This window comes from Ranitomeya imitator, chromosome 6 (assembly GCF_032444005.1).
Source record: "Ranitomeya imitator isolate aRanImi1 chromosome 6, aRanImi1.pri, whole genome shotgun sequence".
Taxonomy (NCBI): domain Eukaryota; kingdom Metazoa; phylum Chordata; class Amphibia; order Anura; family Dendrobatidae; genus Ranitomeya; species Ranitomeya imitator.
In genome coordinates this window covers 58631562-58703650 of record NC_091287.1, presented here as the reverse complement: position 1 = coordinate 58703650, position 72089 = coordinate 58631562, and positions in this window count along the sequence as shown.

Here is a 72089-nt window from a genome sequence, read left to right as displayed (position 1 = left end):
CAAAAGTAAAGCAGCAGAAAGCAAATTAGGAATAAATGTACCTCTCCTCCAGCAAAGAAACTGGACCAAAACAGCGTAAAACATTGACATCCATGTAGGTGGCCGTGGCTTCTGTACTACGTGATCAACTTACAGCGGTGACATTTCTGATGAAAGGGCGGACCATAGTGCATGCTGGCCGAAGTGCACAATTGGCATCTATACTGCTGGAGCTTATCATGCTTAATATGGCCTCCCCTATTTGCAGATGATACAAAACTATGTAAAGCAGTTAATACAAGAGAAGATAGTATTCTGCTACAGATGGATCTGGATAAGTTGGAAACTTGGGCTGAAAGGTGGCAGATGAGGTTTAACAATGATAAATGTAAGGTTATACACATGGGAAGAAGGAATCAATATCACCATTACACACTGAATGGGAAACCACTGGGTAAATCTGACAGGGAGAAGGACTTGGGGATCCTAGTTAATGATAAACTTACCTGGAGCAGCCAGTGCCAGGCAGCAGCTGCCAAGGCAAACAGGATCATGGGGTGCATTAAAAGAGGTCTGGATACACATGATGAGAGCATTATACTGCCTCTGTACAAATCCCTAGTTAGACCGCACATGGAGTACTGTGTCCAGTTTTGGGCACCGGTGCTCAGGAAGGATATAATGGAACTAGAGAGAGTACAAAGGAGGGCAACAAAATTAATAAAGGGGATGGGAGAACTACAATACCCAGATAGATTAGCGAAATTAGGATTATTTAGTCTAGAAAAAAGACGACTGAGGGGCGATCTAATAACCATGTATAAGTATATAAGGGGACTATACAAATATCTCGCTGAGGATCTGTTTATACAAAGGAAGGTGACGGGCACAAGGGGGCATTCTTTGCGTCTGGAGGAGAGAAGGTTTTTCCACCAACATAGAAGAGGATTCTTTACTGTTAGGGCAGTGAGAATCTGGAATTGCTTGCCTGAGGAGGTGGTGATGGCGAACTCAGTCGAGGGGTTCAAGAGAGGCCTGGATGTCTTCCTGGAGCAGAACAATATTGTATCATACAATTATTAGGTTCTGTAGAAGGACGTAGATCTGGGGATTTATTATGATGGAATATAGGCTGAACTGAATGGACAAATGTCTTTTTTCGGCCTTACTAACTACAGTGGGGCAAAAAAGTATTTAGTCAGTCAGCAATAGTGCAAGTTCCACCACTTAAAAAGATGAGAGGCGTCTGTAATTTACATCATAGGTAGACCTCAACTATGGGAGACAAACTGAGAAAAAAAAATCCAGAAAATCACATTGTCTGTTTTTTTAACATTATATTTGCATATTATGGTGGAAAATAAGTATTTGGTCAGAAACAAACAATCAAGATTTCTGGCTCTCACAGACCTGTAACTTCTTCTTTAAGAGTCTCCTCTTTCCTCCACTCATTACCTGTAGTAATGGCACCTGTTTAAACTTGTTATCAGTATAAAAAGACACCTGTGCACACCCTCAAACAGTCTGACTCCAAACTCCACTATGGTGAAGACCAAAGAGCTGTCAAAGGACACCAGAAACAAAATTGTAGCCCTGCACCAGGCTGGGAAGACTGAATCTGCAATAGCCAACCAGCTTGGAGTGAATAAATCAACAGTGGGAGCAATAATTAGAAAATGGAAGACATGCAAGACCACTGATAATCTCTCTCGATCTGGGGCTCCACGCAAAATCCCACCCCGTGGGGTCAGAATGATCACAAGAACGGTGAGCAAAAATCCCAGAACCACGCAGCGGGACCTAGTGAATGAACTGCAGAGAGCTGGGACCAATGTAACAAGGCCTACCATAAGTAACACACTATGCCACCATGGACTTAGATCCTGCAGTGCCAGACGTGTCCCACTGCTTAAGCCAGTACATGTCCGGGCCCGTCTGAAGTTTGCTAGAGAGCATTTGGATGATCCAGAGGAGTTTTGGGAGAATGTCCTATGGTCTGATGAAACCAAACTGGAACTGTTTGGTAGAAACACAACTTGTCGTGTTTGGAGGAAAAAGAATACTGAGTTGCATCCATCAAACACCATACCTACTGTAAAGCATGGTGGTGGAAACATCATGCTTTGGGGCTGTTTCTCTGCAAAGGGGCCAGGACGACTGATCCGGGTACATGAAAGAATGAATGGGGCCATGTATCGTGAGATTTTGAGTGCAAACCTTCCATCAGCAAGGGCATTGAAGATGAAACGTGGCTGGGTCTTTCAACATGACAATGATCCACCAGGGCAACGAAGGAGTGGCTTCGTAAGAAGCATTTCAAGGTCCTGGAGTGGCCTAGCCAGTCTCCAGATCTCAACCCTATAGAAAACCTTTGGAGGGAGTTGAAAGTCCGTGTTGCCAAGCGAAAAGCCAAAAACATCACTGCTCTAGAGGAGATCTGCATGGAGGAATGGGCCAACATACCAACAACAGTGTGTGGCAACCCTGTGAAGACTTACAGAAAACGTTTGACCTCTGTCATTGCCAACAAAGGATATATTACAAAGTATTGAGATGAAATTTTGTTTCTGACCAAATACTTATTTTCCACCATAATATGCAAATAAAATGTTAAAAAAAACAGACAATGTGATTTTCTGGATTTTTTTTTCTCAGTTTGTCTCCCATAGTTGAGGTCTACCTATGATGTAAATTACAGACGCCTCTCATCTTTTTAAGTGGTGGAACTTGCACTATTGCTGACTGACTAAATACTTTTTTGCCCCACTGTATGTTACTATTTTCTTATTATACTTTATTGACTACGGCTTACATTTTTATATACATATATCATTGTTACATGTGTCATTTATTCATGGTCGCTGCACCTTTGTAATGTGCATGTGCACTATATTTACGTATGCTCATCTGCATTGTGCCACCCTCCGTGACCTCCAGCTGTCCATCTTATTCTCCTTTTCTGGTTCTTTACCTTGCATAGATTCTGTATTGTGTTTTACTATGTTTTTTATCTATTACGGTATATTTGTATTGGTATATGGTCTTAATGATGCTTTTCTTAGTAGGGTCTTTAAAATACATTAAGTTGAAAAATCTTCCCCAAAGAATGGAGACTGATGGTAACAATGGTGTGTTCCAGCTCCATATTACTGCTCATGTTTTTTTAAATAAAATGCTCGACAAGTTAGAAGTATGTGATGTTCAGATATTCATTCACTTTCAGCCAAAATGGTTGCTTGTGGCTCATGTAAAAACTCAAGACATGTTCTATTAATATTAGCAGATGTTGAGTATTTTACTTCTGTTTTACATTTTTTTTAAAGTTATTATATGTATCACTTTTTTCTTTTAAGGTTTCTTTCCCTCAGGACTTTGCAATAAATTGATATGGAAATTTACTTATGTTAAGGCTGCATTCATGTGGTGCAATTTGCAAAGTAATGGCACAATTCTTACAGCCTATGTTCCGGTCTCGCTACTTGATGTTTTATTTCCAATGGTTTGGAACCCTGGAGAAACTTCAGCATGTTTGCCAGATGACAAGGTAAACCAAATTTCCAGTAAAGTAGTACAGACAAATAAAGACAAATCGGACAAAGTACGGAATAAGCTTGTGATCCTATTCATACATTGAGAACTGTTACTAAAAGATCGTTATGTCTGAAAAGCCAATATCAGGTGTGATGTATATCCTTCCTCTAGTGTTAGGGTCATGACCGACCCGTTTTAGGTTTTAAATGCATACAAATTCTACATACATTTGTTTATTGCATCAAGACTTTTTGACTTTTTCAGGAACTTATTGTTAAACAAAATACAATAAAACTGTTTTACTAAATTGTAAAATGCTCTTATTAAAATTATAACATTTGTGTTGTTGGGGTCAATTTCGACCCAGGTCTAATGTAAGAGTAAAAAAACAATAATAAGTCCCAAAACTGAACTCATAAACACAATATAAACCAACAGCCCACAGCCAGCTCTACCTTCAACAACTTGAGTTGGGGACATGTCCAGGCATGTATGGCCAAATCAGCTTAGAGTTGGTACTTTGCAGAGTATAGCTTATATTATTCTCTTGAGGTTCATTTGACAATATTTTTATATTGAAAATGAAGCGTATGCTCTTAAATGAAAGGCCCAGGGACCACAACAAAAATATTAAAATCAATCCTTCCATGGATGAGAAACCCTAACAAGGTAACTAAGAGGTAAGAAACAAATTGGATCATAAATAACTGTTTTTAGGGTATCCTAGGGTCAAAACCGACCCGATAACGTAAGAAAGACTAACAGAAAGCTAACACTAGAGGAAGGATATACTGCAAGTTGTAGAATGTATTGGCTTTTATTGGATTGTAACACAAAATCTATATTTAAACTGTTTTCCATTTCAGGAGATACATACTTTTTGGATCATGTTACTTTCTGACAGCCCGATCTTGTTCAATAGGTGAGGGACATCTGGTCCACCTCTACAAATCAGAAATTACATAGATTTCAATGCAGACTGATAATATAACAAATACAATTTCTCCCTTTACGGTGTGAAAGGGAAGTGGTCAAGACATTGGTGAGATTCAGTAATATTAGTAGTGCACTATATGAGTGTTGGGCTAGTCTCTCACATTGTGAACCAGATTCTGTAATGAAGTGCATGCCAAAGTCTGCTGTCAGGGGAGAACCATGCTATATCACACCTCACACATCACAATTCACACATTTGTATGGGTCACAACAAGCACGTTCGGATGGTTTATGCCTTTTTTCTAATACTCTTTATTTTTAGAATAATTCCTCCCTTCAATAAATGGAGCAACTAAAAATGCTGGGTAAATGCCAAAAAAATAACAGCAGCAAAATTCCACAAACAGCAACGTCATGTAGATATGTTAAAATAGACTAATAAAATAGGTGTGCAAAATACAATACTGATCCTACATGCACACCTTAATAGAGTAAAAAAAAATTCTTTTAGTAATAACGTGGGCTTTATTATACTTAAATCGAGCCTCTCAGCAGGATTTTGCTAAGTAAACTACAGACACTGTCAGGCTGCCGCTGTTACACTGATTGAATTGATAACTGGGGTGAAGAAATCCGTCTTGTGGTTCTTGTGTAATCAATGTTAGAAGTTTTCAGTTAATGAGATGCTCGTGCTTCAGGACGGGGCTGTAAGCAGAGTCTTCTCTTCCTGCTCTAAGCCAGAGAAACCAAGGAGAGACCCTTCCAAGACCGCCAGGAAGCACAGCCTGTCTCTATGGTGAGGAACATGTTTGTGCTTTGAGGCAACCACTGGGCAGGTCTTTCCTTGGTTTCTCTGGGTTAGAGCAAGAAGATAAAACTCTGCCTACAGTTCCACCCCAGAGCATGAACATATTATTAACTCAAAACATTCAACACTGATTACACAAGAACCACAAGATGGATTTCTTCACCCCAGGTATCATTTTAATCAGTTTAATACTGCCAACCTGACAATGCCTGTGGTTTACTTTGCAAACTCTTGCTGACAGGTTCACGTTAAAGGCAAAAAAAGTATGTTATTGAATTGCAAAAGCAACACTAGAAACAAATTGATCATGCAAGCAACAGAAGCCAGCTATATCACCCTCCCTGACCCTTCTTCAGAATTGACTTTATCTATTCTCCTATCTCTCTCACTATAAATTAAATCTGTATTATTCTTTTTTTCTCACATACTAATCTTCCCCATTACTTTGGATAGCTTCAGTGGATTCACGCTTAGTACTAGTTCATGCACCCAACAAAATATATCAAAACGTACAACTAGTCCAGTGAAAAACAAGGCAATTCAGTTATCCTACATAAAAGGTCTTAAATAACAAATGGCATAAAACAAAGTAAAAAAAACAAAAAATCTTCAAGGGATTAATGCTTGTATAGCATTTTTACCCTAGTGACTGTCTAAATTAGGCATACAATTATAAAAATGAAACAATATATCTCTGTGTATAATCAAGAGTTTCAAGTAAGCCTGTGTTAGTAACACTTTTGTACAAATGAATTAACAGAGATAGTGTGGGATAGGACAGTGTAAAATATTATTAAAGATGCTTATTATAATGCCATCTTCTGTATGAGCGGGTTATAGATCTCCCCGAGAAACTGCCTCCAGAGCTCATTTTATATGAAAGTGGGAGCTACCAGTGTGATATGTAATCACCGCTCTCTGGTCTTCTCATTTCACTACAGAGCTATGTGTGATTATAAGTGTCACATTACAGCATTAAAGTGAATCTGTTATCAGGTTTTGTTATGTATTCTGTGGACAGCACGAGGTAGCGGTTAAAACCCAGAATTCATTGATATGTCACTTATTAGGCTGTGTGCTGCTGTCTACTTACAATAAAGGTTTTATCAACAGGTGATTATCATGGGAATAGGTCTCATGTGATCCCTAGTCCGACCACACACCCTCCTCTCCACACCCCCTCCTCTGCTACAGCTCACTGTAAATAGAAAATATACATAGAGAACCTGGTGTGGGCAAGGTTAGCTTCATGAGTTCCGCTACATACTACATTTAAGAACTCTGATTGCTTCACAACTGTTGCATCCAGCAAAATAAGTAATACATCATTGGAATGACATTTTCCCTTTACTGAAATGCATGCTAGGTTGACAAGTACATCTGTAGGCATACTGGTGTACTTGCAGTGTGTGGCTTTTCCTTGCTTCTCCCTGCCGGCATTGCCCCTCGTTTCTTGATTGTCAGTAGAGACAAGAAGTGACATTATGCAGCAGGGATAAATGAAGAGGAGCCAAAGACTGCAAGTGCACTTATATGTCCTCTAGTGCACTTGCAAACCTAATTTGCATTTCAAGAAAAGCTAAATTTTGACCCAAAGGTGAAGCACATGGAGATGTAATATACAGTTTTCCTAAAGTTTTATAGACCCCTATCTGGCACCACTTGTGCGTGCACAGCGATAGTTTTGTCATCAAGTTCATTTAAGAAGTTCTTGGTTCAAAATGAATAATTATAAGAATAACATACAGCATGCTAATATACATTTCATAATCATTTTTTTACACATTCATTTGAAATTGATGTCCTCATATTCTATCTGTAGGTAATATATTGACCATCCCTGTTATTAGCGTTCTATACCACTCAAGCGTCCTTATTAAATCCATTCACCAGTTTGCATGAAATGTACATTGTAGTCTGTTTTGACAACTAAATTGCGTGTCGCTGTTACTTGAAAGACATATATATAAATAGTAGCGATAGCTCCAAATATATTAAGTCACATAAAAAGACACGTAGCATACTAATGATAGACTTGTTTGAAACTGTTAAGATGAATGTTGACATTTGCCCTTTCAAATAATTAAAATACCTATAGATGATGGTAACAACCACTTTGAAAGAAGTATTTACGATGTTATTGCTAAAGTTGCTTTGAATTAATAATTTTTTTAGTCTACGACATTAACTTTAGGGAGTCTGTAAGGAAAAAGCCCACATAGTCCATTTAGTATGTCATTTTCTTTTTAATTTTTATCTTAGGATGGATTTTTGTTTATTTGGGTAAGATCGAAAAAAATCACAGCACGCACATGTTTTTTTCGCATTTCAGATGAGACTTGCCGGTGCATGTGCATTAGTGATGAGCGAGTGTACTCGTTGCTTGGGTTTTCCCGAGCACGCTCGGGTGGTCTCCGAGTATTTATTAGTGTTTGAAAATTTAGTTTTCACCACAGCAGCTGAACGATTTACAGCTACTACCCAGCCTGAGTACATGTGGGGGTTGCCTGGCTGCTAGAGATTCCCCACATGTAATCGAGCTGGCTAGTAGCCACAAATCGTGATGCTGAGGCGATGAAAACTAAATCTTCGAGCAGTTACAAATACTCGGAGGTCACCCGAGCGTGCGTGGGAAACCCCGAGCAACGAGTACACTCGCTCACCACTAGTATGCATTAAATATTAGATCCCATATGGAGCATTTGCGTAGGATCTGATTTTGCCTGATACATTGCAGTTGTTAACATAGAACACTGTAGTTGGTCTTTTACATTTTATTAGCTGCTGATGTATAAAAACATAGTGAGTATAATAAGGACGAAAAATTGTTTTGTTTTTTTTCTGGATGCAAAACAGACAGTTTTTCTTATGCTTGAACATTGCCTAAGAAACAGGGTTAAAGGAGTATAACCATCTCCAAAATCATATCCCAATATGTAGTAGGTGAAATTATGATAATATTAGTAATGCAGCGTTGGGGGTCTGAGTTCAGATCCCACCAAGGACAACATCTGCAAGGAGTTTGTATGTTCTCCCCGTGTTTGCGTGGGTTTCCTCTGGGTTCTCTGGTTTCCTCCTACACTCCAAAGACATACTGATGAGGGATGTAGATTGTGAGCCCCATCGGGGACAGCAATGACGTCTCTAAAGCGATGTGGAATTCATGGCGCTATATAAGTGAGTACAATAAATAAATAATGTTTTTTCAACTTTTTTCATTGTGTACAGTTTTGGAACACTGCTCCCATTTATAATATTCCACTAGCTGATAGTGCAGGCCAAAGAGTTCTGGGAATAAAATGAAATATTAAGAATCATCTTTTTAAATAATTTTATCATTAATATTTTCTAATGGTAACATTTTTAATGTTTGTTATCTGAACCTGAACATGACTCAGAAGAGGACTGCAATGGGTGCTGGATACTTGGGAAGATGGCGATATCACCTTCAAAGAAGCTAACTCGAAACGCGCGTTGGAGTACCTGTCCTCACTCCATCCAGGTTGTACAGATGAGTACATCCCCATGTGGTTGTGTTTTTGAAGCTTGTATACTCATTTATAATTTGTGCCTAACCAGTTCATTAACCATTAGAATATTTCCTGGCTAACTTTATGTAGCCACCACATGGTTGTACTCTTTAACGGATAGTATAGTTTTTTGCATGTGTTACAGGTATTACGGGTAGTGTTGATTATTGACTATCCTGTATTGGAATGTGGATTGTCTAGTAGGCTATATTAATACTCAGTCCCGATGTTATGATCTATATTTATATTCTTTACATTTTGGATGCTTCACAAGGGCACATGCTCCCTACCATTTAAGTTTTTCTGTTACCTGGATCTGAGAGATCTCTTTTTAATTTTTCTCCTTTTTTTAATATCTTTTTAATTGTTGATAATAATGAATAAATTACAAAATTACTATTTTAGCACTTAGCTTCATTTAGCTTCCTTTTTCTTTTGGCCTCTCATATATTGGAAGTGCTGTTTTAGATAGACCGCTTTTTTTCTGATTCCCTATCTAACCTCATAGCACTAATTTTTATAAATATTATAATTTGAATGTATCAGGAGAAAGAATTAAGAGCTAACCAGAAGCAAAATGGATGTCAAGAGCAAGAATAAATGAACATGTAAAGCCTGACGACATACAACTCTGACAAAAATTAAGAGACCACCACATCAAGTCCATGTCATGGGCAGCCTAATTTCCAGACCTGAACCCTATTGAAAACCTATGGAATGTAATCAAACAGATGATGGATAGTCACAAGCCATCAAACAAAGAAGAGCTGCTTAAATTATTGTGCCAGAAGCAGTGTGAAAAACTGGTGGAAATCATGCCAAGACGCGTGAAAGCTTTGATTAAAAATCATGGTTATTCCACATAATATTGATTTCTGAACTCTTCCTGAGAGAAAATTAGTATTGTTGTTTCTAAATGATTATGAACTTGTTTTCTTTGCATTATTTGAGATCTGACAGCACTGTTTTTTTTTTAATTTTGACCATTTTTCTTTGTCAGAAAAAAAATACAAAATGTATTGAGAATACATGAGAATAATGGGGATAGGGGAAAATATGTGTAAGTGGGTTAAGAGCTGGCTCAGGGTTAGGAAACAAAGGGTGGTTATTAGTGTTGAGCATTCCGATACCGCAAGTATCGGGTATCGGCCGATACTTGCGGTATCGGAATTCCGATACCGAGATCCGATACTTTTGTGGTATCGGGTATCGGTATCGGTTCCATAGGGATGTGTAAAATAAAGAATTAAAATAAAAAATATTGATATATGACGTCACGCGACCAATCAGAAGCCGCGACGTCATTCTCATTCACTAAACTCCTAATTCTAGGAACTAAGGACCTGCGAATGACGTCGCGGCTTCTGATTGGTCGCGTGGCGGTCACATGAGCGGCACGCGACCAATCAGAAGCCGCGACGTCATTCGCAGGTCCTAAAGGCGCTCATTTTAAACAAAGAAGCCTGCCGGTTACCAGCGTGATGTCCAGGGGCCGCCGGAGAGGTGAATATATCAATATTTTTTATTTTAATTCTTTATTTTACACATCCCTATGGATCCCAGGGCCTGAAGGAGAGTTTCCTCTCCTTCAGACCCTGGGAACCATCAGAATACCTTCCGATACTTGGTGTCCCATTGACTTGTATTGGTATCGGATATCGGTATCGGCGATATCCGATATTTTTCGGGTATCGGCCGATACTATCCGATACCGATACTTTCAAGTATCGGACGGTATCGCTCAACACTAGTGGTTATTAATGCAGCACACACAGACTGGGTTGCGGGTTAGCAGTGGGGTACCACAGGGGTCAGTATTGGGCCCTCCTCTTTTTAACATATTTATTAATGACCTTGTAGGGGGCATACAGAGCACAATTTCAATATTTTCAGATGACACTATACTCTGCAGGGTAATCAATACAGAGGAGGACAATTTTATATTACAAGATGATTTATGTAAACTTGAAGCTTGGCCTGATAAATTGCAAATGAGGGATAAATGTAAGGTCATGCACTTGGGTAGAAGTAATAAGATGTATAACTATGTGCTTAATTCTAAAACTCTGGGCAAAACCATCAATGAAAAAGACCTGGGTGTATGGGTGGATGACAAACTCACATTTAGTGGCCAATGTCAGGCAGCTGCTACAAAGGCAAATAAAATAATGGGATGCATTAAAAGAGGCATAGATGCACATGAGGAGAACATAATTTTACCTCTATACAAGTCACTAGTTCAACCACACTTAGAATACTGTGCACAGTTCTGGTCTCCGGTGTATAAGAAAGACATAGCTGAACTGGAGCGGGTGCAGAGAAGAGCGACCAAGGTTATTAGAGGACTGGGGGGTCTGCAATACCAAGATGGGTTATTATTACACTTGGGGCTATTTAGTTTGGAAAAACGAAGACTAAGGGGTGATCTTATGTTACTGTATAAATATATGAGGGGACAGTACAAAGACCTTTATGATGATCTTTTTAATCATAGACCTGAGACAGGGACAAAAGGGCATCATCTATGTCTGGAGGAAAGAAGGTTTAAGCATAATAACAGTCGCAGATTCTTTACTGTAAGAGCAGTGAGACTATGGAACTCTCTGCCATATGATGTTGTAATGAGTGATTCTTTACTTAAATTTAAGAGGGGACTGGATGCCTTTCTTGAAAAGTATAATGTTACAGGTTATATATTCTAGATTCCTTGATAGGGCGTTGATCCAGGGAACTAGTCTGATTGCCATATGTGTAGTCGGGAAGGAATTTTTTTCCACAAAGTGGAGCTTACTATTTGCCACATGGGTTTTTTTTGCCTTCCTGTGGATCAACATGTTAGGGCATGATAGGTAAAGGTACCTTCACACTCAGCGATGCTGCAGCAATACCGACAACGATGTCGATCGCTGCAGCGTCGCTGTTTGGTCGCTGGAGAGCTATCACACAGACAGCTCTCCAGCGACCAACGATGCCGAGGTCCCCGGGTAACCAGGGTAAACATCGGGTTACTAAGCGCAGGGCCGCGCTTAGTAACCCGATGTTTACCCTGGTTACCAGCATAAAAGTAAAAAAAACAAACATTACATACTTACGTACCGCTGTCTGTCCCCGGCGCTCTGCTTCTCTGCACTCCTCTGCACTGACTGTGAGCACAGCGGCCGGAAAGCAGAGCGGTGACGTCACCGCTCTGCTTTCTGGCTGACCGACGCTCACAGCCAGTACAGGAGGAGTGCAGAGCACAGCGCCGGGGACAGACAGCTGTAGGTAAGTATGTAGTGTTTGTTTTTTTTACTTTTACGCTGGTAACCAGGGTAAACATCGGGTTACTAAGCGCGGCCCTGCGCTTAGTTACCCGATGTTTACCCGTGTTACCAGTGAAGACATCGCTGGATCGGTGTCACACACGCCGATCCAGCGATGTCTGCAGGGAGTCCAGCGACGAAATAAAGTTCTGGACTTTCCTCAGCGACCAACGATCTCCCAGTAGGGGCCTGATCATTGGTCGCTGTCACACAGAACGATTTCCTTAACGATATCGTTGCTACGTCACAAAAAGCAATGATATCGTTAACGATATCGTTATGTGTGAAGGTACCTTTAGGCTATGGGTTGAACTAGATGGACTTAAAGTCTTCCTTCAACCTTAATAACTATATTACTATGTATTGCTTGGAAATTCGGAGACATGTGGTCAGAAGTTTATAGACTAAAAGAACAATTTACATTTTATACCTATACCTATAAAGAGAAAAATCAGACAAACTTAACATTTGAAAGAGGTCTCTTAATTTTTGCCAGAGCTGTACATGTACAAGATAACAAAGGCCAGTTATAGGGTCAAAATCAACTTGATGAAGATCTCTTTTGAAAACAAAGCAAGCAAACAAAAAAAATCAAATAACAAACAATAATATATTGCTTGACTTTTTACTCATGCAGCCATACAAAATAATGAATTATTCCTGTGTTGATTGCACTTTCCCTATATGCCTTTTCTTATACATTTAGGTAGATATTTATCTCTCGTTTGTGTTATAAATCTATTTTAAGAAATATTTTGTCAAACTTTCCAAAGTATAAAAGTTTCCAGGCTGGCAAATTCTTTTTTAACTCTTCTGTCAAACCAAGTATTATCCCTGAGCAAAAAAAAGTCTCAATAAAAGGTAAGCAGAAGTAAAATTTATTTTAAAATATTGAAAATCTCTTAGTCTAAAATCTCTGAGATATTTAGAAGTCGTCTTCTTCTATAACAATAGCCAGGAGGTCATATTGTTAACAGTAGATTCTTATGTGGCAATCTAAAGTGTAGCAATCTGTTGGTTGTATAAAAATCATTGCACGGGGCTGAGACGAGGCAAAGAACGCACCGTCGGTGTACATATTATGCCCTGAAGAGAAAAGAAAGGAATAACCTCATGTTCTTGCTGTTAGCAAAGGTTCTTCAGTTAGAGATTACAAGAAAATGTTGGTAGTTACATAAATATTTCATGCGGCTCTTTTATGCCTTTCCTGCTTCAGTATTATGTCTATTAAAGAGTATGTATATGTACTTATGAACAGTAGAACTGGCAGTGACCCGTTTCAAATTACATCGTAAATCTTCCAATGGATTTTAAGCCAAGCAACAATTTATTAAAATGGCAACTATTAACACTTATAAAGAAATGCAGAAAAAAATGCAAAATATAAGTAATTGCCATACGGTTTACATGTGTTTGTATTAAAAATATTTTCTTCTATCTGCCTAAAGTCATTTTTTAGTGTAGACTGTATAGTGGATTGGTAGGGAAGGCATTATGCTACTAGTTTTTACTGTACAATGTAAACTCTTCCCCTCTTTGAATGAATAATATTAATCTATTTTGTGGGCATAAATGTATCCTCTATTTCCAATTTTGTTTATTTAAATGCCCTTGCTTTAAAGGGAATCTGTCAGTAACATCCTCTCCTAAGCTGTCTATAGGGGCATTCAGGTCAAGCTGAACAAAATGATACCTTGATATTTGCCATCAGATCATAGAATCAATGAATGTTAAAGTTGGAAAGGTCATCAAGGGTCATCATGTCCAACCCTCTGCTCAATGCAGGACTCACTAAACCATCTCAGATAGATATCTGTCCAGCCTCTGGAGACTTCCATTGAATGAGAACTCACCGCCTCTCGAGGCAAAATGAGCTCAGTGATCGTACTCAAAGATTGGAAATAAATGGTTGCACATGCAATTGGAAGAATGTTTTAAGTGGGATACCACAGGGCTCTATCCTGGCCCCAGAGTTGTTCAACATGTTTTTTAAAGGATCTAGATAAGGGAAATGAAGGTTAACTATTCATATTTGCAGAAGATGCAAAGCTAGAAGGGATAGCTAACACTAGAGAAGACAAAAAAATGATTCAGAAGGATCTAGATAAACTTGAACAATGGGCAGTGACTAATACAATGGTATTTAACACAGAGAAATGCAAAATGCTACATCTAAGCAAGAAAACTACAATTACATCTACAGAATGGGAGGATTAGAACTAAGCAACAGCATGTGTGAAAAAGACTTGGGTATACGAATAGATCACAGACTGCACATGAGTCAACAGTGTGATGCAGCAGCAAAATAGGCAAACACAGTTCTAGTATTCATTTTATATTAACTAATTTGAGGAAAGCGGAAGATTTTGCAATGGAAGTTATATTATTAATCTAACTTTCATGATATGGCTTAAAAAAAAGTTCTCTGAAACTCAGTCTTGTCAAAATTTTGAAAATTGTTCTTGCCTTCAGTGAGATATTGATTGAAAACCTATTTTTCATAGGAAGTTTACTCATTTATGCTGAGTACTGTACATGTATATATGTATATATGTATATATATATATATAATAGAACACATTTAAGAAACGTTTATGAAATTCACAGGTCCTGGTGAATTGGAACATTTTGCTATTCAATTTATGCAAGTTGATATAGACAGTACAGACTGTCCAAAAGTCTGGACACACCTTCTCATTTAAAGATTTTTCTGTATTTTCATGACTATGAAAATTGTACATTCACACTGAAGGCATCAAAACTATGAATTAATACATGTGGAATTATATACAAAAACGTGTGAAACAACTGAAATTATGTCTTATATTCTAGGTTCTTCAAAGTAGCCACCCTTTGCTTGGATGACTGCTTTGCACTCTTGGCATTCTCTTGATGAGGTTCAAGAGGTAGTCACCAGGAATGGCTTTCACTTCACAGTTGTTCCTTGTCAGGTTTAATAAGTGGGATTTCTTGCCTTATGAATGGGGTTGGGACCATCAGTTGTGTTGAGCAGAAGTCTGGTGGATACACAGCTGATAGTCCTACTGAATAGACTGTTAGAATTTGTATTATGGCAAGGAAAAAGCAGCTAAGTAAAGAAAAATGAGTGGCCATCATTACTTTAAGAAATTAAGGTCAGTCAGTCTGAAAAATTGGGAAAACTTTGAAAGTGTCCCCAAGTGAAGTTGCAAAAACCATCAAGCACTACAAAGAAACTGGCTCACATGAGGACCGCCCCAGGAATGGAAGACCAAGAGTCACCTCTGCTTCTGAGGATAATTTTATCTGAGTCACCAGCCTCAGAAATCGCAGGTTAACAGCAGCTCAGATTAGAGACCAGGTCATTGCCACACAGAGTTCTAGCAGCAGACACATCTCTACAACAACTGTTAAGAGGAGACTTTGTGCAGCAGGCCTTCATGGTAAAATAGCTGCTCGGAAACCACTGCTAAGGACAGGCAACAAGCAGAAGAGACTTGTTTGGGCTAAAGAACACAAGGAATGGACATTAGACCAGTGGAAATCTGTGCTTTGGTCTGATGAGTCCAAATTTGAGATCTTGAGATTTGACCTGGCCTCCACAGTCACCAGACCTGAACCCAATGGAGATAGTTTGGGGTGAGCTGGACCGCAGAGTGAAGGCAAAAAGGCCAACAAGTGCTAAGCATCTCTGGGAACTCCTTCAAGATTGTTGGAAGACCATTCCCTGTGACTACCTCTTGAAGCTCATCAAGAGAATGCCAAGAATGTGCAAAGCAGTCATCAAAGCAAAAGGTGGCTACTTTGAAGAACCTAGAATATAAGACATAATTTCAGTTGCTTCATACTTTTCTGATAAGTATATAATTCCACATGTGTTAATTCATAGTTTTGATGCCTTCAGTGTGAATGTGCAATTTTCATAGTGATGAAAATACAGAAAAATCTTTAAATGAGAAGGTGTGTCTGAACTTTTGGCCTATACTGTATATATATATATATATATATATATATATATATATATATATATATATATACAGTATATACATGTGTGTGTGGTGTGTGTATATATATATATAGAGAGAGAGAGAGAGATAGATAGACCGTATTTTGCACTTTGTAAGACGCACTTCTTTCCCCAAAATTTGGGGGGAAAATGGAGGGTGCATCTTAAAATGCGGATATACCTTATCAGTGCTGCCACTGCAGGTGTCCAGTGCTTGCCGCCACGCTCTATCCCCGGTGCTGCTGTGTGATGCTGCCGCCATGCTGTGTCCCCAGTGCTTGCCGCCGCTCTCTGTTCCGTGCTGTGTGCGGGGCTCTGTAATTCCATCAATGCTTTCCTGTGCGATCTCAGTGCTGAAATCTCATCTCCCAGATCTTGTTGCCGAGATCTCCATCTGTGCATGCACCACATCACGGCGGCCATGTTCCCAGAAGGAATCCACCACACAGGAAAGCATGGATAGAACTGCAGAGCCCCCCATGCAGTATGGGACAGAGAGTGGTGGCAGCACCCAGCAGCATGGGACAGAACATGGCATCAAGCACCAGGGACACAGCACGGCTGCAGTACCAGGGAAAAGAGTGCGGCAGCAAGCACCAGGGACACAGCATGGCGGCAGCATCTGGCAGCACGGGACAGAGCGCAACGACAAGCATTGGGGACAAAGCGTGGTGGCAACACCTGCGAGCATCAGGGACACAGCACAGCGGCAGCACTGGACACCCACAGCAGCACGCCACACATTGGAAAACCCCCTCATCCCAGCCTGCGGCCTGCAGCAAAGCTCCACTCCTGCCTCCTCCAGCAACAACCCTGGGATCCTGCTTCAATGCAGCCACCATCCTCGGTAAGCAATAAGACGCATGGATTAAAAGAAGCACCACCATTTTATTAAAAAAAGTTTTTTTTCTATTTTCCTCCTCAAATTTTGGCGTGCGTTTTATAATCCGGAGCGTCTTATAACGTGGAAAATACAGTAGATAAATATATGTTAATATAAATACAGTGCATACATACATGGATATATTATCACAAATAAGGATGGAACCTACATACAGTGGGGCAAAAAAGTATTTAGTCAGTCAGCAATAGTGCAAGTTCCACCACTTAAAAAGATGAGAGGCGTCTGTAATTTACATCATAGGTAGACCTCAACTATGGGAGACAAACTGAGAAAAAAAAATCCAGAAAATCACATTGTCTGTTTTTTTAACATTTTATTTGCTTATTATGGTGGAAAATAAGTATTTGGTCAGAAACAAACAATCAAGATTTCTGGCTCTCACAGACCTGTAACTTCTTCTTTAAGAGTCTCCTCTTTCCTCCACTCATTACCTGTAGTAATGGCACCTGTTTAAACTTGTTATCAGTATAAAAAGACACCTGTGCACACCCTCAAACAGTCTGACTTCAAACTCCACTATGGTGAAGACCAAAGAGCTGTCAAAGGACACCAGAAACAAAATTGTAGCCCTGCACCAGGCTGGGAAGACTGAATCTGCAATAGCCAACCAGCTTGGAGTGAATAAATCAACAGTGGGAGCAATAATTAGAAAATGGAAGACATACAAGACCGCTGATAATCTCCCTCGATCTGGGGCTCCACGCAAAATCCCACCCCGTGGGGTCAGAATGATCACAAGAACGGTGAGCAAAAATCCCAGAACCACGCGGGGGGACCTAGTGAATGAACTGCAGAGAGCTGGGACCAATGTAACAAGGCCTACCATAAGTAACACACTACGCCACCATGGACTCAGATCCTGCAGTGCCAGACGTGTCCCACTGCTTAAGACAGTACATGTCCGGGCCCGTCTGAAGTTTGCTAGAGAGCATTTGGATGATCCAGAGGAGTTTTGGGAGAATGTCCTATGGTCTGATGAAACCAAACTGGAACTGTTTGGTAGAAACACAACTTGTCGTGTTTGGAGGAAAAAGAATACTGAGTTGCATCCATCAAGCACCATACCTACTGTAAAGCATGGTGGTGGAAACATCATGCTTTGGGGCTGTTTCTCTGCAAAGGGGCCAGGACGACTGATCCGGGTACATGAAAGAATGAATGGGGCCATGTATCGTGAGATTTTGAGTGCAAACCTCCTACCATCAGCAAGGGCATTGAAGATGAAATGTGGCTGGGTCTTTCAACATGACAATGATCCAAAGCACACTGCCAGGGCAATGAAGGAGTGGCTTCGTAAGAAGCATTTCAAGGTCCTGGAGTGGCCTAGCCAGTCTCCAGATCTCAACCCTATAGAAAACCTTTGGAGGGAGTTGAAAGTCCGTGTTGCCAAGCGAAAAGCCAAAAACATCACTGCTCTAGAGGAGATCTGCATGGAGGAATGGGCCAACATACCAACAACAGTGTGTGGCAACCTTGTGAAGACTTACAGAAAACGTTTGACCTCTGTCATTGCTAACAAAGGATATATTACAAAGTATTGAGATGAAATTTTGTTTCTGACCAAATACTTATTTTCCACCATAATATGCAAATAAAATGTTAAAAAAACAGACAATGTGATTTTCTGGATTTTTTTTTCTCAGTTTGTCTCCCATAGTTGAGGTCTACCTATGATGTAAATTACAGACGCCTCTCATCTTTTTAAGTGGTGGAACTTGCACTATTGCTGACTGACTAAATACTTTTTTGCCCCACTGTATATTGATATCTGCATCTAGTATAAACCCAATCTAACAGCTACAAAATTAAAAGAAAAAGGGAATTTATAAGTACAAATATCCGCAGAACCAACCAAATAAGTACATACCCAGCCACAGCTATACTTTTCCTTTAAATTTGTTTATGACATTATATTAAATATATTCAATCACAAATGACAGATGGAAGTAAAATCTTCTAAATTAATTATTTTTCTAACGAGTAATCTCCATGGAATAGTAAAAACAGAAAAAAAAATACTTTCAAAGCTATTTTGATTTGGATCTGCCATGCACTAAACATCATTGCTAATATGACAGACTTGTTAATTAAAGTCTATCCTCATGATGAGTACAAGTGGTGTAGGGAAATAATTTAACCTTCTAAACATCATCTTTTTTAATTAGAACTCCTATTTCTTATTCACTTGAAAATTATGAAGACTATTTGTGGTGTGTTGAAAATGACATGTGTGAATGTTAAGGGATTACTTTGTTAAAGTGATGCATTTAAGAGTATTACAAAAAATGAATATGTTTATGATCTAGCCCATTTAGTTTTATTTCAATTACTGCTTGAAATATGTTCAAATTAAATTAAACTACCGTATTTTCCGGCGTATAAGACGACTTTTTGACCCCTAAAAATTGTCCCAAAAGTCGGGGGTCGTCTTATACGCCGGGTACGGCGTGTGCAAGGAGCGATCCTGGATGTCGGCGTGTGGTTCCCAGGGTCTGGAGGAGAGGAGACTCTCCTTCAGGCCCTGGGATCCATATTCATGTAAAAAATAAAAAATAAAAATAAAAAACATGGATATACTCACCCCTCTGACGAACCCTGGCTGTCACCGCTGCAAGCGTCTGCCTCCGTTCCTAAGAATGCAGAGAGTGAAGGACCTTCGATGACGTCACAGTCAGGTGACCGGCTGTCACCGCTGCAAGCGTCTGCCTCCGTTCCTAAGAATGCAGAGGGTCAAGGACCTTCGATGACGTCGCGGTCAGGTGACCGGCTGTCACCGCTGCAAGCGTCTGCCTCCGTTCCTAAGAATGCAGAGAGTGAAGGACCTTCAATGACGTCGCGGTCAGGTGACCGCTCACCTGACCACGACATCATTGAAGGTCCTTCACTCTCTGCATTCTTAGGAACGGAGGCAGACGCTTGCAGCGATGACAGCCAGGGTTCGTCGGAGGGGTGAGTATATCCATATTTTTTATTTTTATTCTTTATTTTTTACATGAATACGGATCCCAAGGCCTGAAGGAGAGTCTCCTCTCCTCCAGACCCTGGGAACCACATGCCGTATAAGATGACTGGGCGTATAAGATGACCCCCGTCTTATACGGCGGGCATATCCCAAATTCCATATTTTATATGGAAAAGTTGGTGGTCGTCTTATACGCCCAGTCGTCTTATACACCAGAAAATACGGTAACTGGCTATAATATTCTCAAAAAATATATAAGATATTTGTTTTGTTTTCACCTACTACCTTCAATTGATTAAAAAAAGTTAAACAATGTATGTATTTATTGAATGCAATATTATAGCTCAGTAAAAAAATCTAGGAACTCTTCCTATAAAAAAATTAAAAAATTCTTCACAAATGTCTCGGATGAGCGAACTTTGACAAATAGAATTTAATTCAATTTTTTTTCCTACTGTGGTTGGCAAAAATGAGCAGATTGTTGGAGAAGTGGGGTGACTTAACTAATGGACTGAGCTAGACAGCCGGACCCTTTAAGCATTTCATCAATCACATGCCAACCCAGAGAAGGAAAGCTCTCCTTCTGTGTCCAAACAATGCTGGAAGAAGATGGGCCAGAAAATTGGACTACTACCAATTTGGAGCTTTCTTTCTCCAAGCATATTGCTAAGTTTCATTTTTTTTCCAAAAATACACACTAAATCATTAGACCCTTAAAGCATTTCTATATTGATAGCAGTTTTCAATAAATTTAAATGTTTGAACATGTATGCAAAAACAAGTGCTCTTTTACACATTAAACCATAAGTGTTGTTTTAAAAAAAAAAGTTGCTAAGTATGGTCATTATTAGAGATTGTTTCTCTTTCCATCTAGATACAGGCAGAGGGATGGATGTTAATTAGTTCTGAAACACTTAGTTATGAATAATAGTCTTTCTTGGTGGGAAAAGTAAAGTAGACTTCTATCCAAACAAGAATGAAGCTGATTTATCTCAATAGTTGTATGTCTGGCTACGGTAAATGGGATTGTGGGTAGAGAAGAAAAATTAAGAAATAAAACGCTAAAAAAATTAGTTCCTGCTATTTAATTGGCTATTTTTTTCCCTTCACAAAACAAAGTGAGACATATCTATTTATAGATCATACTAAATACACTGGTCTATATACTGTATCAGTTGGCACCAGTTCTGTTATGCAAATAGAGATTCTGGTTTGGCTTTTATGCTAAGTCATGTGACAAGGCTCGTTAAAGTGTCGACATTGACTGTTAGGATTGCTACCTCCAATAGGTAGCAGTAGAGTTCTAGTCCTCTTCCTCTCTGAAGAGACAATTTGCACCAATTCTGTTAGCATTGAATAGTCTAGATTCCTCTGTGTCACAATAACACAAAGGTTAAAGAGATTGTCTGAAATCTAACTGACTGCTCCTGATGTCAATTCAGTTGCTCCAAATCAACAGAGCAGCTCTTCTTCTTCTGGGCTGATCTGACAAGGCGGTGTGACTGATGACATCATGCTGATTGACAGACAGATCCTCACAGTTAAACACAGAGGAGCTGGCTGTCAATCAGCATGATGTCAGCAGTGACTTACTTCCCTTCAACAGAGCAGAGCAGGAAAGAAGCCACTGCTCTGTCAATGTGACATTAGCAGAAGCCGTTAAATCCTCAGCAGAAGCAGTCTGTGCCTGTAGAGATGGGCACTGAGCACAACAAGTATATAGTTATCAACTACCTACCAATTAGGTCTTAGGCACATAGTAAAACTATAAACAGGCCTGGACAACTGTTTAATCTCTCACCATTTAATGTAAAAAACTAGGCACTTCTCTAATATACTTTAATTAGACAACCAATTCCCTTCTTTCTCTACTTTGATACTTTGACTTCATATTTGTGTTTCTTTTCCTTAAATCTGATGGTATTTCGTTGAGTCTCCCAGCACTGGGGGGTTTAAGTAAGACTTCAGCAGGGGGTTGGTGAAATGGACCGACCCCACCTTGAAATGGACTGTCAATAGGCACAACCTTTTGAGGACCTGGGCTATTCTCTGCTATACTGAGTATTCGCCAATCGCCAGTTGTCAATACCAACACATACACAGTATGCTGTCCCTTCTCCCTATTTCCATTGCTCACTGACAGTACACTCCCTCGCATGCCACTTCACTTTGCAGCCGGTGAAGGCACACATTGTCAGTGACAAGCCAGCAGCAGAGTGCATCCCTTCTCCTTAGCGCTGGCTAGGGAATACACTGTCAAGGTGCAATTAAGTGGCAATCAGGATCAACATACTGAACATGCACCGGTATTGACAACCGGTGAATGGTCAGGATAAAAAAGAGTATACGGATCGCCATTGTCAATGCTGTTCTCTGACAGTTGCCACAAGGCAATCAGTTCTGATGAAGGTCTCAACAGATCGCACTGTATAAGTTGCAGCTCCAATTACAGAAAACAAGTACAGGTAATGTAAATAATTGTGGCATAATTATGCAAAATTAACTCGTAACAGCCAACAGCATCTTAGAATGTCTTTTCTTTGTTTCAGTGGTGTAATCCTCCTGTGGGCTGTCTCCTTGGCATTTCTCAGATGGCTGAATATGCCAGTAAAGTACCCTTGTTGTAACTCTTTGGACGATCGCAGGCACGTCGTTCACACTTCCAGAGCCAGAACAATACTGCTTCCCGAGGATTCCATTCAGCCAGAGGTTGCATGTTATAGTGAACCAAGAAATAAAAATTCTCGGTTTCAGTACTGATTCCGGCAGGTTTTGCTAAAGAATGTCTATATTTTGCCAGCCCTTAAGATTTCAAAACTCAAGGTCTATTTCTGATAGATCGCGATCACTGCCAATGGTATTAAATACAGCATTTATATCTGCACCTTTGGACAGATTGCAAAATGGCTTCACAATGTCAATCATCTTTTCATCTGGATTGAAACTGTCACTTTCGATCCACGAATATGGTGGTACTAGAACTAGCAGAGACCATAGGGGTGTTCTTACTTCTTAGATGAGAGTTTAGCTAGAGTACATTTACTGTACTACAGTATGCATGGTATGACAGCTATACTGATTTGTGCAGTAATAAAAATTGCTTAAAAAAATTAGGGGTGTCCACCCCTGCTGATAATTACCAAAAGGATAATAAAAAAGTAATGTAAAATCAAATTTTACATGTATAGAATACATGTATAGTGCTCACTAATTTGCATACATGTTTTTTATGGGGAGTGCTGATTGAATGTTAACTATGGCCAATCACAAGTGTTTTATCAGTGATAAGTGAGTGTTGATCGCCCCAATCTTTCTCTGTGTATCAGATATGACGTTAGAGGCCACTCTCCTTTTCCTTCATCCTTATAATAAACAGTTTCCTTCTAGCACAACAATGTTTCACATGTTTCCTTTAACCCCTTTACCCCCAAGGGTGGTTTGCACGTTAATGACCAGGCCAATTTTTACAATTCTGACCACTGTCCCTTTATGAGGTTATAACTCCGAAACGCTTCAACGGATCCTGGTGATTCTGACATTGTTTTCTCGTGACATATTGTACTTCATGATAGTGGTAAAATTTCTTTGATAGTACCTGCGTTTATTTGTGAAAAAAACGGAAATTTGGCGAAAATTTTGAAAATTTCGCAATTTTCAAACTTTGAATTTTTATGCAATTAAATCACAGAGATATGTCACACAAAATACTTAATAAGTAACATTTCCCACATGTCTCCTTTACATCAGCATAATTTTGGAACCAATTTTTTTTTTTGTTAGGGAGTTATAAGGGTTAAAAGTTGACCAGCAATTTCTCATTTTTACAACACCATTTTTTTTTAGGGACCACGTCTCATTTGAAGTCATTTTGAGGGGTCTATATGATAGAAAATGCCCAAGTGTGACACCATTCTAAAAACTGCACCCCTCAAGGTGCTCAAAACCACATTCAAGAAGTTTATTAACCCTTCAGGTGTTTAATAGGAATTTTTGGAATGTTTAAATAAAAATGAACATTTAACTTTTTTACACAAAAAATTTACTTCAGCTCCAATTTGTTTTATTTTACCAAGGGTAACAGGAGAAATTGGACCCAAAAAGTTGTTGTCCAATTTGTCCTGAGTACGCTGATACCCCATATGTGGCAGTAAACCACTGTTTGGGCGCATGGGAGAGCTCGGAAGGGAAGGAGCGCTATTTGACTTTTCAATGCAAAATTGACAGGAATTGAGATGGGACGCCATGTTGCGTTTGGAGAGCCACTGATGTGCCTAAACATTGAAACCCCCCACAAGTGACACCATTTTGGAAAGTAGACCCCTAAGGAACTTATCTGGATGTGTGGTGAGCACTTTGACCCACCAAGTGCTTCACAGAAGTTTATAATGCAGAACCGTAAAAATAAAAAATCATATTTTTTCACAAAAATTATATTTTTGCCCCCAATTTTTTATTTTCCAAGGGTAAGAGAAGAAATTGGACCTCAAAAGTTGTTGTCCAATTTGTCCTGAGTACGCTGATACCCCATATGTGGCAGTAAACCACTGTTTGGGCGCATGGGAGAGCTCGGAAGGGAAGGAGCGCAGTTTGACTTTTCAATGCAAAATTGACAGAAATTGAGATGGGACGCCATGTTGCGTTTGGAGAGCCACTGATGTGCCTAAACATTGAAACCCCCCACAAGTGACACCATTTTGGAAAGTAGACCCCCTAAGGAACTTATCTAGAGGTGTGGTGAGCACTTTGACCCACCAAGTGCTTCACAGAAGTTTATAATGCAGAACCGTAAAAATAAAAAATCATATTTTTTCACAAAAATTATATTTTTGCCCCCAATTTTTTATTTTTCCAAGGGTAAGAGAAGAAATTGGACCTCAAAAGTTGTTGTCCAATTTGTCCCGAGTACGCTGATACCCCATATGTGGCAGTAAACCACTGTTTGGGCGCATGGGAGAGCTCGGAAGGGAAGGAGCGCCGTTTGACTTTTCAATGCAAAATTGACAGGAATTGAGATGGGACGCCATGTTGCGTTTGGAGAGCCACTGATGTGCCTAAACATTGAAACCCCCCACAAGTGACACCATTTTGGAACGTAGACCCCCTAAGGAACTTATCTAGAGGTGTGGTGAGCACTTTGACCCACCAAGGGCTTCACAGAAGTTTATAATGCAGAGCCATAAAAATAAAACAAAATTTTTTTCCCACAAAAATTATTTTTTAGCCCCCAGTTTTGTATTTTCCCTAGGGTAACAGGAGAAATTGGACCACAAAAGTTGTTGTCCAATTTGTCCTGAGTACGCTGATACCCCATATGTGGGGGGGAACCACCGTTTGGGCGCATGGGAGGGTTCGGAAGGGAAGGAGCGCCATTTGGAATGCAGACTTAGATGGAATGGTCTGCAGGCGTCACATTGCGTTTGCAGAGCCCCTAATGTACCTAAACAGTAGAAACCCCCCACAAGTGACACCATTTTGGAAAGTAGACCCCCTAAGGAACTCATCTTGATGTGTTGTGAGAGCTTTGAACCCCCAAGTATTTCACTACAGTTTATAACGCAGAGCCATGCAAATAAAAAATATTTTTTTTTCCACAAAAATTATATTTTAGCCCCCAGTTTTGTATTTTTCCAAGGTTAGCAGGAGAAATTGGACCCTAAATGTTGTTGTCCAATTTGTCCTGAGTACGCTGATACCCGATATGTGGGGGGGAACCACCGTTTGGGCGCATGGGAGGGCTCGGAAGGGAAGGAGCATCATTTGGAATGCAGACTTAGATGGATTGGTCTGCAGGCGTCACATTGCGTTTGCAGAGCCCCTAATGTACCTAAACAGTAGAAACCCCCCACAAGTGACCCCATATTGGAAACTAGACCCCTCAATGAACTTATCTAGATGTGTTGTGAGAACTTTGAACCCCCAAGTGTTTCACTACAGTTTATAACGCAGAGCCGTGAAAATAAAAAATCTTTTTGTTTTCCCACAAAAATTATTTTTTAGCCCCCAGTTTTGTATTTTCCCAAGGGTAACAGGAGAAATTGGTCCACAAAAGTTGTCCAATTTGTCCTGAGTACGCTGATACCCCATATGTTGGGGTAAACCCCTGTTTGGGCACACAGGAGAGCTCGGAAGGGAAGGAGCACTGTTTTACTTTTTCAACGCAGAATTGGCTGGAATTGAGATCGGACGCCATGTCGTGTTTGGAGAGCCCCTGATGTGCCGAAACAGTGGAAACCCCCCAATTATAACTGAAACCCTAATCTAAACACACCCCTAACCCTAATTCCAACGGTAACCCTAACCACACCTCTAACCCTGACACACCCCTAACCCTAATCCCAACCCTATTCCCAACTGTAAATGTAATCTAAACCCTAACCCTAACTTTAGCCCCAACCCTAACTGTAGCCCCAACCCTAACCCTAACCCTAATCCTAGCCCTAACCCTAGCCCTAACCCTAACCCTAGCCCTAACCCTAGCCCTAACCCTAGCCCTAACCCTAGCCCTAACCCTAGCCCTAACCCTAGCCCTAGCCCTAACCCTAGCCCTAACCCTAGCCCTAACCCTAGCCCTAACCCTAACCCTAACCCTAGCCCTAACCCTAGCCCTAGCCCTAACCCTAGCCCTAACCCTAGCCCTAACCCTAGCCCTAACCCTAGCCCTAATGGGAAAATGGAAATAAATACATTTTTTTTTATTTTTCCCTAACTAAGGGGGTGATGAAGGGGGGTTTGATTTACTTTTATAGCGAGTTTTTTAGCGGATTTTTATGATTGGCAGCCGTCACACACTGAAAGACCCTTTTTATTGCAAAAAATATTTTTTGCAATACCACATTTTGAGAGCTATAATTTTTCCATATTTTGGTCCACAGAGTCATGTGAGGTCTTGTTTTTTGCGGGACGAGTTGACGTTTTTATTGAAAACATTTTTGGGCACGTGACATTTTTTTATCGCTTTTTATTCCGATTTTTGTGAGGAAGAATGACCAAAAGCCAGCTATTCATGAATTTCTATTGGGGGAGGCGTTTATACCGTTCCGCGTTTGGTAAAATTGATAAATCAGTTTTATTCTTCGGGTCAGTACGATTACAGCGATACCTCATTTATATCAATTTTTTATGGTTTGGTGCTTTTATACGATAAAAACTATTTTACAGAAAAAATAATTATTTTTGCATCGCTTTATTCTCAGGACTATAACTTTTTTATTTTTTTGCTGATGATGCTGTATGGCGGCTCTTTTTTTGCGGGACAATATGACGCTTTCAGCGGTACCATGGTTATTTATATCTGTCCTTTTGATCGCGTGTTATTCCACTTTTTGTTCGGCGGTATGATAATAAAGCGTTGTTTTTTGCCTTGTTTTTTTTTTTTTTCTTACGGTGTTTACTGAAGGGGTTAACTAGTGGGACAGTTTTATAGGTCGGGTCGTTACGGACGCGGCAATACTAAATATGTGTACTTTTATTGGTTTTTTTTTTTATTTAGATGAAGAAATGTATTTATGGGAATAATATTTTTTTTTTTTTTTCATTATTTTGGAATATTTTTTTTTATTTTTTTTACACATTTGGAAAATTTTTTTTTTACTTTTTTACTTTGTCCCAGGGGGGGACATCACAGATCAGTGATCTGACAGTTTGCACAGCACTCTGTCAGATCACTGATCTGACATGCAGCGCTGCAGCCTTCACAGTGCTTGCTCTGAGCAGGCTCTGTGAAGCCACCTCCCTCCCTGCAGGACCCGGATCCGCGGCCATCTTGGATCCGGGGCTCGAGCAGGGAGGGAGGTGAGGAGACCCTCGCAGCAACGCGATCACATCGCGTTGCTGCGGGGGGCTCAGGGAAGCCCGCAGGGAGCCCCCTCCCTGCGCGGTGCTTCCCTGCACCGCCGGCACATCGCGATCATCTTTGATCGCGGTGTGCCAGGGGTTAATGTGCCGGGGGCGGTCCGTGACCGCTCCTGGCACATAGTGCCGGATGTCAGCTGCGATAAGCAGCTGACACCCGGCCGCGATCGGCCGCGCTCCCCCCGTGAGCGCGGCCGATCGGCTATGACGTACTATCCCGTCCAGGGTCAGATAAGCCCAGGGCACCTCGACGGGATAGTACGTCTAAGGTCACAGAGGGGTTAATATTTAACCCTTTCACGACATGCGCTGTAATAGTAAGGCGCATGTCGTGTCTCCCCCTTTGATGTGGGCTCCGGCGGTGAGCCCACATCAAAGTCGCGACATGTCAGCTGTTTTGTACAGCTGACATGTGCGCGAAATAGAGGCGGGTGAAATCGCTATTCACCTGCCGCTATTAACCTGTTAAATGCCGCTGTCAAACGCAGACAGCGGCATTTAACCGGCGCTTCCGGCCGGGCGGCCGGAAATGATGTCATCGCCGACCCCCGTCACATGATCGGGGGTCGGCGATGCATCAGGAAGGTAACCATAGAGGTCCTTGAGACCTCTATGGTTACTGATGCAGGCCTGCTGTGAGCGCCCCCCTGTGGTCGGCGCTCACAGCACACCTGCATTTCTGCTACATAGAAGCGATCTGATGATTGCTGCTATGTAGCAGAGCCGATCAGGCTATGCCAGCTTCTAGCCTTCCATGGAGGCTATTGAAGCATGGCACAAGTAAAAAAAATGTTTTTAAAAATATGAAAAAAATATAAAAAATATAAAAGTTTAAATCACCCTCCTTTCGCCCCATCCTAAATAAAACAATAATAAAAAAAAACCTACACGTATTTGGTATCGCCGCGTTCAGAATCGCCCGATCTATCAATAAAAAAAAGCATTAAGCTTATCGCTAAACAGTGTAGCGAGAAAAAAATCCGAAACGCCAGAATTACGTTTTTTTGTTCGCCGCGACATTGCATTAAACGGGTGATCAAATGAACGTATCTGCACCGAAATGGGATCATTAAAATGTCAGCTCGGCACGCAAAAAATAAGCCCTCACCTGACCCCAGATCACAAAAAATGGAGACGCTTTGGGTATCGGAAAATGGCACTTTTTTTTTTTTTAAGCAAAGTTTGGAATTTTTTTTCACCACTTGGATAAAAAATAACCTAGACATGTTAGATGTCTATGAACTCATAATGACCTAGAGAATCACAATGGCAGGTTAGTTTTAGCATTTAATGAACCTAGCAAAATAGCCAAACAAAAAACTAGTGTGGGATTGCACTTTTTTTGCAATTTCACCGCACTTGGAATTTTTTTCCCGATTTCTAGTAAAAGACATGGTAAAACCAATGGTGTTGATCAAAAGTACAATTCGTCCTGCAAAAAATAAGCCCTCATCTGACCATATTGATGGAAAACTAAAAAAAGTTATAGCTCTGGGAAGGAGGGAAGTGAAAAATGAAAACGCAAAAACGAAAAAGGGCCGCGACTTGAAGGGGTTAAAGGCAGACAAAAATAAAATGAAATACAATGCGATATAAGATGTAAAAGCTGATGCTTTGTTAATAATAACTTTAATTAAGGTATTTTTTATCATCTACTTTTTTTATTGCATATTTTTCATTTGTTTTAAAAGTGAATCTTAATTAAATTCATTCCCATTACCAAACATCTACCTGGCTAATTAAACAGTTCATCCCTTTTTGATTAAGATGATTATATGGTATTATCGTATGTTATATATGCAAAAATTGAAAAGAGGGCCATCTAATGGATTGAATTCCATTTTATTATTTTTAACTCTCCTGTTTGCAATTAATAATATAAATTGTTGAACACTGAGGCATTTGACTGGAAATGCATAAAACGAAAAAGCCCCCTCACGATAAAAAAAGAGAGTTTATGACTAAGTGGCTGTCACATCCTTGGTTCAGCTTCCCAGCACTGGAATTGACAGAGGTAATTTGCCCAATGGACACCAGTTACGATCGTATTAATCTGACAAACACCCTATACCACCATGAATCTTTGCATGAATCACTTTTTTCCAAATACTATCATGGAAGCTTGTATGTGGATGGTGCTATTGCAAAGATCAATTAATAACTTTTATTGGCTCATTTGGTAAGGTGGATTTTTACCCAAAGGTCTGGGTAAGCAGCACGGGATGGAGGAGATGATGCAGCAGAGCGAGTTTTGATACTAGAGACGTTGGTCAGTGAGCACCAGGCAGCAGGGTATGTAGGATGGCAGACAATCTAACGGAGCAGTGATGAAGCAGAACCAGGTGTGCAGATACATTTAGGAACAGTAACTATATGTGAAACTGGCTTTTTCTGACAGGTAAGCAATTATTTAAGACATGTAATTAGCAGAGTCACATAGGGAGAGCTGTCGTTGAGTGGGGGCACCATATCATACCACACTAGGGTGCCAACCTCTGTGACTAAAACCTCTGTGACTAGGAAGGAAAGTTGTTGAGGGTGATTGTAGTGCACAACCCCCTCCATGTTTTGTGACCCTGTGTTTTACATTTTCCGTGCTACATTTGTTTGCATCTATGTATTTTGTGTAAACCTGTTTTTAATTGAATATATAATAAAAAGGTATTTTTGTGAGTTATAGAATCGGCTGTATATAGGGAAGCAATAATACATAGGGATGCAGTCTGTTATCTTCCGGCCAGGATAATGGTTAAACACTCAATGAAGTGAGAGGTAAATGCAGTCCGGTGGATTTCAGCAGGGAAATGGTTAATAGCAACAATGTAACAGAGAAATAATTGAAGTCTGGTATCTTTCAGCAGGGTAATAGTTAATAGCAGCAACGTAACAGAAAAGTAAATGCAGTCTGGTATATTACAGTATGGCAATAGATAGTAGCAGTAATGTAAGAATGTAACAGAGAAGTAAATTTAAACTAAAGACTTACTTGAAGAGAAACATTACCTTGATTGTGGAGCTCAGGCGTGAATAGCATTGAAAACAATTGAAAGACCTCTCATGGTGGGGCAGAGTATTGGCAACTAAAATTTTTATTGTCCCAAAAATCTCTTATATACTGAGAACACTTCCCCTAAAAATCAACACTTCCTACCTGACTAGCTTCCAATCAACAATAAATACGTTTATTTGGAATAAAAAAAGGGCCCGCATTTCCACAAACATTCTATATAAATGCAAGGAATTTGGGGGCATAGGCTTACCAAACATTACAGCTTTATATCTCTCAAATTTAATAAAACAAAGCCAGTATTGGTTCATGAAAGAAGATCCTCCGAATTGGCTTGACCTTGAAATTGAACTTAACCATAGGAAATCTCCCAAAGAATTGGTTTTTGACCATATTCTCAACAGACCTTATAAGGCATACGCCCATCACCCTATCTTTTCTCCCATTATATATGCCTGGAATAAATTGTCCAAACGAAAGAGAGGCTCCAACAGGAAAATCCTCCTCCAAAATACCCCTATAGAGATTATCATGCTTACCCAAAATATTAACCCCTCCCCCATATGGAGAGACAATGGGATTCAAAAATTAAATGATATTCATGATGGGGTTAAATTTCTCACCTTCAGCTCTATTAGACAAAAATTTAAAATACCCTCCTCAGCCTTTTTCCCTTACATGGTACTAAAGGACCAAGTTCAAAAATTAATTACAAACAAACCAAAAATATCTGAAGCAACTATTAATTTACTAAAAAATCCCACACACAATTTATTTTGGAATAACAAGCAAATATATCGGTGGTTTAACAATGACATACAATTCAATAAGTTAGCTCATATGATAAAATGGGAAGGGGATCTGAATGTAACGTTCACTCCAGAACAGTGGGAAAATGCAATCCACTTTACTTATGCATCAAACATCTGCATGACACTGAAAGAGGCCTATTATAAAATAATAACAAGATGGTACTATACTCCGGCTCGCCTTTCTCATCTGCCGTCAGGAGGATCTCCATTATGCTGGAGAGAATGTGGAGAGCGTGGAAGTTTGCTACATGTGTTTTGGTCATGCCCCCGCGTAAAACCCTTAGGGTATGTTCACACGTTCCTGATTTCCATCCTTTTTTTTTCAGGACTGTTTTTTAAAAAACTGCAGCTCTTGGCAGAAAACGCAGGTCCTTTTTTTGGTCCTTTTTTGGTCCTTTTTTGATGCGTTTTTTGATGCAGTTTTCTAGCCAGAGTCTGTGTGTTTTCTAGGAATTTTTTTAGGGTTAAAATGGCTGAAAATACCCTAACCCTACCCCTAACCCTAACCCTACCCCTAACCCTAACCCTACCCCTAACCCTAACCCTACCCCTAACCCTACCCCTAACCCTACCCCTAACCCTAACCCTATTCTAACCTTAGTGAAAAAAAAAAAAATTCTTTATTTTTTTTATTGTCCCTACCTATGGGGGTGACAAAGGGGGGGGGGGTCATTTACTATTTTTTTTATTTTGATCACTGAGATAGGTTATATCTCAGTGATCAAAATGCACTTTGTAACGAATCTGCCGGCCGGCAGATTCGGCGGGCGCACTTCGCATGCGCCCGCCATTTTGCAAGATGGCGGCGCCCAGGGAGAAGACGGCCGGACGGACACCGGGAGGCTGGGTAAGTATAAGGGGGGGAGATTAGGGCACGGGGGGGGCATCGGAGCACGGGGGGGCATCGGAGCACGGGGGGGCATCGGAGCACGGGGGGGTGACATCGGAGCACGGGGGGGTGACATCGGAGCACGGGGGAGGGGCATCGGAGCATGGGGGGGTGGGATCGGGGCAGCCACACTCCACCCACGCACTTCCGCCCGCTTCCCCGCACTTCCTGCTGCAGCGGTTCTGCACCACGAACCGCAATAAAACCCGCAGATCTATTTTTGATCTGCGGGTTTTACTGCGGGTTTGACCTCACAATGGAGGTCTATGGGTGCAGAACCGCTGCTGTTTTACAAAAAGAAGTGACATGGTACTTCTTTTTTACCGCAGCTAATCAGTGCGTTTTTTTTTTTTCAATTCAGGACCATGTGCACAGTGGGTCCTGTTTTCCATAGGGTACAGTGTACTGTACCCTGCATGGAAAACAGCCGCGGAACCGCAGCGGCAAAACCGCTGCATTTCCGCGGTAAAAAACGCACTGTGTGAACATGGCCTTATGGAGGCAAGCCATAAAATTAATTAACAAATTATTAACAGGTAATATTATAGTTACCCCTGCAATGGCCTTGTTGTCCCTGTACTGGGAAAAAATAGACACAAATGTGAGATCTCTTATCATCCATATCTGCCTTGTGGTCAAACAAATCATAGCTTTCCATTGGAAGAATCCGACTTTACCGGCTTTTACTGAAATTATAGACCAAATTAACTTACACAAGACATACGAAGAAAACTTCGCAATAGTAAATAATTACTATACGAAACATGATAGGAAATGGAAGAAATGGGTTGAGGTAAACTCCAATCTATCGCATTATAGGAAAGATGATGGCTTCTACATACCTGTGAGGTTATTACGACTTATTATATGCTCTTTGCTATTATTATATGCTATTATATGTTACTATATGTTAATCTGTTAAAAATTGTTAATCATTATCAAATTTTGTTTAAAATGGACAGTGTGTCCACAATGTTGTTCTTACCTTTCCCCAAACCCCCCCCACCTCCTTCCCTCTCCTTCCCCTATTCCCTTGTGAGCTGAATCCACATGCTAATATTAAATTTCAAAGATATAATAAAATTATTTGAATAAGTATGATCACAGGTTAACATTCCCCAAACCCATCTCCCCTACCTCCCTCCCTCTCCTTACCCTTATTCCCTTGCGAGCTGACTATATAATTATTTCCACATGCTAATATTAAATTTCAAAGTTATAATAAAAATTATTTGAACAGAAAACAATTGAAAGGAGTTGATAACTAGGAAGCTGAGAGGTTGATGTGGGCAAAATCTAGTAACTTGGTCTGAGCTTGGAAATAACTCTCGTTGTAGCATGGAAGTCAGGAGTAGCAAATGAGATGATAGATGCCTGGCTGGAGCTCAACCAAGTGAAGTAGACAAAAATCTACTTGAGGTAACTTTGGAAAATAATGTTTAACCCCTCTATGACCTTTTACATACCTAGATGGGGATTTAAAAGCCCTGGCGGAAAGGTACGTTATGGCAATCGTGCTTGGCACAGGAGCTGTGCCAGGGCGATCACCGCATGGAGCTCGGCTTAAGTGATAGACAAACCCTTGTTGTCACAGTCAGGAGCAGTTCCCACACTGTTTAACCCCCTAAATGCCTCAATCAATGTCGCTTACAGCATTTGGGAGGCTAGGAGAGGGAGGGGGCTCCCTCTCCTTTCTGATAGGCAAAATGTCATGTGCCCGAAAATTGTACCAAAAACGTCAACAGAAATATAGAAAAATTTTAGCTCTCAAAATATGCTTGCAAAATAAGTATCTTTTAGTATGTGATAGCAGACAAACATAAAAAAATATAAATCTGGTAAATTCTTCACCTTTTGTTTACTCTGCCTAAAAAGGAACAGTAAGGCTTGGCTCACATTTATCCTGTGCTCTACGTTGAGTGCTTACACCAAGGTTTCCATTTAAATCTCTGAAATACGTGATTCAGATGAAGCCTCTGGTGGAAGATAACCTGTAATGACGCAGATGAAGACACTGTGAATGCAGTCTAGCCTACGATCCGGCAGTATCCCTCTTTTAAGCATGCATAAAAGCACGGTTGACCACAGAAAAGAAGGACAGAGGACAAATGGTGTGGCACTGCACTACAAGTCAAAGGTAATTCATAGTCCATTATTTGATTAGCATATTCTATTTGTAAAGCTTATGCTTGCATTATTACTCACGTGACTCTTTTTAAGATGTCAGCAGCTAGCTTTTCATAATTACTAGGCTTCATATTGTATCATTTATCTATTATCTACTAACCATGGGACTTTTAGCTATATGCTAACATCCTCCATTACTGTCTGCTATATGCTTTTCTTTTTGCATTTGGTATTATATATCTTATTATGAACCTTGCTTAATTGCAGTCCAATCTTTTGGTCTTTTACTGTCATCACCCCAGTCCACAGTATTTTAATACATTTTAATATACTTGTACTCAATAAACATTTCTTTATTTTACTACCTACTACTGGTTCTTTGTGCAATTTTTCTATATGCTTTCATGTTAACCTTTGCGCTGAACACCTTTGACTACTGCAAATGTAGGGAAGGGTTTAAGGGCATGCTAATTAAAAGTTTGAAAATTGCTACATTTTCACATTTTTTGGTAAAATTTTTTTAAATATTTTCAGAAATAAGCGCAAATAAAATCAACCAAAATTTACCACTACTATGAAGTACAACATGTCACAAGAAAAAATTCTCAGATATGTAGGGACGTTCCAGAGTTATAACCTCATAAAAGTGACACTGTAAAAATGACAAAATTGGCCCGATTGGGAAGGTGAGAACAGGTTGGGGGGGAAGGGGGTAAATGAGTTAATACCTAAAGGTACCTTCACACATAACGATATTGTTAACGATATCGTTGCTATTTGTGACGTAGCAACGATATCGTTAATGAAATCGTTCTGTGTGACAGCGACCAATGATCAGGCCCCTGCTGGGAGATCGTTGGTCGCTGAAGAAAGTCCAGAACTTTATTTCGTCGCTGGACTCCCTGGAGACATCGCTGGATCGGCGTGTGTGACACCGATCCAGCGATGTCTTCACTGGTAACCAGGGTAAACATCGGGTAACTAAGCGCAGGGCCGCGCTTAGTAACCCGATGTTTACCCTGGTTACCATGCTAAGAGTAAAAAAAAACAAACAGTACATACTTACCTACCGCTGTCTGTCCTCCAGCGCTGCGCTCTGCTCTCCTCCTGTACTGTCTGTGAGCCGGAAAGCAGAGCGGTGACGTCACCGCTCTGCTTTCCGGCTCCCAGACAGTACAGGAGGAGAGCAGAGAAGCAGAGCGCAGCGCTGGAGGACAGACGGCTGTAGGTAAGTATCTAGTGTTTGTTTTTTTTTACTTTTAGCATGGTAACCAGGGTAAACATCGGGTTACTAAGCGCGGCCCTGCGCTTAGTTACCCGATGTTTACCCTGGTTACCGGCATCGTTGGTCGCTGGAGAGCGGTCTGTGTGACAGCTCTCCAGCGACCAAACAGCGACGCTGCAGCGATTCGGATCGTTGTCGGTATCGCTGCAGCGTCGCTAAATGTGAAGGGGCCTTTAGTACTTCACCTCTACAAAGGCCCTTTCTGTGATTATTTAGTTTGGCAATTTACCTTAACTCACTGTAAACTACTGTAAAAAGAAGCAAACATAGGACAAGGAAGCCAGGCTCAACGCTTGTCCTGGGAGAGGTGAGAAATAATATCAATCTGCATGTGAAGTAGCATTTTCACACTAATTCCTGTAAAAATAATATGTCCAATAATATGTCCCACACACAATATTAGTGTCATTACATTTAAGCTTATACTAATTCTGTGTCCCACGAGCTGACCCCATTAACAATTTCAGACCTATTTACATTATATAAAATTATAGGTACCTCAGACAATAAAAAAGTCACTTAGCTACTCAAAATCCCCGAGGTACCATATATGAAAGGTATAGTATCCCTAACCTCTTTCTACCAGTGTGTAAAATATTGAAATTTTGTAAAGTATAATGGGAAAATTAAGTATAATTAGCAGTGGAGAAGACGGTATAAATTTTGCGATGTTGTAGAGACAACTAACACTCCTAGAAAACCTGTTTAAAAATCCTTTCTGCTTCTTTTGCTCTGGTGGTGTAAGCCGTACAACGAGAATTCCCAACATCTTTTCATTTTTCTGTTTAAGTAATATGGGCCTTTGGTTCCTTAGTGGTCAAAATAAAGACAAATATGAAGCTAAGAAGTATCAATAAATCATTACATCATGATGAGGAGGACTATCTCTATGTTATGATGTTATCAGTTTAAATCATATCAGTGCAGAACACCTGACCTTGTCAATGTCAGAGGGGATTAAGTCTGATAATATTACCTATATAACTTTTAACAAGCAGAAACAGTTGCACAAAGAGTTCCAAATGTAATTCCTTTCACCTTCTGTCCTAAATTTGATTGCGCTCCCTGCTAGAAAACAGATTTCTATCGAAGAGAGAGACAAATTATTCTTATATAAGTTTAAAAGGAGTAAGGAAACTGTCAGAGTGTAGAACCATTGACGTCCTGTCCTGCTATTTACCATCATAGGTCACATGCTGGTTTATGTCAAACAGAAATCAGTCCCAAGAGCGCTGAAGGAAACTCAGACAACATATGTAGTTTACCACAACGCGTTTCGACGGTAAACACGTCTTCTTCAGGTGGGAAGAAGACGGTGTTTACCGTCGAAACGCGTTGTGGTAAACTACATATGTTGTCTGAGTTTCCTTCAGTGCTCTTGGGACTGATTTCTGTTTGACACACGCTCTTATCCTCCCTTGGAGGTATTCAGCTGGAGCTGCGGTGGTGCTCGACAACTCCTTTTTATCTCCCCTTCCCTGGGTCGATTCCTCTGCGCTCCCCTCTGACTGCTTTCACTTATTTTGACATGCTGGTTTATGGCAATGGCCTACAAGACACCTAGAGTCTACTGAGATTATTACATTGTGCCGCAGGCGCCAGGCTGCTGGGTGCAGGGATTCGTAAGTTTATGTGTTTTTTTCTTTTCAGGGGAAAAATGGTTGCCCACTCAATAGAGAGGGGTGCACCCAAAAGCCAATACTACTGTGTGAGGGCACAAAAGGGAAGCATTATAGCTGTATAGTAAAATTTGAATACAATGCTGAATAAGGGTCATAAAATTAGGTATTTTTAATTAATGTAGCCCTGAGGGGGTATTATTTTTAAGTGAGACCTAAATTGAGCACTACTTGTGTAGAGAGTGTTAACAGGGCCACTAATACATTAAGGGAGAGTATTCTCTAATGGGCACTTTACTAATCAGTGGGACCAATGTGAGACACTATTATTGTACAGGCCAATAAATCACTATTACTAGCTGATGTACTGGTAATATGGAGGGCAATATTTCAATATTTGGTACCAGAGAGGTAAAACCCTCTGCGAACAGGCACGGGCAAGAAGGGTCCTGTCGACACCAATTTCACTTGGATGTGCATCCTTGGATGCACATTCAGGTGAATTGTATTGCAGCGGAGAGATCTACTTGCTTCCTTCACTGTAATACATCCAATAAGATTGACCCGCAGCTGAAGATGGCTTGCCAGTGATGTGTGGCATTTGGCAGTGACATCATGCGGTGCACCTGTAGACATGCCAAAATCTGCTGCTGGCTCCTGCAACGGCTACAGGAGAGGACGCCGCTCAATGTGGGAGTGGATGAAGGTGAGTAGAATAATTTGTTTCTTTTTAAAAATCGGTGGAGAAGAATGGAAAGTGGCTCAGGATGGGAGACACTATACCAGGATGGTGACATTATACCAGGATAGGGGCATTATACCAGCATGGGGGGCATTGTACTAGAATGGAGACATTTTACCAGAATGGGAGACATTATAACAGGATGGGTCACATTATACCAGAATGGGGTCATTATACTAAGATGGAAGCATGATACTCGGATGGGGACATTATACCAGAGTAGGGACATTATACCATGATGGGGGTCATTGTACCAGGTTGGGGGACATTATACTAGAATGGGGTAATTATACAAGAATGGAGTCATTATACCACAATGGGGGCATTATACCCGGATGGGGGACATTATACCAGGATGGGGTCATTATAACAGGATGAGGGAGCTTTATGCCAGGATGGGGACATTATACCAGGTTGGGGTCATTATACCAGAATAGGGGGCATTATACCTAAATGAGGGATACTATACCAAACTGGGGACATTATCTCAGATTGGACAACATTATAACAGGATGGGGCCCAGGATGGGGGAAAATGTTATATTTCTGGGACAATATCCTCAGAAATAAGAATACAGATAATAAATGGGAAATGTTTAAGAACATCCTAAATAGGCAGTGTAAGCGGTTTATACCTTGTGGGAATAAAAGGACAAGAAATAGGAAAAACCCAATGTGGCTAAACACAGAAGTAAGACAGGCAATTAACAGTAAAAAGAAAGCATTTGCACTACTAAAGCAGGATGGCACCATTGAAGCTCTAAAAAACTATAGGGAGAAAAATACTTTATCTAAAATACTAATTAAAGCTGCCAAAAAGGAAACAGAGAAGCACATTGCTAAGGAGAGTAAAACTAATCCCAAACTGTTCTTCAACTATATCAATAGTAAAAGAATAAAAACTGAAAATGTAGGCCCCTTAAAAAATAGTGAGGAAAGAATGGTTGTAGATGACGAGGAAAAAGCTAACATATTAAACACCTTCTTCTCCACGGTATTCACGGTGGAAAATGAAATGCTAGGTGAAATCCCAAGAAACAATGAAAACCCTATATTAAGGGTCACCAATCTAACCCAAGAAGAGGTGCGAAACCGGCTAAATAAGATTAAAATAGATAAATCTCCGGGTCCTGATGGCATACACCCACGAGTACTAAGAGAACTAAGTAATGTAATCGATAAACCATTATTTCTTATTTTTAGGGACTCTATAGCGACAGGGTCTGTTCCGCAGGATTGGCGCATAGCAAATGTGGTGCCAATATTCAAAAAGGGCTCTAAAAGTGAACCTGGAAATTATAGGCCAGTAAGTCTAACCTCTATTGTTGGTAAAATATTTGAAGGGTTTCTGAGGGATGTTATTCTGGATTATCTCAATGAGAATAACTGTTTAACTCCATATCAGCATGGGTTTATGAGAAATCGCTCCTGTCAAACCAATCTAATCAGTTTTTATGAAGAGGTAAGCTATAGGCTGGACCACGGTGAGTCATTGGACTTGGTATATCTCGATTTTTCCAAAGCGTTTGATACCGTGCCGCACAAGAGGTTGGTACACAAAATGAGAATGCTTGGTCTGGGGGAAAATGTGTGTAAATGGGTTAGTAACTGGCTTAGTGATAGAAAGCAGAGGGTGGTTATAAATGGTATAGTCTCTAACTGGGTCGCTGTGACCAGTGGGGTACCGCAGGGGTCAGTATTGGGACCTGTTCTCTTCAACATATTCATTAATGATCTGGTAGAAGGTTTACACAGTAAAATATCGATATTTGCAGATGATACAAAACTATGTAAAGCAGTTAATACAAGAGAAGATAGTATTCTGCTACAGATGGATCTGGATAAGTTGGAAACTTGGGCTGAAAGGTGGCAGATGAGGTTTAACAATGATAAATGTAAGGTTATACACATGGGAAGAAGGAATCAATATCACCATTACACACTGAATGGGAAACCACTGCGTAAATCTGACAGGGAGAAGGACTTGGGTATCCTAGTTAATGATAAACTTACCTGGAGCAGCCAGTGCCAGGCAGCAGCTGCCAAGGCAAACAGGATCATGGGGTGCATTAAAAGAGGTCTGGATACACATGATGAGAGCATTATACTGCCTCTGTACAAATCCCTAGTTAGACCGCACATGGAGTACTGTGTCCAGTTTTGGGCACCGGTGCTCAGGAAGGATATAATGGAACTAGAGAGAGTACAAAGGAGGGCAACAAAATTAATAAAGGGGATGGGAGAACTACAATACCCAGATAGATTAGCGAAATTAGGATTATTTAGTCTAGAAAAAAGACGACTGAGGGGCGATCTAATAACCATGTATAAGTATATAAGGGGACAATACAAATATCTCGCTGAGGATCTGTTTATACCAAGAAAGGTGACGGGCTCAAGGGGGCATTCTTTGAGTCTGGAGGAGAGAAGGTTTTTCCACCAACATAGAAGAGGATTCTTTACTGTTAGGGCAGTGAGAATCTGGAATTGCTTGCCTGAGGAGGTGGTGATGGCGAACTCAGTCGAGGGGTTCAAGAGAGGCCTGGATGTCTTCCTGGAGCAGAACAATATTGTATCATACAATTATTAGGTTCTGTAGAAGGACGTAGATCTGGGGATTTATTATGATGGAATATAGGCTGAACTGGATGGACAAATGTCTTTTTTCGGCCTTACTAACTATGTTACTATGTTACTATGTTACTATGTTATAGTATGGGGTCCAGATGGGGGTAATAATTACTGGAAGGAACCAGGATGGGGACATTATTACTGGAAGCGACCCAGGATGGGGAAAAATGTTATTGAATGGGGTCCAGGGTGAGGGGCGTTATTACAAGAAGGAGTCAGGATGAGGGACATTATTACTTGGGGGGTAAAAATGCATGTCTTTGCCAGGTCCAAATTTTGCACTGGATCCAATTGGACTTTAGTTATGCCTCTGTCTGGTACCATGAATGGTCAGTTTATGTAGAGGTGGGGAAAATGTAGGAAGAGTTTTGCAACAGTCAGGAGTTAAAGAGTTAAAGTCTTTGTGACTAATTTTGAATTGACAAATCATAACATGAAAAAGTCATCATGGCGGTTTGGGTCCGATGAAGAAAAATGGTTAATGTTAATTACTCCAATCAAAGAAGACATCAGTGAGTCATTAGATTAAACTGTACTGCATTCACTTATACAGTTTAAAGTCCATTTGTGTAGGATTGGTATGGAACTTATAGTGGTAATATTCAACTTTGTATTTTTGTACCGAGTATGGTGGGGATATTCAGACCCTTTGCGATGGTAATGTGTGCTTGCTTATTATGTGACAGAATTATTTTTCCTTTGTATACTATTTTGTTTAGTAACAGTAACATGGTGACAATATTTACTGCTCATATAGTGGTATTGTTTGGTAACCATATTAATGCATTATTTAGTGATTTGCTAGGGTACATTGATTAGAGCATTTTGAAGAAGTTAATTATTGGTTGGGCAGAAACTATTAACTTTTTTCAAAAGTATACAGTGTAGGCGTGTATTTAAGCTTGTCATATGTTATAAATATTATTTCATTCAATTTTTATGTATTTATTTGGCGTTGATTTCTTATTTCTTTGAATGAACATCCTTTGATACTACATTTTTCCCTCTTGAGCTAATGTAGTAATAAATTTTTTTTGTCGTGATGCTCTCGAAGCCTTGCTCCGAGGTTTCCTTACCAATTGCGGCTGATCACAAGGGGTCACAAATGCAAGATTACCTGTGTTTAGCTAATGGCCATAATATTATAATACAACCGAAATGGCAAAAATACAAAACATTCTAAAGTATTAAATTTAATTTTCTAATTTTACATTTATTTATTTTTAAACGAGTAACCCTTTGACATATTTATTTCCCATCCATTATTTTAGAACTGATGAATAAAATGAGATACAGTCAAGGTTTGTACCTTTAAAAGGCTTGATGAACGTATATGTTTTAACATGCAGTGTGTAATGTAAAGAACTTTTCGCTAACCATAAAAGTTTACAAAAAAAAAGCATAACACAGTAAAAGTAACATAACAAAATAAATAATGACTAAATAAATATACGGGGAGCCATGCGGGTGAAGATAGAGGCGGCACTAAAGGTGGTTCTGAAGACAAGAATTTGATGCGAGGATTAGGTTATGATTAGTGTTGCTAATGCAGATGTTCTGGTTTTGAGTGACAGTGCAGCAGATGAACTGAACATGTAATTATAGCTGGAGCACTCTCCGTAATCTGTACAATCCCAACCTCATGGTCACATTCATAGAATTTTTTTATCACAACTGCACATTTATAGCTCCAGCAGGTTGAAAGTTTATTTTATTATGCACATAAACTATTTTTAAAGAGAAGTAAGTCATTCTGAAATCCATTCTGTGCCCTCCTGCCACTTTAATTTGTAGTACTAATTTTGTAAGATTAATTTGAAGACTAATGCCTTTATGGAAATTGATTGATTCCTAGAAGCTTGTCATTATGATTATCGGGCGGAAGGTCAGAAGGAAAGCATGTCAAATTCAAGACTAATTTATGATTTCCGTCTGTTGAGATGGGGCTAAAAAGAGGGTGTCTTGTTTTCTATGACAAGGAAAAACTCCCTCTCTGGAAGTGGAATTTTGAAAAAAAAAAAAAAGGTTTTAACTAACTCTGGACCTAGTAATTCAAATAAGTCTGCTCGGTGGAGATAGCAATAGTTCATTACCAAAACATATTGAAAACCTATTTTAAGAAGGTTTGTGCTGCTTGAAGATTAATTTACCATCGCGTCTATCCTTGCAATGCTCATACAAATAGCTAGGACTTAAATTGGCATTATTTCTTGACAGACTACTTCATGATGTGCAAAATAAAATGGTTTAAAATTCATCAGCCATGAAAGATCTTTCAGTGCTAAAATTGTCAAAATTAAATTGTGCAATTATGTTTTTTTAATGGAATTCAGTAATGTATTGTCGAAATATTATTTGAACTATAAATGCCGTTTATAATAGGTGTCAAATTAAGAAGAAACGTACGAGTAATTAATAAACATGAACAGAGTCATTCTGAGCAAGGAGTTTAAGAAAGTAGGTGCTTTTTTGATATGTAGGACAAGGGAAATATTTGGAATGTGGTTCAATGTATGCACATAATACATACAACATAGGCAATTTTGCTTCTGTTATTGATACTTGAAAATATCCGTTTAATTTCTGTGGCTCATGTATCCCAATTAGAGACTTATGAATTGGTGGATGTTTAGGTTCGCTGGGTTTGCTGAACATACAGTAAAAAGTTTGGTTCAAACTTGACCAAGGATCCAAATCCAATGGATAACAATGGGGACTCAAACTTCGGTGCTTTAAAATGGCTGTAAAATGGTCATAGTGATGGCTAATGACTAGTGATAAGCGAGTATACTCGTTGCTTGGGTGGTCTCCCAGTATTTGTTAGTGTTCCGAGACTTAGTTTTCATCGCCTCAGCTGAATGATTTACAGCTACTAGCCAGGCTGAGTACATGTGGGGGTTGCCTGGTTGCTAGGGAATCCCCACATGTAATCAAGCTGGCTAATAGCTGTAACTCATTCAGCTGAGGCAATGAAAACTTAATCTCCAAACACTAACAAATACTTGGAGATCACCCGAGCGTGCTCGGGAAAACCTGAGCAATGAGTATATTCGATCTTCACTACTAGTTACCTGAAAAAGGAAGGTAAATGAGGGTAAGAGCAGGACAATTGCCCTGTAAAAAAATGTGAATAGGTAAATGACTTAAAAAGGTTCTGTCACCATAGCAATCATTGGCAAAATAGGAAGTAAATGAATAGCATAAACATTTTAACAGTGCTTTCTCAGAGACTGAGGCTAGCTCCTTCCAGTCTAGTTAAAAGTTTCACTCACAGAGCAGGGGGCACAGTACCCCATAAGAAACAGCTTACATATTTAACCCACAGACTATGGGGCAAAGTACCCCCTCAGAAGCAGCTTCAAATTTCCCCCAAAGAGCATAGGGCATACTACCCTCACAGCACCAAAATGTCTGCTTCAGTAGCGCATGTTCCAAATGTTGCAGATAAAAAGTTTGTAGTATGATCTTGGATCAAATTGGCGGTCCGCAACGAGGCTTTCTACCAGCAGTCCAGTTAAAAATCGAACCCAGCTTTCCCTTAGAGAAGCTGATAACATATTTCACACTCAGATAATGGCTCACAGTAGCCCCAATGGCAGGGTTGCAGAGTACAAACAGTGGCTTTTGTCAAACTAGTACCATAGATATGAGTTCAAGAATACACACAACGCCTTTTGCCACCGTACTATGACAGACATGGTTACCTAAAAGCAGAAAAAAAAATGTAAGACACACATGTCTCCCATTGACTCAGTTGGAGATTCTAAAATGTTTTGGGTACACACGTTACTATCACAGAGACGGGTGCAGAGTACACATAGAGAGTGTCTTTGTAAAACTGTGCACATGCAAAACCTAATACTGTCCCTCACTACAGCTGCATCCTGTCCTTGCGCTAAGCAGAGTAGAAATAAAAGATAAGAACCTTTAACCAGAAAGAACAGGTCCAAGTGGAAGAGGAGATGGAGGAGGAGGTTGATGTGGTGGTATAGGTGGAGGAGGAGGTAGCTGACAGTTTTTTTGTGCTTTTTATTTGTGGAGAAGGCCCTTTTGTTATCGTTGCCTAGTCATCCAAAGGTTTGGTGTGTGATCCACGCCTGATTAATTTTAAGGAATGTTAGGTTACCCATGTTGGATGTGGACAGGCGGAATGCGTCTATCTGTAATGACCCCCCTGCTGTGCTGAACACATGTTCCGATAGTACACTTTCTGCAGGACAGGCCAGCACCTGCAAATCATAAAGTGCAAGCTCAGGCGATGTGTGCAATTTGGAGACCCAGAAGTTAAATGAGGCAGACCCATCCATTAGTACGTGGAGACATGCGGACAGGTAGACTTTGACCATTTTGTTGCAACACTGCCTCCTGCTAATACGGACAGCATCATATGGTGGTGTTGGATGTTGTGGCATGCTCATAAAGTTTTTCCCAATTTCAGCCATGCTAATCCTGCCTTACGAGGTGCTGGTGGTACCCCAGCTGCGTAGGCGAGCTCTGCCTTGTTGTTCCACTGAACCCCTGCTGTCAAGTGGAAAAGCCATTAGTATTTTTTTCTACTAGCATGTGCTTGTGTTTATGCATTTTCTGATCCCTCTCCAGTGATGGAAGTAATTATGGTACGTTGACCTTATAATGCGTGTCCATCAGGCTAGCCATACAGTAATCTGCACTGGTAACAATACGGGCACCTCAGTGGTCATTCTGCAGGCACTGCAGCATTTATTGGCTTATGTATGCAAGGCTGTCCAGAGACATCAACAAGCTGGCCTCAGTGGTAGGTAATTGTCTGGTTAATCTGTGTCCTCCCAGCCATGCTTCAGTGATGCTTGTGAGCTGATCTGGGTACGACCCTACTGTGAAAATGGTTGTTTCTCCTCCACCATCTCCTCCTCCTTCTCATCATCATCATCCCAAACTATCCCCTGTCTGTACAGTTGGGTACCTGGACGATGTTGGGACAGTAACCCACGCTCTGAGCCATGTGTGAATGACAGGCCTGATAATGGTGTAAATTGGCTCTGCTCCTCCTCTTGCTCCTCTTCCTCCTGTGCCACCATCTCATTCATCATGGCCTGAATTTTTTTTTCCAGCAGACTTATATAGTTGTATAGTAATGCTGATGATATCTTCATCAGCGCTGGCCATATTGGTGGAATATGGCCCACATGTCCCGCATGAAGGCCCACTCATTGGTGGTATAGTGACAAAAAACATCTGAATGTTGTGCTTGCCAACAAGGGTTTTGCCACCAAGTATTGTCTTGTTTGCCAGAGGTATCAAATAATTATTTCTCACTGCAAAATGCAAATAAACTCATAAAATTTATATAATGTGATTTTCTGGATTTTATTTTTGATATTCTAGCTCTCAATGTTAAAATTAACCTACCCTTAAAATTATAGACTGTTCATGTCTTTGTCAGTGGGCGAACTTACAAAATCAGCAAGGGATCAAATAGTTATTTCCCCCACTGTATGCATATTATCTTACTGCGCTCTTCTCTTTCATTTTTTTCTTTATTAGAAAATTAATTTTTATACACTGATATGACCATATTTTGTTTTCTTTTTCTTCATCGTCCTTACGTTAATTTTCAAGGGAGACCTTTCTTTTTTATTACCTTTTGTCCAATGCATGTACAGTATGTACTCATATTTAGGATATATGCCACCATGCATCTATTAGCATGAACTCTACAAACATCATCATTGTATGTACATATATGTACAGTATAGTTTCCGCCTTTGATGCTTTTTCTTAACTGCACAAAGTAAATGAGCGGAGTGCTCTCCTGCCTAAGTCTTGGTGTTCAAAATGTTTGGTCATATTAAACTTTACAGCTTCTAACGTCCTCCTCACAGCATCAGTTTTGTACTGTGCCAGGCCGTAGTGAAGATAGACTTTTCTTTGAATTGATACGGTCTGTGAGTTATTTTCTCTTGGTGGATCTGTAAAAAATGTTTGTACCTGCTGTTTTTATGTTGATTTGAAGGAGTGTCAGAATCCGGAGAACATTGTATTTTTCCACTGGGAACAAAATGAAAATGATTCAGCAGCTATCTGATGGCATGATGACAACCGGCTGGAGTGATGATGTGCTTGTTAGCTGTGTTTAGCGGTATGGGACTTTGTGATAGATTGCTACTTGCAGCAATATAAACTATGAGAAGAAACTATTGAAGCAATTGGTCGATGCTTTTCTCAACAGTGATCCTAGATACGATATATTATTTGTGTTTCACATAAAGTAATAGATTGGATAGTGATAGATATGATGGATTTATTGGGACCTGTTCTCTTCAACATATTCATTAATGATCTGGTAGAAGGTTTACACAGTAAAATATCGATATTTGCAGATGATACAAAACTATGTAAAGCAGTTAATACAAGAGAAGATAGTATTCTGCTACAGATGGATCTGGATAAGTTGGAAACTTGGGCTGAAAGGTGGCAGATGAGGTTTAACAATGATAAATGTAAGGTTATACACATGGGAAGAAGGAATCAATGTCACCATTACACACTGAATGGGAAACCACTGGGTAAATCTGACAGGGAGAAGGACTTGGGGATCCTAGTTAATGATAAACTTACCTGGAGCAGCCAGTGCCAGGCAGCAGCTGCCAAGGCAAACAGGATCATGGGGTGCATTAAAAGAGGTCTGGATACACATGATGAGAGCATTATACTGCCTCTGTACAAATCCCTAGTTAGACCGCACATGGAGTACTGTGTCCAGTTTTGGGCACCGGTGCTCAGGAAGGATATAATGGAACTAGAGAGAGTACAAAGGAGGGCAACAAAATTAATAAAGGGGATGGGAGAACTACAATACCCAGATAGATTAGCGAAATTAGGATTATTTAGTCTAGAAAAAAGACGACTGAGGGGCGATCTAATAACCATGTATAAGTATATAAGGGGACAATACAAATATCTCGCTGAGGATCTGTTTATACCAAGGAAGGTGACGGGCACAAGGGGGCATTCTTTGCGTCTGGAGGAGAGAAGGTTTTTCCACCAACATAGAAGAGGATTCTTTACTGTTAGGGCAGTGAGAATCTGGAATTGCTTGCCTGAGGAGGTGGTGATGGCGAACTCAGTCGAGGGGTTCAAGAGAGGCCTGGATGTCTTCCTGGAGCAGAACAATATTGTATCATACAATTATTAGGTTCTGTAGAAGGACGTAGATCTGGGGATTTATTATGATGGAATATAGGCTGAACTGGATGGACAAATGTCTTTTTTCGGCCTTACTAACTATGATTGCCAAAGTTATGAGTAGATTTTATATTGTATAAAATTTGTGTTTTCATTAGACTTACGACTTACTTCTTTATTGTAGTATAGTTTATGTCTATGTTGATGCAAAACTATAAGAAAAAAATAAGAGTCTCTAAGTAGTTAGATTTAGTTTTACATAGGACTACAGGTTGGCATAGTGGGAGTCTATCTAGCTATAATATATCGGTTACACCTCTATTAGAATTTAAGTTCCAAGATGCTAATTATATATTTTTCATTCAAGTAATTTTTATTAAAAATGTTCTCAACCATGTCAACAAGACATAACACGAGACATAACACGAGAGGGGAGGAAGTGGTGGGGGTCGAGGGGAGAAGGGGAGGCATGTGAGGACATAGGGGAAGGAACAAGGTAAGAAGACAAATATGATCTACATACGCAGCGTAGACTAATTATTTATCTTTATGTTGTATGTATTACACAGGATTTTGTGAGTGAACCAGACCCAAAGGAAGGTCTAGAGAAACTAACTTCTGGTTCTTACATAAAAGCCTTTACGATTCCTAAAGTAAGAGTCACTTGGCACAATTGAAAGACCGGAACGGATCTGAAAAATCACCAGCACTCCTTTTAAAGGGACTCTGTCACCTGAATTTGGCGGGACTGGTTTTGGGTCATATGGGCGGAGTTTTCGGATGTTTGATTCACCCTTTCCTTACCTGCTGGCTGCATGCTGGCTGCAATATTGGATTGAAGTTCATTCTATGTCCTCCGTAGTACACACCTGCGCAAAGCAATCTTGCCTTGCGCAGGCGTGTACTACGGAGGACAGAGAATGAACTTCAATCCAATATTGCAGCCAGCATGCAGCCAGCGAGTAAGGAAAGGGTGAATCAAACACCCGAAAACTCCGCCCATATGACCCAAAACCAGTCCCGCCAAATTCAGGTGACAGGTTCCCTTTAAGTTAACCTTCTTCACATTACGAACAGTAAATGTTAAACATTCTTCCCAGTGGCAGAGAAAACTGTGCAGCGGCCCAGTTCTCGATACTCTAGCCCAGTGTTCCCCAAGTCCGGTCCTCAAGAGCCACCAACAGGTCATGTTTTGAGGATTTCCTTACTATTGCACAGGTGATTGAATGCTTGCTTGTCCAGGTGATGCAATTATCATCTGTGCAATACTAAGGAAATCCTCAAAACATGACCTGTTGGTGGCTCTTGAGGACCGGACTTGGGGAACACTGCTCTAGCCCAACACTGATCAATCTGATCAGTGCAGACCAGGAGAGAAAGGTACCAGGACCTGTACATTACAAAATCTGCATGGATCCTGCAAGTCCTGACTAGCTGAAGGACCTCTCAGATCATGTTATCAGTCACATGTCATGAAGGAACTTCAAAATGTGTTAGTGCATACACAGTGTAAGCACATGTGCTTCTACTGTGCTGTGTGTTGATGTAGCTGAAATGTGTGCATGTATGTATAATAAAAAAAAAAAAAAAAGTTCCTCGCATCATGTTCTCATACACTTTATGCAGTATTAGCCCTCTGTGTCTGTACTGCTACATACTTAGGCAGTTAACTGGTTCATGCAGCTTTACATGAACACCTGAGCCTTACACTATAGCTGGTCCGAATAACTAAAGCAATTGTTACCATCCACCTCTCGTGTCTCCCCTTTTCCCCATAGTTTGTAGCTTGCGAGCAGGGCCCTCACTCCTCCTGGTATCTGTTTTGAACTGTATTTCTGTTATGCTGTAATGTCTATTGTCTGTACAAGTCCCCTCTATAATTTGTAAAGCGCTGCGGAATATGTTGGCGCTATATAAATAAAAATTATTATTATTATTATACAGCAGAGCTGTGTGTGTATAATTACAGCATAGCTGAGTGCGCACGTACTCTGCATACAACAGTGTCATATATATAAGTGCGCTGCAGAGAATATATATAATGTTCCTGCTGTTATATATTTGCATAATACATACTGCAGAGAGATACTAATAGACTTATCATTCCCCAATTCTGCCCTAGTACATTAAAATTTGTGATATTGACCCATTTACTTTTTACACTGCCAGGGACGTTTTAATGAGTTGGAATTATGATTTTCTGATTTAATGTTGCCTAAATCTGGTTTGTCCTGTAATCAGAAAAATATATGGATATATTTGTTCTAAATCTTACAATGCTAACTGGTAATGATTATAATTAATTCTTTTTCGGGTAAATGGAAATGATAGTAAATGATTTCTCCAAATTGAATTTCTTAGACATTTTACAAATGAAGTTAAAAGCACATATATAAAGATTGGTTTCTGCTGCTATAAATGCAATAACATAACTTACGATGTTGGAAATGTTGTATATTATTTTCAGGATCAATGAGATTTGGTATGTATTGCCCTTAAGATCCCTCTGCGCTGTTCCATGGTACAGATAAATCTATTTAATTTTGAGACCATATATAAATTTATGTGGTCGACGCTGGAGAACATCTGTTTTGATGAAATGGAATTGAAATAAAGACAGCATTAGGCATATGTTTGTTCTGAGGACACCACGGCTGATAAGAAGTCATAGCTTCAGGCTCTGCACTCCAGTGTCAGTCATATTAATAAAATATTTCAGGCTTACAATATTATCTCAGTCAATGTCTCTAGGTTACTTACACATTCATTGTTATGCTGTAATGTTTCTGCATTTTTTTGATATACAATTATAGATATGTAGGTGAAAATTACCATTTATAAATTAAGGGGATTGTCTGGGGAAAAAGTTACCCAAGGGCTTGGAGCCATAAAGCCTAACAAACTCAGTAATGTTTGCCTACCGGTACTCAACTGCATCCAGCACAAGTCACTGCTCAGGAAGAGGAGACATCATCGATCCACCAGCAGGAGCCCGGCAACTGCAGCCTCTGATTGGCTACAGTGGGCTGGAGACTTCTGTAGGGCATCATGAGAAAAATATTCAATGATACACTACTCAAGTCAACTGACCGCTGCCACTAATCACAGGCAACAGCACTTCTGCTGCTGGTGGAACATGGATATCTCTTCTTCCTGTGTTAGCTCAGACCATGGAGTGGCCTGCACTGGATCTAGGTGGGTGTCAGTAGGTGAGTATCACTTATTTTGGAATTTCTTACAGCACTAAGTAATTGGGGAACTTTTCTTTTTTGTCAGGACAACCAACTTAAGGTTTTTCTATAACAAATGATAGCATTGCAATTATAGATTTTCATTAAACACAATATGAAAGCTCTGGTATACTATAGTTCTGCTATACTAATGTTATTATTTAATATCTCAGTATTACAAATGCATGGCTGTTTATGAAGGATACAAATTCTAGATATCTGTAGGTACCATTAGAGGGAGCTATGTGCATATTGTTTAAACATTGACCTGAAGAGGATACAAAAATTGAAAGGAACGGATGGCACTCAAAGGTTAAAAAAACCCTCTTTATTCCAATACTTTAAAACATCGGCATCGGGAGGATGGGAGCAGGAGTGGAATGGAAGACAGCCGTTTCACGCTGCAGTGGTGCTTCTACTAGTCGCCACTGCAGCGCAAAATGGCTGTCGTCCATTCCACTCCTGCTCCCATCCTCCCGATGCCGATGTTTTAAAGTATTGGAATAAAGAAGTTTATTTAACCGGTGGGTGCCATCTGTTCCGTTCAATTTTTGTATCCATTGTGGCTATTTCTTTGAAGTGGCACCCCGGCTCACGGAGCACTTACTGCTGCATACATGCTTGCAGCATCAGTTCATGCAATTACCTGTGCACTGAGTGGGCTTCCCCGCTGCGCGGATTAACACTTTGTTGGAGCTATTATTGACCTGAAAAGTGTATTTCGGCAATAATAAGTTATTACCTATTACTGAATAGGTAATCACTGCTACATAGCTGATAACTAAAAGATCTAGTGATGACCAAAATATCATACTGTGTCCATCATTTTAGTCAACTGGTAGTCAATGTCCTCCTGTTCAACGCCTGTACACAAGTCATCAAGACCAAATACTAGATTTTGTTTTCACTAATAGTATTGAACATTTGGTGGGTTATCAGTGAGGAATGAGGTCCGTTGTGATTGTTGTTATGATGCCCTATGATTTTTGTGTTCTGTACACCTTAAAGTATAATATTTTCTGTATATTACTTTAGTGACTGAATAGCAATTATTCTTACACATTATGGGAAGAGCTACTGATGCCAGCAACATGCCCAGGATGAGTGGTTAAATGTTATAAAAGTCTTGACTTAGAAGCCACATTCTTTTTCCTGACATGTTTGTGCCAGAAAAAGTGACACACGTCCTAAATACAGCATTTGACCTAAAGTGCAGATTTTTTTTTCACGAAGTTTTATAGTTGTTCACTTCTATGCAACCCTCAAAGTCTAAAACCCCTTTAAACAACTTTAAGACAGAGCTTACCTCCCTGTCCCAGAGAATCTTAGGCATGGCCTTTTTGGATTGTCAATAAAGCTGAACTGTACAGTCATTAATCTGTATATAATAATGTATAGATTGTGAAGGGGTTGACATGTCAATGGTTAATGTCGCTTCAACAAAATTGATATAAATCAATATTACAAGCAGTTATAAGAACTTTTATATCATTTCAGACAAATCTGCTTCGTTCTCCAAATAGCTTATTTTGCAGTCAGTGTTTATCTCACCCAAAGCTGGATTCACAGCTACTCTGCTTAGCATTGCACTGTAGAGTACTCCATGGCGCGTCTAAACATGTGTTACAGAAAGAGAGGAAAGCAGAAAACTAGTCAGTCTACATGTAGTAACTCGGAGACCACTTAAAATTAGAAATAAAGCCTTCAGAGGTAAACTGGTAAGAAACAATGGAGGCAAAAAAATCATGTAATAGACAGAAATAGTGTTATTTCTCATGTGTAAACACAAACACATACACACACACTATTCTGAAGGGTCTCCTGAAGTTATGGGCTTGCACTAAGCACTGGACTATGATATTTTATGATTGATTTCCCCAATCGCTAGATAGAACATTCTACCCATTGCAGAGTATTAGGTTATTACGTTTCATGCAATGCTTTACACATTAGAAAAAGTTTCCTTTGAATCACTTCTTTGAGTTTGATGTATGTTGTTTTAGTTTGTTTGCTTTTGCTTCATATTTTTCTTACAAGGCAAAGAATCAGAAGATAAATATGTTTGTTCCAGATCCGTCATCCAACTTTGAAAAAGAAAACTTCAATGGCCTATAAAGTCATTGAATAGTTAATTCTAGCTGCTTAGAAAAGACACAGATTCCCCGGGGCTTATGCTTTATCTTGGTATTTATTGAACTTTAAGCTACAACCAACAGGCTGGTTAATAACAATTCATGCAGCTGTCAATCTTTTTGACCAATGTCATCAATATTTCATGCTGCCAAATAACAACAATTAAGATGCAGGTCTGGAGGAAACACTTGGGGCAAAAGTTATTCTAGAAGTAAAATGCAAAATCGACAAGCAGCGGAGACATTTCCGATGGGCATACAAATAATTCCAACCTAAGTAAAAATTCTTTGTAAAACAATGAGAAGTAATGTTCTTCATCACTCACTGAGGCTTGTTTCACACAGGAAAGCTAAATAATACATCTGCATAAGGCACCATGGCAGCAGATTAATGACCGCGCTTCACAAATAGGTGCAAGCTACAAAACAGCCATCTTGCGTCACATATACATTGCTTTAAAAATGTGTTTGCTTGGGTCACATATTATTGCATATATGACATGCAGAATAAAGGGTTACTGAACTTTAAAAATCTTGAACACATTGGGAACAAGAGTGTGGAATGTAACAGCATAAATATCATAAGTAATATACTCGTTTAGATAGTAGATAAGAGCAAATTTAATCGATTGGAATTTAGTTCTACTCGAATATTGCAAAAATTCATTTTCCCCAAAACGTAGATTTTTTTTCTAGCATACCTCTTCACAGACTCATGAAAATGGCAGTCACTAGCTGCCATTTTCCTGATCTGTGAAAAGACATTAAAAGATTAAAAAATATAAATACTTATACTCACCTTACCGTTCACCTCTCTGGTCCCTAAACTTCTTACCATCACATGTCTGGTCCTTATCACCTCTGGAAACCATGATGGCATGGCCTTACGTTCACTTGCGTAGACCCCTCTCAAGCTTCATTGGAGCTGGAAGAGGAGGCGCTAGCATGAGGAGACCCAGGGATTGAATGCTGTGATAGGAAGAGGCAGCGAGATCCACATTGGTGATGATAAGGAACGGAGGGGGCAGGAGAATTGAGCGGTAAGGTGATTTTTTTTAATTTAAAAGATTATGTTTATTATGTTTTGGGTTCTGGTCCCAAGAGCATAATAAGGGACAATAAATATTCTGAAACAAATTGTTCTGCAAAATTAAGTTCTCATGAAAATCCACATGAGCAGGAAAATTTTAATTTTGCCTGATCCACTCATCTCCAGTATGTACAGTACAGAGCAAAAGTTTGGACACACCTTCTCATTTAAAGATTTTTCTGTATTTTCATGACTATGAAAATTGTACATTCACACTGAAGGCATCAAAACTATGAAATAACACATGTGGAATTATATACTTAACAAAAAGTGTGAAACAACTGAAATTATGTCTTATATTATATACGTTCTTCGAAGTAGCCACCTTTTGCTTTGATGACTGCTTTACACACTCTTGGCATTCTCTTGATGAGCTTCAAGAGGTAGTCACCGGAAATGGTCTTCCAATAATCTTGAAGGAGTTCCCACAGATGCTTACCACTTGTTGGCACTTTTGCCTTCACTCTGCGGTCCAGCTCACCCGAAACCATCTCGATTGGGTTCAGGTCTGGTGACTGTGGAGGCCAGGTCATCTGGCGTAGCACCCCGTCACTCTCCTTCTTGGTCAAATAGCCCTTACACAGCCTGGAGGTGTGTTTGGGGTCATTTTCCTGTTGAAAAATAAATGATGGTTCAACTAAAAGCAAACCGGGTGGAATAGCATGCCGCTGCAAGATGCTGTGGTAGCCATGCTGGTTCAGTATGCCTTCAATTTTGAATAAATCCCCAACAGTGTCACCAGCAAAGCACCCCCACACCATCACACCTCCTCCATGCTTCACGGTGGGAACCAGGCATGTAGAGTCCATCCGTTCACCTTTTCTGTGTCGCACAAAGACACGGTGGTTGGAACCAAAGATCTCAAATTTGGACTCATCAGACCAAAGCACAGATTTTCACTGGTCTAATGTCCATTCCTTGTGTTCTTTAGCCCAAACAAGTATCTTCTGCTTGTTGCCTGTCCTTAGCAGTGGTTTCCTAGCAGCTATTTTACCATGAAGGCCTGCTGCACAAAGTCTCCTCTTAACAGTTGTTGTAGAGATGTGTCTGCTGCTAGAACTCTGTGTGGCATTGACCTGGTCTCTAATCTGAGCTGCTGTTAACCTGCGGGGGGGATATTACACTTACAGTGTGTCACACACAAGCAAAGAGTGGACAACCCTGATTCTGTTCATTGTTTTTTCTTTTAGTTTGCTAACATCTAGACAGCAATGGCACACACTTCCTCCAAGTGTCTGACTGACCAAGAGATTGAAGCAATTATGTTTCAAAGCGATGATGAAAGTGAACTATCTTTGTCTGATGAAGAATATCTGCCACCAGCTGCCATCAAACATCCTCATCCAGTGATTCTTCTGATGATGAAGAAGTGAACCTAGTGGATCCTCAAGAAGTGATAAGCAGAACATCCAAAACGAATGTTTTTTGGGACAGTAATCCTACATTATTCGGACGTACTCCAACACACAATATTGTGAGACAGGCTCAAGGAGCTGTGGGAAGTCCCAGTTACTTTACCCCTAAAGATGTATTCTGTACTTATTTTTCTGACAATATTGCAGAAGAGGTCCTATTATGTTCAAACCTAGAAGGAAGACGTATCGCTTCTGCAAAAAATAAGTCCTGGAAAAATATCTCAAAAGAGGAACTTTATGCATATATTGGGCTTTTACTGCTGGCAAGGAGTCAAAAATCATATGATGTCCCAATACGAGAATTATTTCTGGACCCACTTTCTGACTCACACTATAAGGCGACAATGTCAGTGGGCAGATATGAGGAAATTAGAAGAATCATTCGCTTTGATGATATGCGAACTCGTGCAGCGAGGTTTGAAACAGACAAATTAGCCCCTATCAGTTATATCAAGAACATATTTATCAAAAATTGCACAAAACTTTACAATCCTAGTACTAATGTTACTGTAGATGAGCAACTTGTACCGTTCAGAGGATGCTGCAAGTTCATACAATACATGCCCAGCAAGCCAGCCAAGTACGGAATAAAAATCTTCTGGATGTGTGATTCTGCAAATTATTATGGCATAAATGGCGTAATCTACTGTGGCAAAGAGGTTGTTGCACCAGTACAGAAGGATCTGGGGTCTGAAATTGTCAAAACTCTTGATGTTCCAATATACAATTCAGGTAGAAACATTACCATGGACAATTATTTCACCAATGTTGAACTAGGCAATTTTCTGCTTGCAAAAGCTATCATCCTGCATTACAATACAACAAAAGGAGGTGTAGATAAAATGGATGAGATGGTGGGAGAATATTCGTGTAAGAGGCAAACAAAACGATGGCCTGTAGTACTATTTTCAAATATGCTTGGTGTAGCAGCCCTAAATTCATTCATTATTTATACAGAAACTCATCCGGAATTTCATGCACAGAGGAAGGACAGGAGACGCATATTCTTGAAGGACCTTTGTCATGAACTTGTAATGCCTCACATGATAGAGCGAAGTGACTTGAAATGCTTTCCAAAGCAAACTAAAGAAGCAAAGAAACGGTGTGGCGTACAGTTTCAGATTATTCCAGAGCCAGGAGAAAAAAAACGAAAGCGTTGTTTCATGTGTCCAAGAAACATAGAGAGGAAAACTGAGCGATATTGTTCCACTTGTAAGGAAACTGTTTGCAGAGAACACTCTTCTGAAAAAATAACATGTCAGGAGTGTTTGGAAGACTAATATAATAGAAAAGAAAGTTAGAATAAAAATGTAGCTGCAGCTAGTTTGCTATAGATTTCTATGCGTTTTTGTGTGTTTTCATGTCTTTGTGTGAAATTTGGGAAAAAAAAGATTTTTTGGTGCTTTCTGTGAAAAATTATAATTACAATTTTGTCCACTATTCATATTTTATTGAGCAATTTTGAAATAAACTTGTGAAAGTTATTTAAGTGTGTTTTTCTACATTATGTGCATGGGGGCCTAAAAGGCCCCCAATACGTTAATATGTATATTTTTAACGTCATGTGTTCTAGGGTTAATGTAAAATTATTGGGAGAACTACAATACCCAGATAGATTAGCGAAATTAGGATTATTTAGTCTAGAAAAAAGGCGACTGAGGGGCGATCTAATAACCATGTATAAGTATATAAGGGGACAATACAAATATCTCGCTGAGGATCTGTTTATACCAAGGAAGGTGACGGGCACAAGGGGGCATTCTTTGCGTCTGGAGGAGAGAAGGTTTTTCCACCAACATAGAAGAGGATTCTTTACTGTTAGGGCAGTGAGAATCTGGAATTGCTTGCCTGAGGAGGTGGTGATGGCGAACTCAGTCGAGGGGTTCAAGAGAGGCCTGGATGTCTTCCTGGAGCAGAACAATATTGTATCATACAATTAGGTTCTGTAGAAGGACGTAGATCTGGGGATTTATTATGATGGAATATAGGCTGAACTGGATGGACAAATGTCTTTTTTCGGCCTTACTAACTATGTTACTATGTTACATTTATGTCATAACTATAGGACCCGTCACCAATGCTGAGAGTATAGAGATGGCTGTGCATGTGTAACTCTCTCTATTTACATACTGTATGCCACAAATATCTGCAATGGAAATATCCATTTAACCACATTTACCATTAAAAGGGTTGTCCACTACTTAACAGCTCATCTGAAATATTCAGTGGGTGTTGTAAACAATTTTTTAAAAATCCCCCCTCAGACCTGTGTAGCTCCTCTGTAGTTAGCTGATTGGCTGCAGCCTCCATATTTTGTATGAAACAAAAAAAAACTGTTTCATCTAGCGGGGAACACAGCACTGTACATAGAAAAACAATGTGGGTCCTAAACGTGAGTATCTATTTTTTTATAATTCTACCACTCTGCCTGGCCCATTCCAAAGGGCTTGTTAAGTAGCGGAGAACCCCTTAAAACCCTAGACTACATTAACATTATGGGATGGGACCTTGTGCAGTTACATGCACAGAATCATACTGGGCTTCTTCAGAGCTGAAAGTCCAGGCTCAGCATGAGAAGCCCATTTCAGCACTTTTTTTGGGAATCAGAAGATTCGATGAAGACCAGACAGGTGATTGTGAGAAACAAAGGATTTTTAACATTTTCTTAACCTATTGAAGGCCCTTTATAGTTGAGATTGTCTTCTTGCTGAATCCATGGGGAGCGAGATACAAAAGATATACATCTTAGAGAATGTAGTTTTTTAATAAAATTCTAGTACAATTGAATTCTTCTGAAATTTATTTTCTCATCTCTAAAGGCCACCATTTGTTTTTTGCTCCTCTTCATCAAGGAACAGCATTTTCGCACTGAGTCCTCTTACCCCCTAAGATCCTTAGGCAACTGCTCTATCTGTTATGGCTATAGATACTAAACCTTTGGTGGCATGTATAGTAGGCCTTTATAAGAACTGCCCATGCTCAGAATTCCAAGGGAATCTGTGAGTAGGATCAACCCTCCTAAGTCATCTATATGGGCATGTAGGTCATCAGAAGTTGAATAAATTGATCCCTTTATAGCTGCAATCCAATTTCATATTCCAGAGATATCTACATCTGCCTCCAGAGTTTATTGTAAATGAAAGTGTGAGATATGTAGATCAGAACAGTAGACTGTCAGTCATTACAAGTCTCACACTGATGACTCCCTCCTCGTTCCATTTAAAATAAGCTCTGGAGGCAGATTCTTAGAGAGATCTATGTCCAGCCCATAGATTTTAACAGCTCATTTACATAGTAAGAAATATATGAATTTCTCAGGAATAAGACAGCAGATCACAGCTATTAAGATATCATATTTCTATGACCTTCATGCTCATATAGATGGTTGTTCCTATTGACAGATTCCTTACACCATGTTGAAATTATTGGTAAGATTACCAGTGTCTAGTATTGAGCATTCCGATACCGCAAGTATCGGGTATCGACCGATACTTGCGGTATCGGAATTCCGATACCGAGTTCCGATACTTTTGTGGTATCGGGAATCGGTATCGGATCCATATTAATGTGTAAAATAAAGAATTAAAATAAAAAATATTGATATGCTCACCTCTCCGGAGGCCCCTGGACATCACCGCTGGTAACCGGCAGCCTTCTTTGCTTAAAATGAGCGCGTTTAGAGCCTTCCATGACGTCACGGCTTCTGATTGGTTGCGTGCCGCTCATGTGACCGCCACGCGACCAATCACAAGCCGCGACGTCATTCTCAGGTCCTAAACTCCTCATTCTAGGAATTTAGGACCTGAGAATGACGTTGCGGCTTGTGATTGGTCGCGTGGCGGTCACATGAGCGGCACGCGACCAATCAGAAGCCGTGACATCATGGAAGGCCCTAAACGCGCTGATTTTAAGCAAAGAAGGCTGCCGGTTACCAGCGGTGATGTCCAGGGGCCTCCCGAGATGTAAGTATATCAATATTTTTTATTTTCATTCTTTATTTTACACATTAATATGGATCCCAGGGCCTGAAGGAGAGTTTCCTCTCCTTCAGACCCTGGAAACCATCAGGATACCTTCCGATACTTGGTGTCCCATTGACTTGTATTGGTATCGGATATCGGTATCGGCGATATCCGATACTTTTCGGGTATCGGCCGATACTATCTGATACCGATACTTTCAAGTATCGGACGGTATCGCTCAACACTACCAGTGTCCAAAGCCAGTGCTGCATTAAATAAAATCTAATTTACATGTTTATTATGTGTATTAGAAATAGTAGTTTTAATTAAAATTATTTGGAACACTAGTTAATTTAGCAAAGTATTTTTTACCAGACACAATGAAACTTGCTGATACAATTCAGCAATTCTGTTTTCTATTCTCTGGTTAAACACTATCAATGTAATATAATTGTACCGTAGGTGACATGCATAATTTTTCCTGGTTGCATTGACTTCCTCTCTTAATTAAACAACTAATTTTTCCATAACATCCAGCTTTGCTCATTACTCATTTTCAATTATGCTTCTGATTTCCTCTAGACTTTAATTATGTCTTACAGAGAAAGGTATAAATTAATTTTCATATTAACCATTTGACATACTAAGTGGTTTAGTTCAGGTCACTATGTGAAATAGTGTTATTACTAATAACGCACAGGTCATAACCTCACTTTAACTTAATTGTTTTTAAAGTAGAAAAACAAGATGGTTTGGATGTATAACTGAAAGACACCAAATACTGGGGGTAAAAAAGGACATATATGGGATAAAAATTAAGCAGTTGTTTGCAGACTTGATGTTAGGGCTAGCGGAACGCAACAAGCAAATAGAGATGTTTATTATAAATGGTGCGTTTGCAGCCCGAGGTCCACCATGCAGGAGGAACCTGCTGCTAGCGAATGGCGGCATTGTTTGGCGGTATAGACTAGCTCTGTTACCTCACAGAGTAGCCGTGAAAGGAAAGCACTGCACCCTGTTAGCCTCACAGGAGCACAAGCTTACTGCCAAGCTGATAGCAGTCAGTGGTTATGCAACACGCAATCTCCTCACCGGAGAAGCTGGTATTCTAGGGGCTTATTTCAGCTGGGTCCCTGAACACACTCATAAAATCTCCTCAACGGAGGTGCCGGTATTCTAGGGGCTTATTTCATCCGGGTCCCTGAATACATTTTCACATAACCACACTGGCACAAAGCACATAACTTAGATTTGATACTAGCGCATGGCCGTGCGGCCATGCAAACCTTATATAGCTGCAGCACGTACAGGACCTTCCTAGAAGGACCAATGAGAGACTGCCACAGAGCCTGAGGAACTTCAGGACCTTCCTGGAGAACCAATGGGAACCGCTGCAGTATCTAAGCATGTGACCCTCGATCTCCAATGAGAGATCTTACCCTGGGCATGCTCAGAAGGGGAAAAGCAGGACTTAGTCCCAAAAGCGTCTGCTCGCCGCTGCCCAACACTGGCTTCAATGGCAGAAGCTGGAAATGCAGCAGTAACCCTTTGCACAGAGTCAGACTGAGTGAGACGCTGGGACCAACGTCTCAGCTGATCAGGCTCCACTGTGGCAGGAGTAGAATGGGAGACCGCAGGGGATATGGCCCGAGATTCCCCCTGTGCAGAGGCGAGAACTCGACCTCTAACACTTGATAATTGTATTCTTGGAGATTGGAAATTAAATTTATTAATAATAATAATTTATCTTATTTTTAACTTTCCAACTAGCTATATCCTATTCAAGCCAGGGATGAGTTTGATGATGATGATGCATCCTAACCTTCCAGTAAATGAAATGTTCGGGCACCCTGAAGGCTTGCTAGCTCTTATGAATGTGAGTGAGGTTTCCTTTTTTCCAGGAGACCCACAGATATTCTGGCAGAATGGACAAGCATGGTTTTTAGTATTATGATAATTGTGAGGCCAAAAATGAGAAAATCAAAAAAGTTATCGAGGGCCCTGTTATGATGAAAACAAGTATAGTTTTTTCTTTACTGTGTATATTCACAATTACTTGCTTTTACATGTAGAGATGTATATATATACAGTTTGTGCTGAAAAGTTTACTTACCCTGGCAGAATTTTTGCTTTCTTGGCCTTTTTTCAGAGAATATGAGTGATGACACCAAAACTTTTTCTCCACTCATGGTTAGTGATTGGGTGAAGCCATTTATTGTCAAACTACTGTGTTTTCTCTTTTTAAATCATAATGACAACCCAAAACATCCAAATGACCCTGATCAAAAGTTCACATACCCCATTTCTCAATACAGTGTATTGCCCCATCTAACATCAATGACAGCTTGAAGTCTTTTGTGGTAGTTGTGGATGAGGTTCTTTATTTTCTCAGATGGTAAAGCTGCCCACTCTTCCTGGCAAAAAGCCTCCAGTTCCTTTAAATTCCTGGGCTGTCTAGCATGAACTGCACTCTTGAGATCTCCCCAGGGTGGCTTAATGACATTGCGGTCAGAAGTCCTTGAGAAAAAAGGTAGTTAGAAGTATGTATAATATAAGGGCCCTTTCACATGTTTGATGGCTCTGTCAGGGCTTATGTCAAACTGGGATTTGAATGTATACGTCAATGGAGTCATTGACTATAATGGTGCAGATGAAGTTGCCGTGCCCTCTGTCGTGAATTATTTTTGGAGTAAACTACATCTTTGTGTCCTCATCCAATAGGCATATACGGCTGAAAATAACGGACTACAGAGGACGCGGTGAATCTGTATGCACCAATATAGTCATTGGCCCCGTTGCTGCAAACACCTGAATTCCATTTTGTGGGGGTTTTGGACATAAGTCTTAACTGGGCCACTGAACATGGGACAGAATGCAGTGTGAAAGAGCCCTAAATAATAAGCATATTCAACTTATTTGAAATGTGTTTTATTTAAGATGTTGCAAAACAGAAAACGCAACGAGCTAGAATAAAATATGCAATTATTTAAGCGGCAACATATACAAATCAGAAGTCATAATGTTACAGCCTGGGAGAAAATGTATGTAGAACAGAAGAATATAAAGGACTCTCCGGCTATATAAGACTAATTAGAGACCCAAGCCATGACCCAAACACCATTAGGGCATTGGTATTAGGTTCGCAGTACTTCAGGCTAAGATGATAGAAGGAAAACACAGAACACGTAACAGACAAGGAACATAACTAGAACAAAAAATAAGTACTGATGTACTTGAGGGTCAAGAGTTAGGAGTAGAGATCAGCGAACCTTTCAAGGATCGGTTTGGTTCGGATTGGAGAACGTCCCAATGTTCTCATATCCGAACCCCATTGAATTCAATGGGAGGTAAAACGAAAAAGAACACCTTCATGAGGGCCAAAACAGCTCAAATTAGAGAGCATTACTCACATCAGACAACACTTTTGTGACTGGAGGTAAACTTTTTACCTCCTGTCAAAGCTGCAAGCTGAAACTGTCATGTGACAGCATGGGAGCTGCAGCTCTCTGACCAGTTTTTAATAATCTACCTAGCCGAAATTGTTTTTCGTGCTGTCATGCAGATTGAAAGCCAATCTCTGATGCTGCTAACATCTAATTTTTTTTAGAGTCTAATCTTAAATTTCCCAGATTAATAAAAGCCCGGCATCCTCTAACCTTGTACCAAAAGAACTGCAGCCATGTTTTTTTCTAAGCAGCTGCCTGGCATTCTCAAAATGAAAATGGTGGAGGCTTTCAAACCAGGAAAAGGCTATTAGAAGAAAGGAAAATATTTTCAAGTTTTCAATGGAATTAAGAAATGGCAGTTAGCAGGAACAGTGGAGGTCAAGGAAAGGTCTGGAAGACCAAGCAAAATTACAGTGAGAACTGCTCATAGGATTGCTAGAGAGGCAAGTCAGAACAACCGCTTGACTGCAAAAGGCCTTCAGAAAGATTTTGCAGACTCTGGAGTTGTGGTACATTGTTCTACTGTTCAGAGACACCTGCGCAAATATGGCCTTCATGGAAAAGTCATCAGAAGAAAACCTTTCCTGCATTTTCACCATAAAATTCATCATCAGAAATAATCAAAAGTACATCAAAACAACCCTGATGCATTTTGTAAATACAATATATCCTGTGGACCGATGAGGTTAAAATAGAACTCTTTGACCTCAATAATAATAATAATAATCTTTATTTTTATATAGCGCTAACATATTCCGCAGCGCTTTACAGTTTACACACATTATCATCGCTGTCCCCGACGGGGCTCACAAACTAAATTCCCTATCAGTATGTCTTTGGAATGTGGGAGGAAACCGGAGTGCCCGGAGGAAACCCACGCAAACACGGAGAGAACATGATGGTGCAGACAACAAGGATTCGGATTCCTGGACCACGGTGTGAATTACTGGTACGATGGACTCCTCGCCAGAGATGGACTACACCTCAACAAACCTGGGAAACACACATTCGCCAGAAGACTCGCTACACTTATCAGGAGGGCGTTAAACTAGAAGAAGAGGGGACGGGAAGAAAAACATTAGACTTGAACAAAGAAGACCCAGGAAAACATACTCAGATGGGAGGTAAGAACATTTCTAAAGCAATCCACAGCGAGGAGATTGGAACAAAACAAAATCCTCTAAACTGCATGCTTGCAAACGCCAGAAGCCTGACAAACAAGATGGAAGAACTAGAAGCAGAAATATCTACAGGTAACTTTGACATAGTGGGAATAACCGAGACATGGTTAGATGAAAGCTATGACTGGGCAGTTAACTTACAGGGTTACAGTCTGTTTAGAAAGGATCGTAAAAATCGGAGAGGAGGAGGGGTTTGTCTCTATGTAAAGTCTTGTCTAAAGTCCACTTTAAGGGAGGATATTAGCGAAGGAAATGAGGATGTCGAGTCCATATGGGTCGATATTCATGGAGGGAAAAATGGTAACAAAATTCTCATTGGGGTCTGTTACAAACCCCCAAATATAACAGAAACCATGGAAAGTCTACTTCTAAAGCAGATAGATGAAGCTGCAACCCATAATGAGGTCCTGGTTATGGGGGACTTTAACTACCCGGATATTAACTGGGAAAGTGAAACCTGTGAAACCCATAAAGGCAACAGGTTTCTGCTAATAACCAAGAAAAATTATCTTTCACAATTGGTGCAGAATCCAACCAGAGGAGCAGCACTTTTAGACCTAATACTATCTAATAGACCTGACAGAATAACAAATCTGCAGGTGGTTGGGCATCTAGGAAATAGCGACCACAATATTGTACAGTTTCACCTGTGTTTCACTAGGGGCACTTGTCAGGGAGTCACAAAAACACTGAACCTTAGGAAGGCAAAGTTTGACCAGCTTAGAGATGCCCTTAATCTGGTAGACTGGGACAATATCCTCAGAAATAAGAATACAGATAATAACTGGGAAATGTTTAAGAACATCCTAAATAGGCAGTGTAAGCGGTTTATACCTTGTGGGAATAAAAGGACTAGAAATAGGAAAAACCCAATGTGGCTAAACAAAGAAGTAAGACAGGCAATTAACAGTAAAAAAGAAAGCATTTGCACTACTAAAGCAGGATGGCACCATTGGAGCTCTAAAAAACTATAGGGAGAAAAATACTTTATCTAAAAAACTAATTAAAGCTGCCAAAAAGGAAACAGAGAAGCACATTGCTAAGGAGAGTAAAACTAATCCCAAACTGTTCTTCAACTATATCAATAGTAAAAGAATAAAAACTGAAAATGTAGGCCCCTTAAAAAATAGTGAGGAAAGAATGGTTGTAGATGACGAGGAAAAAGCTAACATATTAAACACCTTCTTCTCCACGGTATTCACGGTGGAAAATGAAATGCTAGGTGAAATCCCAAGAAACAATGAAAACCCTATATTAAGGGTCACCAATCTAACCCAAGAAGAGGTGCGAAATCGGCTAAATAAGATTAAAATAGATAAATCTCCGGGTCCGGATGGCATACACCCACGAGTACTAAGGGAACTAAGTAATGTAATAGATAAACCATTATTTCTTATTTTTAGGGACTCTATAGCGACAGGATCTGTTCCGCAGGACTGGCGCATAGCAAATGTGGTGCCAATATTCAAAAAGGGCTCTAAAAGTGAACCTGGAAATTATAGGCCAGTAAGTCTAACCTCTATTGTTGGTAAAATACTTGAAGGGTTTCTGAGGGATGTTATTCTGGATTATCTCAATGAGAATAACTGTTTAACTCCATATCAGCATGGGTTTATGAGAAATCGCTCCTGTCAAACCAATCTAATCAGTTTTTATGAAGAGGTAAGCTATAGGCTGGACCACGGTGAGTCATTGGACGTGGTATATCTCGATTTTTCCAAAGCGTTTGATACCGTGCCGCACAAGAGGTTGGTACACAAAATGAGAATGCTTGGTCTGGGGGAAAATGTGTGTAAATGGGTTAGTAACTGGCTTAGTGATAGAAAGCAGAGGGTGGTTATAAATGGTATAGTCTCTAACTGGGTCGCTGTGACCAGTGGGGTACCGCAGGGGTCAGTATTGGGACCTGTTCTCTTCAACATATTCATTAATGATCTGGTAGAAGGTTTACACAGTAAAATATCGATATTTGCAGATGATACAAAACTATGTAAAGCAGTTAATACAAGAGAAGATAGTATTCTGCTACAGATGGATCTGGATAAGTTGGAAACTTGGGCTGAAAGGTGGCAGATGAGGTTTAACAATGATAAATGTAAGGTTATACACATGGGAAGAAGGAATCAATATCACCAATACACACTGAATGGGAAACCACTGGGTAAATCTGACAGGGAGAAGGACTTGGGGATCCTAGTTAATGATAAACTTACCTGGAGCAGCCAGTGCCAGGCAGCAGCTGCCAAGGCAAACAGGATCATGGGGTGCATTAAAAGAGGTCTGGATACACATGATGAGAGCATTATACTGCCTCTGTACAAATCCCTAGTTAGACCGCACATGGAGTACTGTGTCCAGTTTTGGGCACCGGTGCTCATGAAGGATATAATGGAACTAGAGAGAGTACAAAGGAGGGCAACAAAATTAATAAAGGGGATGGGAGAACTACAATACCCAGATAGATTAGCGAAATTAGGATTATTTAGTCTAGAAAAAAGACGACTGAGGGGCGATCTAATAACCATGTATAAGTATATAAGGGGACAATACAAATATCTCGCTGAGGATCTGTTTATACCAAGGAAGGTGACGGGCACAAGGGGGCATTCTTTGCGTCTGGAGGAGAGAAGGTTTTTCCACCAACATAGAAGAGGATTCTTTACTGTTAGGGCAGTGAGAATCTGGAATTGCTTGCCTGAGGAGGTGGTGATGGCGAACTCAGTCGAGGGGTTCAAGAGAAGCCTGGATGTCTTCCTGGAGCAGAACAATATTGTATCATACAATTATTAGGTTCTGTAGAAGGACGTAGATCTGGGGATTTATTATGATGGAATATAGGCTGAACTGGATGGACAAATGTCTTTTTTTGGCCTTACTAACTATGTTACTATGTTACTATGTTACTATGATCAAAGGTGTATGTGACAGAAAAAAGGGCACAACATTTCGGGAAAAAAATATCACCATTAAGCATAGGGGTGGATCAATCATGCTTTGAGGTTGTGTTACAAGCAATGGTATGGGGAATATTTCATTGGTAGAGGAAAAAATGGATTGAATGAAATTTCAACAAATTCTTGATGCAAACGTAATACCATCTGTAAAAAAGCTGAAGTTCAAAAGAGGATGGCTTCTACAAATGAATAATGATCCTAAACACACGTCAAAATCCACAATAGACTGCGTCAAAAGGCGCAAGCTGAACGTTTTGCAGTAACCCTCACAGTCCCCTGATTTGAGCATCATTGAAAATCTGTGGCTACACGTAAACATAGCAGTGCATGCAAGACGACCCAGAACTGGAAGAATTTTCCAAAGAAGAAAGGATGAAAATCCATCAAACAAAAACTGAAAGACATTTGGCTGGCTACAAAAAGCATTTACAAGCTGTGATACTTTCAAAAGGGTTACTAGGTACTAGCCATACAGCCATCTGCTCATTTTCCTTTTTGCAATTTTTAAAATGTAAAAGATGAAAATCTATTTATATAATTGTCTAAGGGTTTTTCCGTCTGTCTGTCTTTCTGTCTGTCTGTCTGTCTTTCTGTCTGTCTGTCTGTCTGTCCTGGAAATCCCGCCTCTCTGATTGGTCGAGGCCGCCAGGCCTTCGACCAATCAGCGATGGGCACGGCATCGATGTAGAAATCCCGCGTCTCTGATTGGTCAAGGCCGCCAGGCCTCGACCAATCAGCGACGAGCACAGCGACGATGATGTCATAAAGGACGTAGAAATCCCACGTTTCTGATCCAGCGACGGGCACAGTATCGACGTAGATGTCATAATGGTTGCCATGGCGACTATGATGTCATAAAGGTTGCCTCGACCAATCAGCGACGGGCACAATCTTCCGTGAATTCTGGAATCATCATTGTCCATATACTACGGGGACATGCATATTCTAGAATACCCGATGCGTTAGAATCGGGCCACAATCTAGTAAATAAATAAATATCTATATATATAATTGTCTAAGGGTTTTTCTGTCTGTCTGTCCTGGAAATCCCACGTCTCTGATTGGTCGAGGCCGCCAGGCCTCGACCAATCAGCGACGGGCACAGCATGGCGACGATGATGTCATAAAGGTTGCCTTGACCAAACAGCGACGGGCACAGTCTGCCGCGAATGCGCCTCGACCAATCAGCGACGGGCACAGTATCGACGTAGATGTCATAATGGTTGCCATGACGACGATGGTGTCATAAAGGTTGCCTCGACCAATCAGCGACGGGCACAGTCTGCTGCGAATTCTGGAATCATCATTGTCCATATACTACGGGGACATGCATATTCTAGAATACCCGATGCGTTAGAATCGGGCCACAATCTAGTATATATATATATATATATATATATATATATATACTAGATTGTGGCCCGATTCTATTCTATTCTGTATATATATATATACAGAGGAAATGTGTCATATTTAACTTTAGGTCTTTTTCGAGATCATTTAATCTTCAACTTGCTTAACTGTTGAGTGTTGACTGTTCACAAATTTTACATACCACTCTACATTGACGGACTCCCAGTAAGCACATCATAATCAGAAACAAAAAAATTAATTGCAGAATACAGGAATTAACCTCTCATTTTGCAAACAAAATGTATGGTGGCGATCTGCACCCCGGTATGCTATTTTTAATGAAAAGAAGGATCAGATCTTGGTACCCTGAAAACAAGAAGTATCACCTATGTCACTAAGTCATGATACAGTCCTCCGTCCTATCATGTACGGATAAACTGTTCTCCAGAAACAAGATGGGCAAAGGTCCAAATAATAAGTAATTATATATATATATATATATATATATACATATATATATATATATATATACTAGACTGTGGCCCGATTCTAACGCATCGGGTATTCTAGAATATGCATGTCCCCGTAGTATATGGACAATGATGATTCCAGAATTCGCGGCAGACTGTGCCCGTCGCTGATTGGTCGAGGCAACCTTTATGACACCATCATCGCCATGGCAACCATTATGACATCTACGTCGATACTGTGCCCGTCGCTGATTGGTCGAGGCGCATTCGCGGCAGACTGTGCCCGTCGCTGATTGGTCAAGGCAACCTTTATGACATCATCGTCGCCATGCTGTGCCCGTCGCTGATTGGTCGAGGCCTGGCGGCCTCGACCAATCAGAGATGCGGGATTTCCAGGACAGACAGACAGAAAAACCCTTAGACAATTATATATATAGATATTTATTTATTTACTAGATTGTGGCCCGATTCTAACGCATCGGGTATTCTAGAATATGCATGTCCCCGTAGTATATGGACAATGATGATTCCAGAATTCACGGAAGATTGTGCCCGTCGCTGATTGGTCGAGGCAACCTTTATGACATCATCGTCGCCATGGCAACCATTATGACATCTACGTCGATACTGTGCCCGTCGCTGGATCAGAAACGTGGGATTTCTACGTCCTTTATGACATCATCGTCGCTGTGCTCGTCGCTGATTGGTCTAGGCCTGGCGACCTTGACCAATCAGAGACGCGGGATTTCTACATCGATGCCGTGCCCGTCGCTGATTGGTCGAAGGCCTGGCCTCGACCAATCAGAGAGGCGGGATTTCCAGGACAGACAGACAGAAAGACAGACAGACAGACAGACAGACAGACAGAAAGACAGACAGACGGAAAAACCCTTAGACAATTATATAAATATATATATATATATATATATATATATATATATTATTTTTATTTCAATATATCTCAGGAATAAATGAAGATACTTTTGAAATCCAGGTGCAGATTTTAAAGTAATTAATGTTAACCTAAATGTAATCATTTTGTTCTGTATGTCATTGGATTATGTTGACTTTTTAATTTGATTGCCCTGCAGATGTGAGCTATGTTGATTGCATTTAAATTGCGCAAATGAAATGAAAATCTTCACAATAAACTGAAAGAATTCAGCTCACGATAAACCAACTGCTAAATATAGAACATGAAATACTGTAGTTTCAACTACTTGAAAACTTACTTGGGTACAGAAGTGGGAAAAATGACAAATATCCATCATATTCAGATTGAGTTGCCTGATACATAAGAACACAAGACAGAATAAATCATTTTATCTCAGGAGTAAAAAGGGATTTCTTACTAGCCTCACAAAAGTAGATGGATAAATGTGTTACAATGTGTAACTCTCAAGAAAAATAAATACTGTATATGCAGTAGTGTGTAAAAGGTAAAACTTTTTGGCAGTTGTGGAAAAAATGCTGCAAAGTAAGAATGTCCAAAAAAGTACAGTTATTATTTTATTATTATTACTACCGTATTTATTTATATAGCACAATTGATTCCATGGTGCTGTACATGAGAAGGAGTTGTATGCAAATTACAGATATCACTTACCATAAGCACACTAACAATTACAGACTGATACAGAGGGGCGAGGACCCTGCCCTTGCGAGCTTACATTATACAGGATGGTGGGGAAGAAGACAATAGGTTGAGGGTTGCAGGAGCTCCGGTGTTGGTGAGGCAGTAGCTCCGGTAGTGGTGAGAAGGCAGCCGGGTCAGTGCAGGCTGTAAGCTTTCCTGAAGAGGTGGGTTTTCAGGTTCCGTCTGAAGGATCAGAATGTGATTGATAGTCGGACGTGTTGAGGCAAAGAATTCCAGAGGATGGGGAATATTAGGGAGAAGTCTTAGAGGCGGTTGGGTGAGGAGCGAATAAGTGTGGAGGAGAGAAGGAGGTCTTGGGAGGACCAGAGATTATGTGAGGGAAGATATTAGTTAGATTAGTTCAGAGATATATGGAGGAGACAGGTTATGGATGGCTTTGTAGGTCAGTATTAGTAATTTGAACTGGATATGTTGAGGGACTGGGAGCCAGTGAAGAGATTTGCAGAGGGGGAAAGTGGAGGAATAGCGAGGAGAGAGATGAATTAGTCGGGCAGCAGAGTTAAGGATGGACTGGAGAGGTGCAAGGGTGTTAGCAGGGAGGCCACAGAAAAGGATGATGCAGTAGTCGACGTGGGAGATGATGAGGGCATGCACAAGCATTTTCGTAGATTGAGGGTTGAGGAAAGGATGGATTCTGGAGATATTTTTGAGCTGGATGCGACTGAAGGTGGAAAGAGTTTGGATGTTCGGTTTGGAGGACAGGGCAGAGTCAAGGGTTACTCTAAGCCAGCGGACTTCAGGTACGGGGGAAAGCATGATGTCGTTAATTGTGATAGATAGGTCAGGTAAGGAAGATCTATGAGATGGAGGAAATCTGATAAGTTCAGATTTGTCCACATTGAGTTTGAGGAAGCAAGAAGAAGGAGGATATGGCTGATAGACACTCCTGGATTCTGGACAGCAGAGAAGGGATGTCTGAGCCAGAGAGGTAGATATGAGTATCATCAGCATAAAGGTGGTGGTGGAATCCATAGGACTTTATGAGTGGTCCCAGGCCAAATGTATAGATTGAGAAGAGTAAGGGTCCTAGAACAGAGCCTTGGGGGACTACAACAGAGAGAGGGTGGGATGAAGAGGTAGTGTGGGAGTGGAAGACACTGAATGAGTGGTTGGAGATGTATGAGGAGATCCAGGAT